The sequence below is a fragment of the Anomalospiza imberbis genome, chromosome 2, assembly GCF_031753505.1.
Source record: "Anomalospiza imberbis isolate Cuckoo-Finch-1a 21T00152 chromosome 2, ASM3175350v1, whole genome shotgun sequence".
NCBI classification, from domain to species: domain Eukaryota; kingdom Metazoa; phylum Chordata; class Aves; order Passeriformes; family Viduidae; genus Anomalospiza; species Anomalospiza imberbis.
This window is the reverse complement of record NC_089682.1, coordinates 91,248,148-91,320,236: the sequence shown is the minus strand read 5'-3', so window position 1 is coordinate 91,320,236 and position 72,089 is coordinate 91,248,148. Positions and strand designations below refer to the sequence as shown.

The following is a 72,089-nucleotide window of genomic DNA, read 5'->3' as shown; positions in this document are numbered from 1 at the left end:
ACTAATTTATTTATCGATGTTAAGACAGACACTGCCAAGGACATTTCTGAAAGAATGACACCCTCAGTGCTTTGCTATTCTCAACAGACATAGGTGCTTCAGTCCATCAGATCCAGCTTCAAGTAACCATCTAAATGCTTTGTGTACACATGCTGGGAATTTCAGCATGTAAAAAATTGTGGGGAAGAAATCATGGGGTTATAATAGGAGCAAATAAAGTCATGAGCAGGGCAAACAGCTAAATAGGAATTGACTATTCATTATTCTTTGAATGAAAGCACCACAGGCTACCAAAAAAACTATGTGTGACCTTCAAAAGAAGAAAATGTGGATCTTTACACATGGTATAAGTAATCTGTGGAGCTTCCTGCCACAAGACATTGTAAATGCTAAATGGATTTTTAAATTCAAGTGGGGACTGTGCAAGTTCATGGGAAAAATTCTCATCAGTAGTTATTATCTTCAAACACATTAGCTGTTTTGTTCAGAAATTTCTCCTGCTGCAAATTTCTAAAGATTGTAAGGCTATGCCGAGAAAGTTTAACCATATTTTTTCCATTCCAATACTCTTTTCTAGTTATCTAGATATGTTTGGTTAATATTAGATAGACAATGCAGGATCTTTTGACATGGCTTCCTACAGTGATTCTATCTCCATCACATGTTCTAAATATAACCCAGGTGATGCCCCCTGACCTTATGATCGTGGATTTGTTTCTGGCCATAATTACATCTTAGGATAATTGGAGCTCTTCTAAATAATGACCCCAAGATCAGGTTTGCATCTACAGGTTGAAATATTGTGTTACACATATTTCTTCCTTATTGGGATAGGCAAGAATAAACACAAGACTAACATTAGTCACATTGTTTAACCTGGCAGTGAGAGCCACTTGGATGTGAGTGCAGAATATGAAACTATACATTGTGGAGCAGAATTTCAGAAAAAAAAAGGGATGAGGTGCAGACAGAATAAGTGGCCTCCAGAGGTCATAACAGAAGTTTGTGTAAAAACAAGAAATAAATCTTCAACTTCCCAGTCCAATGCTTTTATCATAAAACGACCATCACAAGAGGGAAGATCTCTCTGGTTAGCACTGCATGCTCTATTCCCAGCTGTGCCATATTCTCATGACAGCAGCTATCAACTGTTACAAAGCCACTTAAGACCCTTTTATTACAGCATTAAGCCAACCTTTCATAGACATAAAGCTGAATCAAGATCTTGATTGTCAGTCTGCCACTGTTAAATAGCTCCACACAGCAAATTTATGAACATTAGTATCTTAACATGCGCTTTGTTTGTATCGTTTTGTTATAGCCCTGTCCCTAAGATTTAAAATTTTCTGTACCACTGAGGAGAACTGATGCTCCATGTTTAGTGCATATACAGAACTGTAACCTCTCAGATTTTTTTTCCAGTGTATTTTCCCAAATATCAGAAGTACAACTGCAGCCTAGTCATTCAAGACAAAACTTTGGAGTTCTGAATTCTAGCTCTGTCCTTAATCTCCATTTTTGCAAGTAAGAATAATTCTTCTCCGTCTCTCAAAAGAGTTACAAGGACAAATGTTAGTCTTAAAGTAGATTAAAATCTGCACAGGAAATTCACTGTATGAGCTGAAAAATCTTACTAGGGCCTATCCTTTTGATTAATTCTACAATTTTTCAGCACATGGAGAACATTTTCTGCTGAGTTGTGGTGCCCTAGTCATAATGGAACAAGTGTTCCACAGTCATGGCTACAGCTAGATTGCTCAGTACAGTTTAGCATTGTATATACCGCTCCACAATATTCTATACAGTTATGGGGGCATTTTACTGAAGTTCAGATATCTGGATGTCTACATCTAAGGTAGATACCCTACTCTTTTCTTCCTGATCAATGAAATGGAATGGGCTCTTTTAAGACAAAATCCTTATGATAATTTTAATCATGTCTAAGTTAGAATGAGATTAATCAGTGATCCTGAAAGGTTTCCTGTGAAAGGAACAAAAGTAAACCATTCTGATATTGACATTTGCACTGGAAATGTCCATATTTCTCAGAGGAATTCTACCTTTCACTATGTGTATTTAATGGACCACAGTGCTCCAGTGGCAAGCTGAATGCTTAAGCTTTCAAGTTCTCACTATTCTTTGCTTTCTTCTGTACTGTACATAATTTTCTGTACTTTGTGACATAGATCCTCATTTCTTCCAGTAGGGAAATTGAGACTAGTGACAAAATATTTCCTCTCTTAAGGTCAGTTAATGTATGTCAGTTTGGACAAGGAGTTGCCTGGTAGCAGCACACAAGAAAATGTGAAGTGACATATAGATCAACAGCTTGTGAAGTTGCATTTATGCATAAAGCTGTGATTCAACCACCGAAGTAAATGAAGCTTTAGCACTCCTGGTGCTGGATAAAATATTCCACCCCAAAAAGCACTGATGTGATATCAGTTCTTTTTCTAATCATTTGAACACAGAACTATTGCCTCAGTTCAAAACTTTTTATTGCCTCATTTCTAGGAGGAAGAGATTGATCTGTTGCAATGTATGAGAATATCAAGAAAAAAAATATACAATTTGTCTGGAGCTCTGTGCAGATGTCATTTCAGAACTGCAGGTCAGCATAAAATCTCCTCTATACATTTATAAAACTGTGGTCATCATTCACCACTATGAACATCACTGTAAACTTCAGATATAAATGGCCAAAACTCCTCGGCAGGAGATAATACCTTCTGCAGTTCTGATTGTCTGTATAGATTTTAAAGTTTAAAAATTCTCAGAGGCTCTGATTTTTAAGTCCCACATTGAACAGGACAAGAGACAGAACCCATGTCCTTATTTCTACTGCCCCTCTTCATTCAAAAGCTGGTTGTCTGCATTGGCAATGTCACCACTGTTATTTCAAGTTTACTGTGAAAGAATTCAAGATGGCAATTGACACTATTTCTATTTAATTTTAAAAATATATTTGTTTGCAGACATTATGGATGTTAGTGCTGTTGAAATGCCCTTGTAATTTTGGATAATCCACATATTTATATTTGACCTGTAAAGTCTTTAATTAGACATTAGTTAGTCATTGGTTATGATTCATTTACTCTGTCTTTAGCTCTGTAGACCACTTATCACCTATCCTCCCTCTATAAGGAATAACATCCCAGACTAAAATAGATATCAAGTGGGATGAATTGCCCTCTGCAGTGCTAATTCTAGTTAAACTTCATGGATTTCCTTTTGGATTACAGAAACTATTTATCTCCTGCCTTAACTGACATCACATAACTGTAAAGGGTGCATTTGGGAGACTAAGGGGAAACTGCCACAGCTTCTTGCTGAATGTTATTTGCTTTGTGCCATGACTGTACACCACATAATCCAAAATACCCAAGGCAAAAAGAGAGCTTCCCTACAAACCCTGCTGGGATGCAGAGTAGGGGAGGTTCTTAAATTGAAGTAAGGAGTCAAAAAAACTTCCCTTCCTCCTAACGACAGAAGCCAAAGGCACTGACTCAGAGGAGCCCAGTGTTCCTATTCTGAGTACTAGGGTTATTTGAACAATTTTAAATTTACACGTTATTCACTGACTATGGCTTTTCCTTGCATTATATTTTGTAATATATTTCATATAAATCCCATGAGATACCTATGAATAATTTCCTAGATATTTGCAAGAAATGTCACAAATAGTTGTCAGCAAATTGCTTTTATCTTTAAGATCTGTGATGGCTTGCATGACCAGAGTGCTGTAATGGAAGGATATGAGATCCTTAGGAAGGATGGGCTAGGAAGATGAGGTAGGATGACCTGGAGTTACTGGTGGACAGTAATCTGGCCAAAAACATGCCTTTGCAGCACAGGCCTTCTTGGTCTGCCTTAGGCAGGGTATTGACAGCAGGTGGAGGGAGGTGATTCTTCCCCTTTATTCAGCACTGCTTAGGCCACACCTGAAATAGTGTGTCCTCTTATGGGCTTCTCAGTACAAGAGACATACTGGAGATAGTCCAGTGAAGGGCAACAAAAAAAGATCAAGGGTCTGGAGCATTTATCCTGTGAGGAAAGACAGAGAGATGGAAATGTTTACCCTAGAGGAGGGAAGGCTCATTGGGAAGATCTCAGTTCACATAGATGACCACAAGGAGAGTGTGAGGAGGATGGAACAGACCCTTCTCAGCAGTGTCCTGTAACAGGACCAGAGGCAATGGTCACAGGAGGTTCCCTCTGGCCATCAAGAAACACTTTTTAACTGTGAGGGTGATTACCTCTGGCAGATTGCCTGGGAAGGTTGGTGAGTCTCCAACCTTAGTAACATTCCAAAATCCTATAAGCTTGGTTCTAGCCAGCTACTTGAACAGAAGTGTTAATCTAGATCACCTGCAGAGGTCCCTTCCAATCTTAGCTACTCTATGAGCTCATGAATGAATCTTCTGGAACTTTCCATGAATGGATGTTTTATTTCATGTGGTATTTCAATGTAGTTGTAGCTCAATGTGCTTTTTTCCTTATGCATTGTTAAATATTTCATGAAAATATCATAAATATTACATGACAATTTCAGAGAGATTTCTCATGAGTGTTTCAGGAAATATCCTGTGAGCACTGCTATGACATTTCATGAACATACTTACGCTTGAGGAAAAGAATATCACCAAATATTTCATGAGTCTTTCCAGAATACTATCCAAGTTTCTTATGAAAATTATAATATGTCAGAGATAGTTATGTTAACTACTTAATGACTACTTTCTAAGCCAGTGGGGTTTTTTTTTCTTTTTTTTTTTTTCTTTTGAATATGCTATATATTTCTGAAAAAAATAAAGCACCAATGGATAAGCATTTTATTCTCCTCAGGTATTTTTAGATGGTAGTTTAAATACAAAAAATTGACAGTGTAAATTCATCACTGTCATAACCATACACACAGAGAAGGTGTAAATACATGTCTGGAAATCCAACTTGCATCCAGGCATGGAGTTTCCTACAGAGAGTGGAAGAATGTCTCCCTTGTGTATTTTCTTTTCCACACCTATTACTAGTTTTGTTATAACTACATGCCACATAAATCACTTCTATGTGTATTTCAGGCTTTCTATATGGACACTTGATAGTAACTTGTGGTGTCATACACCTTAAAAAAATGTACTTCTTGGTTGTGAAGTAATTTTCACACTGTCTGATTTGAGATGATTATGAGATACAATATGTAGTATTTACCCAGAGTGATAGGCTACCTGAATTACCTTTCAGTGGTAGACAGAAAGGAGACAGCTACAACTGTTTTCATGTAAAGCAATCTTCAACACGTGTCATTTTTCCTTGGCACTTTTATAATGTCTTGAGCTCTGCTGAATCAGCTCTTTATTCTTGCTATTCTAAGCCCACAGAAACTCCATTTCAGAGATACCTTACTCGTGTCCTTTGAAACTCCTAGGAGAAAAAAAAAAAAAAAAACAACTGTTTTTGCTTCCCCTAGCTACCTAGTCACAGTGGTTGGAAAACACACTTGTCTTTGAGTACACACTTATCTTTGAGTACAAGACCAGTTACAATTTCAGACCTGTGGTGATGAAAAAGTAACAAGTTATTATGCCCTACATATTTTATTTTGCATCAAAGATGGTAAATATCATCCTAAGTTTTGGCATAACATATTCAGCTCTTCTTCCTTCCCAGTATTAGAATAGTGTAGAAACAGTAAGATATTTTCCACCTTACTTATAGCATATTTTGGAACAATGCTGCTGTAAGCCTTTTATGTACTATTTGAAATTGTTCAAAAAAATGCACAGAAGCTCTGTGCACTGCTTTTAGGAAGTGCTTGGAAGTATACACTTTGCTGGTTCATGAGAAATGGTTGGTTGATGGACAGGAGTCACTCCCAGTCAACTTGAGTCGCTGTAAGAACTCTCAAGTTAACAAAGAAACTTGACTGACATGATACTTCTGCAAACCGTGGTGGGGTTGTGGAGACCAGGTAAGAAGTCACACGTGCATCTCTGCAGAAACTTCTTGTGCTAGAAGAGGTCACTGATACAAGTTGCCACAAAAAAAAAAGAAAAAAAAAAAAAAAAAAAAGCCCGTTCAGACCAGAAATCATAGAATCATAGAATAATAGAATATCCTCAGTTGGAAAGTACCCAACAGGATCATTGAGTTCAACTCCTCACCCTGCACAGGATACACTAAATGTCACAGAACATGCCTGAGAGCATTGTCCAAATGCTTCTTGTACTCTGGCACGCTTTGTGTTGTGACCACTTCCCTGGAGAGCCTGTTCCAGTGCCCAGCCACCCTGTGGATGAAAAACCTTTCTTAATATCCAACCTAAACCTCCTCTGGCACAGTTTCATACCATTTCCTTGAGTCCCACTGATGGTCACAAGAGAGAGAGAAGAAATGAGTGCCTGCCCCTCCTCTTCACCTAGTGAAGAAGCTGTAGTCTTCTGTGAGGTGTTCCTTCCATCTTCTGTTCTCCAGGATGAGCAAGTGACCTCAACCCCTCCTTGCACAGTTTTCACTTAAGGCCTTTCACATTCTTCATTTCTCTCCTTTGGATTCTTTCTAGTAGTTTGATATCTTATATTCTTGTGCCTAAAACAGCACAAAGTACTGGAGGTGAGACTGCACCAGCTCAGAGTAAAGCAGGACAATCTCTTTCATTGACCACCTATCAATTCTGTGCTTGATGCACATTTTTCCTTACACTCTGCATGAATCTTCCTCCTTGCAGTTTATTCCCGGTGTCTCTCATCCTTACACCATTCAGCACTGTGAAGAGCCTAGATACATTCTCTTGGAACCTTTCTCATAGGTTATGGGGGAAAGCTATTAGACCACTGCAAAACTTTCTATTTTCCGGACTCAACAGTCCAGTTTTTTCAGTCTCTCATCATAGGGAACACACTCCAGAATATTAGAAACAATAGCTGAATATAGTTATAGCTCAAGTTAAAATCTAGAAAAAAAATTGTAACCAAAACTGAGATCTACTCTAATTGGAACCAAAACTGTGCTTAGGGACCATTTTAAATCCTGTGCAATCCTCAAAGTAAAATTAATCGATTTTTTCAATTAGTGCTCAGAACCATAGGTGTGTAAAGCATTCTCTACCATTTGCTCCCCTGTACATTATTATCTCTGTAAATCTTCATCTATGCCTTGCTATCTCTTAATCTATTTGCAATTATAAGTCATGAAATGTTCCCCCAAAAGAGTTGATCTACAGCTGCAATACTAGTCCTTGTACCAGACAAAAATTCCAGATACAATGCTGTGATTAAACATTATGGTAAGATATTGCATAAACACATGGGAAATGTGTCTCAGAAATGTAATTTGCTATAATTCATCCATAGCATCAACTATATGCTGAAGAAAATTTATTTGGATTGTGTTTTCTTTTTATAGTAACAAATTTAATTATGTTACTAGTAAGTTGCTACTTACATATGGTAAGAGAGAAGGTCTCAAATAAGAGTAAGAAGGGGACAGTATATAAAATTATAAAGATAAATAAATGTTTTGGAAGAACTTAAATCTGGGTCCAGGCAGACAACATAAAATTCTCAAAGCTAATGTGTTTTGGAAATAATCCCTTTGGTCCTGTCCATGTTTCAAGTATACAATCTGAAGGAAAGAAACTTGTGCTTCTGCATAAACATAAAATAATGCTCCTGTTTCTGCCTAAAACAATGGCACCCAACCATCTTACAGTACTTTAAACATTTTCTGTGTAATATTTCTGAATGCCTTTGAAATTCATCATAATATTTCACAAAAAGATACCTGATTTCCATAACACCATCTTCTGAGTTGCTTCAAATTTTGCCTGATAGTGCACATCACTAATACAATACCTTCCTTGTCAAAACATATCGTGGGGTAGGAGAATGAACTAAATTGCTGTGCCTCTATCAGCAAATAATTACCAGTAATGCCAGCTATCCCAGCATGTCATGTGTTCATACAGCTAAAACATTTTGCCTCACCAAACTACACATCTGTATCTCAAACCAACAAGTTGGGAATGTTCTTTGGCCACTGCTCCCTCCCAGAACCTTCCTGTCACTTTCTGCCAGGGCAATACTTTGCCTGCATTGAAATTTTCCTTCAGAACATGTATAGTCACTGCACAGACCACCATACGCCATTACAAACATAGGTCTCCTACAAATGTTTTCTCTTACTTTTAGGAGAGCCCTAGGAAGGGTTAAGGTGTTTGTTCTCTCACTGCTTTCCACAATAAAAAAAAAAAAAAGATCGCTTGATCCACAACACAAGACTTCTCACAAGGAAAGAAAATGTCAGTTTTCCTTAACATGGGCAGTAGATAACATAAATAGCAATTTGTATATCATACTAGATTTTTTCCCATTGCTAGATCTTCCAGACATCTCTCCTTTTTTCCTGAATTGATATGATCCTCATTCCATTGATAATAAACATTTTTTACTCTGATGAGCAAAGAAATCCAGTGGAATAAAAAGCCCTCCCATAGAAGGTTTGGCAGAGGCACAAGAAACAGTAGTATATTTTAACATTGTAAGGGTGTGGATCAATGCCATTGATGAAAGGAACATGCAAACATATGCTCCAAATCTGGCTGTCATATAGTATTGAAATATGAAACTTGTACATAGTCCATATAAGCCTGAAAAATAAAGAAGTCACACAGAAATCTGCCATTGACTCATGCACAATACAAGCAAGCGATGGCTGGAGGACTGCCAAGCCTGGGCATGGTAGCAGAGCATCTGTGCTAACATCAGTCAATCCTAACACTGTAAAGTATACTTGATATTGAAGAGTTCAGGTTACACATTATCTTGCTCTAGCAATTGCATGATATGTACACCGATTATTTAAAAGGGAATTAATCAGGCTCACTGAAAATAAAGCACACCCAATCAAGATTATAAAAACATTTGTGAAAGTGGGTGGAAATAGATGCCCCTTCAGATGCCATTCAGATGCCCTTCTCATTATCACCTATCAAAATAAATCATTAAGCAACATGCAGGAGAGCAAACTACAGTTAGGAGTCACTTCCACTGAAATCATCAAATGTTTCCTGGAGAAAGATGATTGTAATATGGAATTGTTATAGCTGTGACATGACTGCAGATAGTGGGCTACTGCATGTTAATAATTTACATTCAAGAGTAATATTTGTTACCTTTCTTCATGACACCTGTTTTTATATTGTTGTGAATACAGTGGTAAAAATAGCAGCTTTCAGACTTTTTATTTTCCAAATTGGCATGAAGCTGTGTCAGGGGAGATTTAGTCTGGATATAAGAAAAAGATTCATTACCCAGAGATTGGTTGGGCACTGAAACAGGCTCCCCAAGGAAGTGGTCATGACACTAAGTCTGCCAGAGTTTAAGAAACCTTTGAACAATGCTGTCAGGCACATGGTGTGATTCTTGAGGTGGTCATTTTCAGGGCCAGGATTTGGACTTCAGTTACCCTGACTGGTCCTTTCCAGCTCAGGATAGTCTATGATTCTGTGATTTAAATTAATATTTTTTTCACTCCTAACCTTTCTGCTTATTACCGTCTTCACATTTTTTTTTAAATCCTCACCTTGTCAAGTTCATTTTTCCTATCTCTATGCCCAATTTGTGACGTATTCACTATAAAAAATGCTGATGAATACATTTTATGGAGAGTTAAATTTTTAATAATAAGTGCATTTCATGATTTATGCTTTAATTGCCTTTTATACTGATATATTCAGGCAACTACAGGTCCTACATATCATGACTGCACTATCTTGGCCAACATCTACTTTCTGAAATTGTGCCTTGCATTAATTGTTCAAATCATCAAGAATGTTCAAGATAATTGGTAAGAGCATAAAAATTCTAGGCAGTATGGAGGGGAGAGAAGGGAGGCAATCACCCAGCTTTTCCTTAAAGAGAACATTATGCTGCCAGAATAACTCCAGACCTCCAGTATAGCCAATTCCTGTAAAGGTGAGCAATGTATTTAATTCACTGCTGATACATGCTGCATGTTAACATGGAAGCGGGGGGGGGGGGGGGGGGGGGGTGTGAGTTTCATGCACAGAGAGACAACTGCTGCGACATGACAGATGACTAAATTTAGAAACTGGGAAGGCATTTAATTACAATTTACAAGGACAGATATTGTGAGTGAAATATCAGATGATGGCTAGAAGCACTGTAAAACATGTCTATAACAATTCTAATTGCCATATAACTAAGCCTTGCCATCATGTAAAGCACAAAGAATTTTGCAGCTTTGATCACAAAAAGGACAAAAAAGCAAAAAAAGACAAAGTAGCTAAAGTTCTTGCTATCCTTAACTAAGGATATTTACAAATTTCAGGTATCTAGATCTGAAGAGCTATAGGAGACTTCACACAGCCTTAGGTAGGCTTTTGATCGAGGATGTTGAGAACAAAGTACTAATGCCTTGAGAAATAAATAACATAAGCACACTGTGACCTATGTGCCCAAAATATTTTAAATGCCATTTGTTCATGAATGACAGAAACTTTAATCTGAAGCAAGACTGAACAAAGCTCTTTGCTTTGAACCTCACTTCAATTTGCAACTTCCTCGTTCAGGAAAGAGGAGGGGCAAACACTGATCTGTCAGTGTCACTCATGTGACCAATGACAGGACCTGAGGGAGTGGCCTGAAGCTGAGTCAAGGGAGGTTTAGGTTGGATATTAGGAAAAGATTCTCCACACAGAGAATGGTTGAATACTGGAACAGGCTCCTCAGAGAAATGGTCGCAGCACCAGTCTGACAGAGCTTAAAAGGTGTTTGGACAATGCTCTCAGGCACATGGTGTGACTTTTGGGATGGTCCTGTGCAGGGCCAGGAGTTGGGCTCTGATGATCCTTATGGGTCCCTTCCAACTCAGCACATTCTGTGATTCTGTAATTCTATGACTGACATACATTCTCAAGGATGAGCAAAGCTGGCTGTCTTGATGTACGTTCTTGGTGAAAATTATATGAGCTTATAAACAAACTCATTTGCCTTGTAAGGCACAAAAAAAAGGACATAGAAACTTAATTGTTGTGCACATATTTTGTGTGAATTTTTCATGGCCATCCATAATAACGAGATGAAATATTAGAAGCACCATGATGCACCAAATTTTCTTTATTTACTTTTTTTACTAATTGGTCTGATTCTGTATCCATTTTAGCCCAGTTTCTCTTACCTCACAGTCATTAATCATTTCCAACATGTCAACAAGCTAACCAACAGACTCCTTAGGAACAGACAATTGTATTTATCCAGGCTGGAAAAAATGCAACAGATAAATTGGAATAAGGCAGATAAGTTACACAGCATCATATGTTTATTGCCTAATATAATGTCATAAATTCACTCAAGAGGTATTGAGTATAATGCTTTCATGCACACAGACATAGAAAAAAAAATTTTAGTAAATATTTCTAGTAAATAGTGTTTATATTAATATAGCCTTGAGTAAATAGGTCTGATTTCCTCCAGCAAAACATCTATAGTGGAAATTTTCTTGTTCTGCCTGAGTTCTACTGCCCTGAAGAGTCATTTCAACAAATGGCAGAGCTTGATCACTACATGGTGCTGCACCCCAGCTCCCTTCTTGAATTATATTGAATTTTTTGTCATCATATGGACTTTGTGACATATTAGCCAGAGATCATGTTGTTGATAAATCGGGGTTATGCTTTATTGACCTGTATTTTGGACTAGTGCCAAGACCATGCAGTGACCTGTGACATATTCACTTCTCTGTAACTGAGTTTACAGAAATGAGAAGATGAAAAGTTCTTGGTCTGTTGTTACTGACTTATATGCAACTGCCAAGACATGAAAGACTTGCTGGCAAAATCTCAAATCTCCCTGTTGCATACCTTTTGCCATAGTATTTTAACTACCTAACTTAAGATAGGAACTGCAGTGCCTGCTTTTCAATACTAAAATGTATATTGAAGATTGAGGATTTGGTCTAATTTACTCACAAATATCAATATTTTAAAAATAAAATGAAACATATACTACTACATTTTTATTCTTGGTGTTTTTCAATGACAGATAAGGTAGGCTTGCTGGTTTGAACTTTTAAAATCTGTTTATTCCTCTTCCTGTTCCCAGTGTTTATTACAGAACAAGAATTAAAAATATTTCCAGCTAGTTTCTTAATTTATTCTGCTGCCTGATGATGTCCATCAATTCAATGACTTTGTACTTCTGAAAGCCAAATATCTGCTTACCTCTCAGTAATGAACAATGAAAAATGTATGCGAAATTCCTGTAATGTTAAAAAGTAAGATCACTGTGGAATGTGTTTTCAATATCTAACATTTTGTTTTCATACTGTTATCAAATTAATTTCACTTCCTAGAAAAATGTTTTTCAGATTTAGAAATGTTAAATATAATTTTTAAAAAGATTCATTTTATCTCCACATCATCATTGGTTTGGTGCAAAAAATACTGTGCAGTTTGAAGTCTGTTTCTATTCTCCAATCTTGTGCTAGCTCAAAGCATGCTGGTGTGCCTTTCCTATAGAATGATACAGTTTCCAGCAATGATACCAGCTGATCCAATAGTCCTGAGCATTTTCTGACAAGATCATTCACAACACCTCAGAGCACTGTGTGCCTAATACTAAAGCAAGTTTAATGTTAAAAAACCTTGAAAATGTGTCATTAAACCAAGAAGTCATACCATGTTTTCTATTTAATCAAAGCTTTCTGAAATACCTCTAAGAGTTTGAAAGTATTTCAAAGTATTTTTCACCTCATGACTTTGTGACTTCCTGCAGTGAGCAAATTTGGCACAAACAGCAAGATACCATGAATCCAGATGATTATGTTTTCTGTTGCTATATAAGTTTTATTGGATATTTTGCAGTTTAGTAATTTTCAAGGAATAGTTATTTTGAAAAGTTGGAAAGAATAATCACAAGTTCATAAACTGTGAAGCTCATATATTTATTGAAATAAATCACCTTAATTTGGCACTGGATTTTAAAACTGTCAAATAAATCCTCAGAACTTGATAATAACACAATAGAAGAAACATGACAGCTTACACTATGAATGAGCCTTTTGAAAGCAATAAATGAGTCAATCAAAGATAGTTGAAATTTGACATGCTTTCTGAACTGTTATGAAAGATTGAATTTCAGCAGTTATTCTTTCATTGAAGAGAAAGAAATGAGTTAATATCAGTTTGGTCCAACCAGACACCTATTCAATGCAAATTAGTTAAGAGACAGTTAAGCCAGTCAGTACCATCTGTAGTCAGACAATGGGATTTTGCTGCTGAAAAAGAAGAGGCCAAGGCTAGCAGGCACTGATTTCCTTTACATCATTTAGAACTTAACCCTTTCTAAAGCTCTTTGCTCTTGGAAAAGGCTTTTTGGAGCAATCCAGAGACTGCACTAAGAATTAGGCAGCAATGAATGATGGGCAATCTGTAAACGTGACTTAAAGGTCCCTGAAGAACAGCGTAATAATGAACGTTTAATTTAAAGAGAAACAGGCATGTGTCACAGATCAGTAAACAGAATCTTGTAACTGTCAGCCAGTGGTATACTCATGTCCATGGATTTATTTAAAGGAAAAAAGATATCACTGAAACTATGGGATTAATTTTTGAGCAAGATTCATTTTAAATTAAACCAATTTATTGCACTCACATTTTAGGCTATTTAAATTAGATTTTGACAAATATTCATAAAAAAACTATATTACACCCTGATCCCATATGCACCTTTCTTGGTCCCAGATATTGAGCTGTTTGGCCATGTTTTGTCTATGCATTGAGTAAATGAATTCTTTCCACATTGCCCAGCGGCTATGTGAGGATGAGGAATGTCTAATCAAATCCAACAACTGTCATTTGGACACCATGACTGTAGTACTTCCTTCCAAATTTCTGCCTCCAGTTGGCACTCATTACAATTTAAATATCTTTCGTTACCTGGACTGTTAATTTACATGATCAAGAGCAAGATTCAGAAACACACCTTCTGGATACCTGGAGTGGGATGTATCCTACCTATCAAAAAGACATCTCTATCTAAATCTCTTCATTCTCTTTCCAGGAAATGAAGAGAAACAGTCACTCTTATGGTATGGTTTATCTAACTTAAGGCATCTGTATTAGGGTAAGATTCTGTGTTACCTAGGATTTTTGCTTGTATAATTAATTAACGTATTGAAAGCTGTATGCATATACTAGGAACTCCCATCTTGGATAAGCTGACCACCACAGGAATTGTCTTACAAACGTGCAAATTTGAGGTTCAGACACCTCCTAAAGAGACTAATCCACTGTGTGCACTCACATTTACCAAAAGGCAAGTCACTGAATTTAGCAAAAAGTATGTTCATTTGTTCTATTTTCATTCTAAAGTGTGAAGTAAGCAATGCCAGTTAATAACTTTTATGAGACACATGTGATTGCAGCTGAGAAATAAATTCTGTTAGCCTTACGTAAAAAGGCTACAATACAATTACTTACCCAGGCCACCAAAAAGTTTAAAATAAAGATCAAGGCCTGATTCTGTCAATGCCTTCCACTGAAATGCAGCCATTGAGACCAGCCAACAACAAAAAGTTTGTAATACCAGATACAGACTCAAAAAAGGCCATGTTTACATACTTTTGTCATGCTCCATGACAACAAACTTTTGATCTCCACTTTTAAAGGTCATCAGTCCATTTTAAACCAGAGCTACAGCATAAAACATGCAAAGGCTGAGGCAGTGAAGATCTTCCATTCTCTTACTTCCCAGACAAATGCATTACTGTTTACTGTTTGAGTATTTTCAAATTAAAATTTCAAAGAAGGAGAGTCAACTAATTTATTATGATCAAAAGGATGACAGATAGTTATAAAACAATAGATATGAGGTTAACCTTAATTATCAGATGGGCATTTATATCAGCATTGCAGAAAAGACCTTATTTTTCAAAGAACATGTGGATTGCAGACACATATATTCTGCCACCATTCAGGTTGTTCAGTCAGAGCTATGTCATCTCTTCCCTTGTGTTCAGGGCTTGGCAAAAATTACTCCTTTTCTACATCAGATTTAGATAATCCACTTCCAGAGCACAAGGGCTGAGAGATCTGTGGAGGGAGTCTGCATTTTCTTCCAAAGTTTTCAAATCGTCCCCAGCCATTGCCAGTTCAATATGAAGCAGCTTCTCTGTGGGTTTGCAGAATAAAACATGGCTGCTATGTGGCAGGATTTGGGCAAGGAAAGAAGATGTCTAAAGCAGTTACTAATTCCATACCTTTCCCTCTTACGTGATGATTGTATAGTCTTGGAAATAATGCAGTGATTTGAGGAGGGCTAAATTTACTGCTTAACCAATCCTCTTTGAACCCTCTGTCTGGATGCATCCCAGACTATGAATTGTTATTATAAAATGCAGTGAGGTAAAAAAGAATAATATCTCTTAGCAGCTCTGGTTGATGACCAGGCCAAAGAAATGGGAAGGGCTGGAAAATATATAGCATAATTCACCTTTCTCTGTAGTGTTCTGCAGTCTCCTTGCATCAGTGTTCCTGAAACACAGAGGCTCTTTAATTTCAGAAATATGAATGCTCATGAATTAGTCTTTGCATGGAGCATGTAAATTCCAAGCCAAATAGTTTGTTTTGCTCATTGCTTTTGTTAAAACAGACTCTTACAGGAGTCCAGAGGCTAATAAATACATTAACATGCAAGGATTTGAAGCTAATGGTAAATAAAACCTTGGCAAAATGAGCTTAGGAAGTAAGAGCATTAAAAATCAATGGTTCCTTCAAAAGAGACTAATGGAACCACTTAAATTAATCTGCCATTACAATGTTTCTAGTCTTAACCGATAAAAGACTGAATAAGCAAATTAGATTATTAACACAGAAGCCAACACATCCCTGTAACTATCATACAATTTTTTTTTCTGTAGATATAGTGGGAGAGAATATAATCACTTAGAAGAATACAGTTGAACAACTTTTCAAAAACTTCATAATGAATTCTAAAATCATAGTTTGTGTTCACACAAGGACAAAGGGACTAAATATTAGATCTTATTGATGTGAAAATTATGCAGATTTTGGATTTTGATTTTCTGAGCACCATACTTAGTTTTAAAAAGATAAAATTACTTCCTAAAGCAAAATTACAAAAAATATTGACTGCTGTGTTTCTATCTTTGCCAGTATCCTTTTCTCAGCTTCTTCTCTTTATAATGTGTTAGAGCATAAATACTTACTCTTCATTTTAAAAAAATCAACATGATTCTAAGTCTTTTTGTGTGTAATTAATTGTAATCTTAGGCAGAAAAGACAGGAATTCAAAGATGTTGTAATATGGTCCACATACATAACTCACTCAACCATGATCTGCAACTACCAATAGATCCTTCTTTTCCATGCATGTCTAGAGATGCATTGGAGCCATAACTTCACTGTTGTTCACCAACAATAATGATTTCCACATTTAAGCCATATTTATTAAAGACTAGATATTTCTCAAAGTTAATAAAACTAAACCATCTGTCAAGCCTTTACAGTATTCCTATTGTATTCCTCACTGTCTATGCTGAACTTTTATTTTGATTTTCCAAGATAAAGTAACCTCCTGTGCTGTAAAACAGAAGCAGAACTGCTAAAGTGAATAATGTGCCTTAATCTATGCAATGCCTCCCCTTCTTTCTTTACATATGCATTTTTTAGCATGAGTGACAAAGGACAAACTGTCTGAAAACAAAAAAAAACTGATTTCCTGTGAAGAAAAAAAAAAGCAGCATAGTGCAAAGCACATGCATTATTTCTTTTCTCCCTGACTCTATCCTGTCTACTGCTTATTAGTAAAAATATAACTCTAGCACCTATGAAAGTCACAAGGCTACTGTTGCTTCAGCAAGTGGCTGAAAGTAGGTACTAAATAATTAACTGCCACACTGATAAATGTGGAGGGTGGTGGGAGGCCCAGAACTCCCTTGCTGGTCAACAAGCAAAGTGTTGTAAATACCTTGCAAACAGTCAAGCAGTTAAGTACTCTATGAAAGGGAAGGATTGCTACCTAGGAAAGGTCTTGGAGGTGAAGGAGGTTGTAGCAGCCTAGAAGGTAAGGGGGCTATTTTGTATGCCTCAAACACCTATAGCTGCAGAGCCAGCCAAGGATGGTTGATAAAAATGTGCTGTGAGAAAGAGCAATACGTGACTGGAGAAGGGGGCCATACAGAGGGCAGCACTTTCTGGGGACAGAAAGTGGGTTCTCCAAGAACCTTGTTCTGGTTCTTGGAGATAAGCATAACACAGTACAGTGCAAACACAGAAATGAGGTCAAGAAGTGGGCATGGACTACAGGGGATGATCAAGATCACCAAACATCCACAAAGCCCTCTGACCCATTTTTATAAAGGTCTAAAAGAACAAACTATGCATGATAACTAATTTACACAGAAGGTGAGAAACATATCTCCAGGGTGCAGAAAACTTACCTATAAAAAGGTACCCTCACAGAGCCCAGCTGGCAACTACAAGACCCTTAACATCTCAGCTAGATTAATACTGGAGCAGGATTGTTGATCTCCTTTACACTCTTCCTTTTTTTCTCTCTCTCCCTCTTTAATCCATGTCCCTCTCTCTCTTCCTTTTCACCCTACTCTTCTGTTCAAAATCCACTGCCTCTTGCTCATAAGGAGAGATCAGGGACAAACACACCAATTTCCATGTCAAATGTGCAATTTACTAATAAAACTTTGTAAGCTTTTGTGGACCTTATGAGTTTTATCATTCCTTTCCACCATGATCATCTATAAATCTTATGTGCTCCCTTCCCCTTAAGGGTGGGATGCTACACAGGTGCAAAACCATGAAACATTGAGAGAGACTGAAAAAAAACCCACGGGAATGTCTTTGGGCAGCATCGCGGCATCTCTCTGTGTTTTCCCGGTCCCCGGGCAGCTCCGGCACCTAGAGCGGCGCTGCCTCCCTCCGGGACCCAGGATCGCCGCGTGTTTCTGGACTGGGCTCCATGCCGATGTCTGGGCGGGGGTGCCAGCAGATTCCTCGCCACTACGAGCAAGAGACACCAGTAAAGAGTGAAGGAACGTCTGAATTTCCCACGCGTGGAAGGCTGAAAGTCTTTTCTTGCAGCGGGGAGGTGCACAGGGGCACCGCAACCCACTCCCAGCTGGCGCGTGAGGAAACAGGGCCTCAGGCACTCCGAGGCACGGGATTATATCGGGGAGAGAGCGAGGAGAGCAGGGACCCTCCCTCCCAATGGGGGCAGGCGCCGTGGCGATGACGTGGACCACGGCGCCCAATGGGGACACGGCCGGGGCGGACCCCGAGCTCTGGGACGGAGGGGGGATGGGAATTTGGAGTGACTCTAACAGCCAGGGACCCGGAGTGAGCCGCCACGGGGCAGGGGAAGAGACACAGGGGGTGCGCGGGGGTACACAGAACACAGCTAGCTAACAGATCAGAACCCCTAACCTAAACCCCAAACCACAATACAACACAGCATTTGTGCCACTTAGTCAAGTATATCAAACCAAAGTCCTAAAGAGAACCCCTTCAAAATCTGTTGTGTAATAATATGCAATTTACTTTCTATTCTTGTCTCAGATCGCTGGAGTTTGTTCATCCTAGGATTAATACAATGTGAGTCAGGATGTTCTACCATCTAGTAGCAATCCAGGGTTTCACACACTTTCCTTTTCTATGTTAGATTCAGAGAGTTGGAATGCAACAGAAGACTGTCCAGACTGAAAGGGATCCTAACTTGGGCATCTGTCTCTGCCTTACGAAAAACAGAGAGCATTTTACAGATCTGATGTGGCATCATTAAACTGTAAAAGCAGGAGAAGCCAGCTCTCTAGACTGCTCTTTGTTGTATAACTACTGGCAACCCAGGAAAAATATATTTGCAATTGTGTGTACTCGGAACCATGATGTTCAGAACAAAAGAAAAGTGAAAAGGAAAATATCCCATCTGTTTAGCATTGATTTGTGAATACTTTTTTGTATAGAACAACAGACTGAAAAACCACCTTTCTCAGCTGTCATTAAATGCAAAAGCTACAACTCTTAACTATCAAGTAAGTGCAAAACTTTGTTATACATAAACTGATTGTAAGAGCCAGGAGTAATAAACATTCTGGCCTCTCAAGAGCAGCACAATTTGCAAATCGTATTTTTGCACAACAGAGTGTATGTGAGAGATCTACACTGAAAAGACAGAATTTAAAAATACCATTTTTAGTAAAACTGAAACATATTATAATCCTTATAATCCTTGAGTCTGCATTTTATAAATGTATTTTAAGAAAACCAATTCTCATATAGTGTGCTTAAGCAAGTAAATCTGCATTTAGGCATGATGATTTAGGTACTTAAATATACCTTAGGCTCATTAGTTTGATAACTGAGGGCTAACTTATAGCAAACACAAACAAATCATGATACTTGGATCAGAACCACCAGAGGGTGATTCCTACTTTAAAAGTGACGGTGATAAAGTGCAATGGAAGAATATAAAGGAATGTAATGCAGCTTTCTTTAAAAATGCACACCATTTTATCATATTTCATAATATAACATATGTCCAGCTATTGTTACTGAAAATAATTTTTCCATTTGCCTTGTCTGTTTTGATTTGAGAGTGTTCTTCTGCAATTTTGTAGGTTATCCTGGTGGAAAATTTATTTAGGAAAAGAATTAAAAAATATTCAAGATAATTCAGCTAAAGCCTCAGTTATATTTGTAGCATATGCACTATTCTTTTCACACATGCCTCAGACAAGAATGCATAGAATTATTTTTTTTTTCTAATGAAGCAAACAAAAAATAAATGGAAAGAGTACAGTATAGAAAAATATATCCATTAGGAATGGATACAAGAATGTCAGATGCATAAATCCATATGGAGAAAAGCAGATGTATAAATCCATACAGAGGAAAGAAAGTTTAAATATATATATTTAAAAACCAAAAAAGTCTACTAGATAGATAGCTGTCTGGATACCTACAATTATGTGAAGAAACACAGCTGAAAATAGATGTTAAGGATTAATAATAATAATAATAGTTTTAACTTTCTATATGAAAGTTATGAGACAAAGAAGTTATTAGTTTTATATTAATCTCTATTAAATCAATGGTAACACCCTTTGCCAGGATTCAATAGTTTTTTGTCCCAAAGGAGACTATGGAACACCTGGTGTGAAATCTTATAAATGCAAATTTAAGATAGCTTTAGATTTCATTATCTGATAACAGATCATATCTTATCTACCAGTAAACCTAGTCCTTTATTTTACATGCAGATTCCAGTAATGGAAGCTGAGCCTTACATACTGTACTTTGGATATAGCTCCAGAGGAACACATTGTCCTTGGAACAAGAACTCAGGATCTATCCATAACAGTGTTAGGATCCTGGGGTCATTCATAGACTTTATCAACCCCTCCCACCACCTTTGGTGCTGTGGCCACCCCACCCATGGTCCAGGACTGCATTTTGGTTCCTCCCAGAGCTGTTAGTCTGTGCTCCAGAAGCCCCACAGCAGCTCAACTCTGCAGCACTGTCTCTGGCTCTGATCTATGCCACAGCTTTGTCTCCTGACCACCCTCCTTTAAATTCAGACTGGAGCCCCTGGATGCATTCTAGACCTGTGCACTACTGGTCATCCCAGTGGCTGCCAAAGCACCCTTCTGTCACCACCTATGTTCTGCCACCCATGCTCAATCCCTGAAGGATGGCACCCCTTCATTGGAGCATGTCTCTTATGGGGAAAGGCTGAGAGAGCCGGGTCTGTTCAGCCTCCAGAAGAGATGACTCAGAGGGCACTTCATCAATGTCTGCATTCTGAAGGGAGGTGTCAAAAGGATGGACCAGACTCTTCTCAGTGATGCCCAGAAGTAGGACAAGAGGCAATGGATAGAAACTGGTGTATAGGAAGTTCCGCCTAGATATAAGGAAGAACTCCTTTACTGTGCAATGGCTGAGCACTGGAACAGATTGTCCACAGAGGTTGTGGAATCTTCCTCACTGGAGAGATTCAAGAACCATGTGGACACAATCCTGTGCTATGTGCTCTAGGATATTTCTGCCTGGGCAGAGAAATAGGACCAGATGTGGTCCCTTCCAACCTGACCCACTCTGTGATTCTCCAAACAAAACATGGGAGGCTTGTCCTGGCTAAAAGAAGCAAATATTTAATGTTTTGACTTTATGTGAGAGGAATATGAGAGAAAGAGTGCAAAATACAGTTTTGTAAGCAAAAGCATTCAAAAGTAAGAAACAAAAATTTTGTCATGTAATGGGTTTTCTATAATGACACAGTCATATCCAGGAAGAGTGCTAATACTGCACTTTGTGTCTTTCTTGGTTTAATTCCAGCCAGCAACTAAGCACCACACAGCCACTCTGCAGTGTGATGACAGTTTAATAATTGAAATAAAGTAAAATATTGTAGTTATAATAATTTAAATGGACTGACTGATGCCCTGCTTATCCCCAAGCAGAGAGCAGCATCCCCAAACTAACTGCCCCCAGTTTGTATAATGGGCATGGCATTCTATAGTATGGAATATCCCCTTGATGAGTTTGGATCAGCTATCCTGGCTGTGCTTACTCCAAGCTTCTTGTGCATCTGCTCACTGGCAGAGCATGGGAAACTGAAAATTCCTTGATTTAGAGTAAGTACTACTTAGCAATAAACAACACATCAGCATGTTATCAACAATATCCTCATACTTAATCCAAAACACAGTACTACATCAGCTACTAGGAATAAAATTAACTCACTCACAGCTGAAATCAGGACAGTATCTCACAACTATGAATACATGCCAAAGATCTAGACAAAAGAAAATCTGTTTTGCAGAAATGCAAAAACATTTCAAAAGAAGATACTGAACCACTGTTCTTTGTATAAAATTACTATCTGATTTTTATCAATTTTATGATGCCTGATCTTCTGTTTGTACTAAACTCTTACCTTAACAAAACAAAAAACTTATAGTGATAATACTATAACAGAAGCCTTGTTGTTGAATCGTTGATAAAAAAAAAAAAAAATAAAGAAGTAGCCAATATATATCTACTGTAACCCAAGACCAGATTGCGGCCTATAGGTTGCTGGCTGCAAAAAAACAGCCTGTGAAAATGAACATACAAATGCAAACACACACACACAAAGAGATATAAGCCTATCAGAGGGCCAGAGTAATGAGTATACATAGACATATATATATGTATGCAAGTAGTATGCCTTTACTGCAACCGTCTAGTACCAAAAAAAAGACAATTACTCAGGTACACTGACAATAAATAGTAAACAAGCCAAGACTCCAAGGTACGAGTGTCATAAAAAAGATTCTTCTTCATTAAAATGATATACAGTGTGGTAGTTCAGGCACAAGATTTCTGTGAGCTGAAAATTTCTTTAAATTATCAGAAGAAAAAAATTTAATACATTAAAGAAAATAAAGTATTTGTGAGCTTCTGAAATTAAAAAACAAGTCTAAGTAAAAAGTTCTAGAAAATAGCATTGAAAATTTCCATTTTTAGTGTCAAAAATAGGCATGAAAAAACATATATAATGTGATACACAAAACAAAATGAAATAAATAAAAAATATAGATTCCAAAACAAAACACCCAGTGTGTGCAAAATAAGAACGAAAAGTTAAAATTGATGGTTCGACCTCTTCCCCTCTAGAAATGGACATGTTCCAAATGAGAGATCCAGTTCCAATGAAGGTCCGGCTTCCAGTAAAAAGAGTGCTTCATTAAATATTTTCAATCATTTTTTCATTATAAAATTATACTGCCTGGCACCTACTCAAAGGTAGAAGAATTGCTTTTGTCTGCAGGAATAGCATACGGTCATCCAATCTGTCCTGCAAGACTTCTTTGGGAGGGACCTGGGGATGTTGATGGACAGCTGCTGAACATGAGACAGCATTGTGCCCAGGTGGCCAAGAAGGCCGGTGGCATCCTAGCCTGTATCAGAAAGATTGTGGCCAGCAGGAGTAGGACACTGATGGTGATCAGACACAGAACAAGTTGCATAAGAAGCTGTGGATGCCCCATCATTGGAAGTGTTCAAGTTCAGGTTGGATGGGGCTTTAAGCAACCTGGCCTAGTTGAAGAAGTTCCTGCTTATGGTAGGGAGAGTTAAACTAGGTAACTTTTAATGGTCCCTTCCAAACAAATCCATCCTATCACTAGTTATAAACTATTTGATTTAAAACTCTTAATCAACAAAAATGTGTAAGACTTGATATGTGTACATTGGGACAGAGCGATCAATGTGTCTGTCATGACTTTGCTACAATAAAAACGTTAAAGCTACAGGGTCAATGGTGATCCCATATATTTTTTGTTCTTGGTCATCTAGGGATACAATGTAATACTTCTGACAATTATATAGTGACAGGTCTAAAAGTGCATTGAAAATGACATAAATATAGTCCCATCAGTTGTCGCCACAATATTAGATGCAACTCCTCTGATAAAAAATATTAAAAAGTATTACTTCTTATTTTCTTATTAATCTTACCAAAAAGAATCTTCATACATTCAGCCTAAATGGCTCCATAACATGAAGTTAGCAATATTAGATAAACTTAAGAGGAATCAGTCATACATCTATTTATAAATTAAACTTCTGTGAGAACTTCCTTGCTTTTACCTTGTGACTTCTTTTTCCCCAGTGATCTGAATGCTTTCCAAACTCTGCCATTGAACTTCATTAAAATAAAGCTCACAGTGCGCAGCCTAGCTCTCATCTTAGCACAGTAAAGATGTAAAATTTATTATGCATGCATAGGACAATCTAAATAAATCATGACTTAAATGTCTGCAATCTTCAAGTTAAACAACCTAATTTACTTGGAAGCAATGTGTACAACTGAAACATAAATTATATAAATCCAGAATCAGGAATACAGAAAAGAATTTTTGTGTATTTGAGTAAATTTTCTTGCCCTTAAGTCAAAGGAAATTAGATAAAACTTCACCCTCCAGCCTTTTTGTATCCAAAATTACTTCATATTTTTCCGATTCCTTTCCTAAGTAAAACTTATTTTCCCATTTATTTTCTTTGGTTGAAATTCATCACAAAACAAATGCACTTCCAAAAACCTTCATATTTTCTTCTCATATCTCAAGCCTTGTCAGCAATTCTGTCAAACTTTAGTATACATGACTTCTTATTTACTACAACTAAGTGCAAAGAGTCCAATGAAATACTGATTTGTATTGTGTACTTTATCATTATAGACCCAGTTAAATCCCATTCATTAACTTCAAAATGTCTTGCAGCAGATCCTCATTGATACATGAGGCATACAGTTTCCCATTTTCACACATAATTTCCTTTTCTCAATCTTTTCCTTCAGCTAGCTTTCAATGTTACCTTCTTATGCTTCCCAACTATCCTTGTTTTAGGCAGGACAGAGACAATTTTTTCACAGTAGCCAAGAGGGGATGGACTTTGCAGCCATGTAGGCATGACTAGGTTGATATTCTATACCACCTCACATAATCACTAGGTTGGGGAAGTAAGAGAGTTCTCCTTCTGAGAAGGAGGTGAGCTTGCAGTCAGGGGGGAAGAGCATAGGACTTTGTAAAAGTTGCTGCCACTGTCCATTGTCTTAGCTTGGTTGTGCGTGTAAATCATCCTCTATTTTCTATTATCAGTGTTTTTGCTGCTACTGTTCAGCTTCTTATCTCATTGCTTTTTTCATTAAATCATAATCTCTGCCTTTTGTGTCTCCCACCAGACTGGGGAGGACAGCAGTTTGTGGTTTTCTTTTTAATGGAGTTACTAAATTGAGGAAGACAATTACTAAACCATGACATCAACCTCTTCCACAAATAATACAATTGATGGTTTCTCCCATTCATTGTCAACTCCATCATTTTCTTCACAGCAGTTTCTTCCTGCTTGTATTTCAAACTGTTTAGATGTGCCATACCTTGCAGCTAATCCTCCTGATGCTATCTATCACTGTCCACATCTCCCCTCTGAAATCTGCTGCCCTTCCTGGAACACAATGAACAGGAGATGCAGCATGCTGAAAGGACTGCAGACACAGCAGCCATGCACAAAAAATAGGAAATGACAGCATCTTAATGTAGTCATAACCAAGTTATGGAGCAAATTACACCCATATTTGAAGAGACATTGAGACTTCTACCCAGGAAATATATGATCTGGGCTATAACAAGAGCATGTTCACTAACAAATCAGAGATGCTGGGTCTGAAAGTCAAAACTGGTACTTCATGTGTGCAAGTAAGCTAAACCATGATAACACCTAATATGAATGCCAAGATTTACTGCAAAGATTTTTATAGTTCATATAATAAGTAAGAATTTTGAGAATATTCCACAAATCAGGGACAGATAGCATAAATTATGAGGGGTTGTATGAAATCTAAGTCTCATACTAACACCATTGTTTTTCTTTCTCAGTAGAAAAATTAAAATATTAAGCATATTAAATTCAGCATATGCTTCAGTAAGATTTCACAGTAATTTTACACATTTCAATTATACAGAAGGCATGAAATACCCGTTGTTAAAATAAAAAGATAAAAAACATTGTGTAAGCACTGACAATGCATATTTAAGCAATAAAACAAAAATTAAATCTGAGCAAAATATTGTGTTTCTGGATACAGACATGAAAAGACCGGTTTATTATTGCACTGCATCACTTTTCATCTGTGCCCTGAAAAGCTTTCTCTCCTTTACTGTTTCCAGTTAATGGCACTGTTGTATCTCAAGCCCACTAAAAGGAAGGGAAAAAAGATTAGGTGGCTTGTAGTTAAATCATGCTACATTGATCCTATCGTGAGCTTGGTTCAATGCCATGAAAGCAGAAAAAAAACCTTTGGCTGCTGTGGAAATGGTGAACATAGATTTGAATGCCAGCCCTGGTTTTGATCAGCAACACTGCCAACAGACTCTGATCACAACACTTGGAAATATCACCAAGTCTTGTCCTACAACATAGTCAGGGTGTGACTGTATTATACACTTTGACATGACAATTGGGAAGAACTCTTTAGTCACATCATTTAGATACAGCCTTTGAAACCTGGCAAAGACAACGCAGAACAAATTAGTAGGTTATCTTGTGCACGAAGCTGAGTCCTTCTACAGGTAAAGCTCTCTAGGTGACTACCTCTGTTATTCTGTGAGTAAAACATGTTGGGTATCAACAAGAATAAAATATAGTATATAAAGAACGAAAAAGATAGGCACATCTGTCTGTGCAATCATATGAATATGTTATTCTGAGGATAGACATTGTTTGAAAAGACGGTAAAATCAGCATCCTCTACATTTTACTCATTAACTCAGGTTACTGGCACAAGTACTGTAAGACCAGCTTCCTTGTGGAAGAGGATAGCCATTACCACAGACTCAAGGGGAGAGATGGCACTGTGCCTTCAAAATTGGGCTGCTGTGCAGCTAATGAAGCAAGGAAGGCGTCAAGAGGGAGGTGCAGGTGGGTCTGACCTTGATGGATTAGAGCTAATACCACCTTCTGGTTCTTAATATACAATTTATATACAAGCTATGACTTGTCACATGGTATTTACAGTTCAGAACTACAATTTGTTATGTTCTGTTCATTCCTGAGAAAAAGAAATGGGTATGAAATTATAGTTCAGTTTCATAGTTGTGAACATGCTCCCTTTTTACTGTTAGACTGCTGAAAAAGTTTACATTTAACATAGAAAGGACAAATTCCTCTTCTTAACCATTTTTGGAGAAGTAACATTTCTTTTTTTCAGCTAAATTGTTTCATGTTGCTGTACAATTAGTTATACCACAATTTAAATAAACAGTCTCAACCAAGATTTCTTATTTTAGAAACCATAATTACTATCAGGTGACTTTATTTATAAATTAACCATCCAACTATTTACAGAAGAGGCCTGTTAGACTACAAATATAAATAAATGTACCCTAGAAGCTCTTCTGTTGCTAAGTATTTATGAAACAACTAAAATATTTTAAACAAACTATTTTCCAGCAAAACTTATTTCCATAGATTCTCCAAAACCACTCTAAATGATCTGCAAAAGCTACTTTTTCAAACTAATGTTCCTGGAACTTTCCACATCAGGTCCAATGAGAAGTTTCTTTGTGAACAAAGAAGGGCACACAGAAAGAGACAAGAAGAAGGAAGTTTCTCTTCATAGTGTTCTGTATTTTAGAAAATTCTGTCATATATGTTACTCATTTCTGAGATCCTGTTGCAATAATAGTATAATTGCCTGGCCATTGATCCTCCATTGCTTATGAAAATTTGCTTTCTCACTAAATAGTTTGAAAGGCAGCAATTAACAAATGCTTTACCATAACTCCAACTGAAAAGTTCTCATCATGTATTGCACACCAAATATTTTCAAATATTCAGTTGTACTACTTTGCAAAATAAATCACACAAACGTCTTCAACTAAACTAACCAGAGGTTTCCAAATTGCATTCTAGACACTGCAATTGGTCCCATAAGTCAATAGTATAGATTTGTGGGCCAGGAGGATATATTCTTAAAGCTCTGCATGTCTTTATCTAAGATTACATGAGAGTTTCGTTTCAGTTAGGCAAAATGCTCCCTTCACTAAAACAAAATAGATATAAATAAATATGCTTCTATTCACATGCATTCTGTATATAAGTATTTTTTTCACTTGTAATAAAAGTTGCAAGCAACTTAGGTACAACAGGTTGTGTAGCATGATGGGTTTCTTGTTGTGCATGTCTGCCCAAGCAGACAGGGAAAATACTCCTTGCATTTCATTTAAATACACTTTTCATGGTAATTCTATATTTTAGGGCATGTAATCAAAGCACAGACAACACACATATGAAACCATCACTGAGGAGAAAGGATCCAAACAGTCATGAAACTTGCTGATAATCTCTGTGTGAGTGTATGAAGAAATGGCTAGGGCACAGAGAGGCTGTGCATACACTGAAGCCATCTGGACTGCTTAGCTTCTACTCTTCTGCTCTCAAGAGGATGGTTCCTGGACCACATCACCTACCTCTTTCCCAGACAATGTCAGACACAGTTCAAGGACAGCTGAAGACAAGGAGTCCTCCATTTTAGTTTAGCTGTAGCCACCTTGCTTTGGTGTGACCTTTGCTTTGTGGTCACGACGATGCGCCAGGCCATTTAAACCCATTTGGCCTCAGAACTAGATGCAGAGGCCCTGAACCCATTTATTTACTAGTACAGGCATAGCATTCCTCTCTCCCCTCAGCCTCTCAGCAAATACAGGAATCAGAATTTGCTCATCTGTTGCAGACTACTTGCTTGTCAAAGAAGTCTTGCCTGGTCTGTTTCTGTACCACATCTTCCATGGATGAGTGGTTTTCAATCACTGTTAGGCAGAAATTGTATCTCTGAACACAGCTGTGCTATGTGCAGCCACCTGACAACAAGTTTCAGCAACATTAAAGTATTACTAGCCTAGGATCCACAGAAAATGTCTGTCTCCTGCTGCTGAGATGAAGTAATTGGCCCATCAGGGGTTGTCTGCCTTCAGGGAGATTCGGCTGATACAGCTTGATTGTTTCCATTCTCCCCTCTGCCTGCCTATTTACTCCTAGCACTTTATCCAAATTCTCCCTCTTTCTCATCTCTGTTTCCCATTCCAGCATCCGATCCTGAAGTTGTTTCTACTTAAAAATTGTTTCAGGCAAGCTCTCACCAGAAGAAATGGAAGAGTTAGATTTCTTTAATCTCTGCCAGGAAGAATAGAGGCTGAAGAACCATATCTGAACATTTCAAAATTTCCAAATGTGTTTTGAGCCTAGCAGAAGACTTCAAAAGGGAACAGAAAACTTTTCCCTTTTTTCTATATCAGTTTCTTCATCCCCAAAATAATAATAACAAAAAAAAAAGGCCAGGATTTTATATTAATTATGAACTTTTATTTTTAAAAATAATATCTCAACTGGTGTTAGCACTTGGAAGCTCCTCAAAGCTTACTGGATTACTTATTTACAAAACTTAGACTAATTTGTATCTACAAGGAGAAATACATTAAAGCAGAAATCAGCATTAAGTCTTTCTAACAGTTGCCTGTGGAACAAATATATGAGTTGCAGAGAATGATTTATTTAAAAGTGCCTACAAACCATAAATATTATTCTTGATGAATCATGTTCAGAATTCTTCAGATTTCATTACTTGCAAGTGTTAATCTTAGCCATCCATCTTATTTTTGTATTGTGGAAAAAAAAAAAAACAAACAACCAGAATTCTTAAATACAAACATATAAATTTTAGCATTGATAATTCTTTTCATCTCCAATCTTGGTAACAAATATAGTGAGACTCTTACTGTGCTTTCATTTCTATAACAAGTATTAATTTCATACTCACATAGGCTATATTCTCACTCTGTTGTGGCAGCTTTGTACCTACATGCAGAAGAAAAATCCCTGGACAGTTCTCACAAATTCAGGAAGAGGTGCAAATCTTAAGAGAAACTCTGGCAGACAGCACTGGATGAACCAGTAGATGTACATGTCGATGGCTTTCCTTATGTTTGAACTACATCCAGTCATCACAGGGCTGGAAACAGTAGTGTATCTCTGAACAGGTTTCAAAAGTGTGCTCCATGTTATGGAGACTTTTTGATCATCTTGCTCTTAGAGGCAGCAATAACAGCTCTTGAATTATCATAAAAAATATTTAAAACTTGTAAGAAAGAATAGCTGATCAATTTTCTGATCATCCAGACAAGGAATGTTAGCACTGTTTGCCATGAACACAGTATAATTTTGCCCTGGAGACAGAGGCTGAAGTTCCAAAACATTTAGCCATCATCACTGGTGTTCACAATTACTGCATAAATCAACCATAGTCATCAGTGAGGTTTTGAAACATAATACAATAAATAAAAGTAAACCACAGACCTCTTTTAATGGGGATGGCTAAGAATATAAGTCCTGCAACAGCCCTGAGGAAAATAGATACAGTGGGACTGCTCCTAAAAGGCTTTTTGCTGCACGATGTTACATGTTTCATGGTCCATACCTTATGTCCAAGATTGCTCCATGCCTGTGGCCAATACTGGGACAGGCAGTATTGCAGGTGTGGTGGCTGGAACCTGGCTGGATCCTTCCTTTCTTTCTTTCATTCTTTCTTTCTATCTTTCTTTGTTTTTCATTCTTTCTTTCTTTTATTTTTCTTTCTTTTTCCGTCTTTCTTTTTCCTTCCTTCCTTTCTTTTTTCTTTCTTTCTCTCTCTCTTTCTTTCTCTCTCTTTCTTTCTTTTTCTTTCATTCTTTTTTTCTTTCTTTCTTTTCTCTTTCTTTCCGAACTTCTCTCTTTCTTTCTCTCTCTTTCCTTCCTTCTATTCTTCCTTTCTTTTCTTTCTTTCCTTCCCAACTTCTCTTTCTTTCTTTCTCCTTCTTTCTTTCTCTCTTTCTTTCTTTCTGAACTTCTCTCTTACTTTCTCTCTCTCTCTTTCCTTCCTTCCTTTCCCTCTTTTTTATTTCCTTTCTTTCTCTCTTTTTTCTTTCTTTCTTTATTTCTTTCTCTCTTTCTTTCTTTCTCTCTTTCTTTTTCATTCTTTCTTTCATTTCTCTTTCTTTCTTTTGTTCCTTCTTTCTTTCCTTACGAACATCTCTTTCTTTCTTTTCCATTCTTTCTTTCATTTCTCTTTCTTTCCTTCTTTCTTTCTTCCTCTCTTCCTTTCTTTTTCATTCTTTCTTTCTTTTCTCTTTCTTTCTTTTTCCTTCTTTATTTTTCTTTTCTTTCTCTCTCTTTCTTTCTTTCTGAACTTTTCTTTCTCTCTCTCTTTCCTTCCTTCCTTTCCTTTCTTTCTTTCTCTTTCTTTCTTTTTTCTTTCTTTCCTTCCGAACATCTCTTTCTTTCTTTTTCATTCTTTCTTTCATTTCTCTTTCTTTCTTTCTTTCCCTCCAAAGCCCCTCTATCACTGCTCTACCGCTCCCCTCCAAAAGTGGTCAGGGGAGAGAAAACATAACCAAAGGGTCATGATCCAAGGACAGGGCGAGATCACAAACAAATTACCATCAAAACCGATGCAGCTTGGGGATATTAATGGAACTTATTACCAATCAAAATCACAGCAGGAAAATGAGAAGTAAAACAGATACTAAAAACACCTTCCCCACTCCTCAGTCCTCTCAGGCAATGAGATTTACAGTCAGTTCACTACACCTTGGTTTTACCACAGCTCAAGAAGAGAAGTCCTTTCCCTGATTCAACAGTGGGTCCCTCCCACGGGAGACAATTCTCCATGAACTTCTCCAGTGTGAGTCCTTCCTACAGGCTCCAATCCTTTCCAAACTTCTACAGCATGAGTGCCTTTCCACAGGGTGCAGTCCATCATGAACAACCTGCTCCAGCATGGGTCCCCCACGAGGTGACAAGTCCTTCCAGGAAACCAGTTCTAGTATGGACTCTTCTCTCCATGGATCGGCAGGTCCCTACACCCTCATTGACCTCCAAGAGTTCCAGGGGCAGGGCCTTTACTACAGGCTACAGGGGAATCTCAACTCCAGTGCCTGCAGCACCTCCTCCTCTGTTTCTCCACTGACGTGGGTGTCTACAGAGTTGTTCCTTTCACATATGCTCACTCCACTCTTCTCTGAGTGCAATTACTTCTGTGCAATAATTTTTTTCTTTCTTAAATATGATATCACAGAGGCATCACTATCATCTCTGATTGGCTTGGCCTTGGCAAGTGGTGGGTTCATCTTGGACCTGGCTGGCATTGGCTCTGCCAGACATGGGAGAAGTTTCTGGGAGCTTCTCACGGAATCTACCTCTGTAGCATCTTGGCCCTCTTTACCAAAACCAGTCCACACAAACCCAGTACAGCAGGGTAGGCATGAAGGAAACAGTTGAGTCTACTCACCCTCACTGGGCTGGCCTGCAAGAGTGGCTAAACACAGCTGCACAGCCATGAGAAATGATCTTTTTCTTTTTTTTTAGCATACTTATTGCCATGTCAGTTTTATACTTTTAGGAAAGTTGCTATTGATGTCAATGAAATAGAGTCAATTTCTGATACATGAATGCAAGTCACAGAACTGCATTTTAGTAGAACATAGTAAGAAAACAAGAAGGAAGTGGTGTGGAATAAGCAAAAACATTGTGCTGAATTTTGACCAAGTAAAAACCATGCAAGTCCATAGGCAGTGATTCTTAGTGGATTTCTGTTCAGTCATCTCCAAGAGCACATAAGAAAGAAAAATACTGGCCCGATTTCCATTGAACTAGATAAATCTTACATTCAGCAGCATTATACTCTACAGGAAAAGAAGCAGGAGGTAAATGGTGGCTAAATAACAGTCTTCCTTAAGGGAGAACAAAACACTAGTCAGAACAGATTATTATCACATGCCTTGGCTATATTAAAAAAAAAAACCTTCTGCTTGATAAAATTCCATATAAATTCAAACACTCAAATTCGAAATTCTTCAGAACATGGTTCCACTGTCATCATGATTGTATGATGACACTAAGCTGAAAATAAAAGCAGTACTCCTCGAAAAAAAATTTATAGTGTTTGTATATTCGGGATAGTACAGATGAGTATAACTGAAGAGACTGCTAAGATATTCAGTGGAAGTGATGTGACATCATCTCAAAGAGACACTGTCAGGGCTGAATTAAATATAGACCAGGTTCCTTAAACACACTACTCACCCTTAATCTTACCCAGTGACAAGCTATTTCTTACATTTCCCTTTTACTGCTTTATTTTGTTAATAAGCGCTCTCAAATTCCCAGGTAATGAAAACACCAAAATCTATATTTAACTGGGTTCTTCTTCTTTGGATATTGCAAAATTCACAAAATAAAATCATGCTTACATGATTTTTGAAAGCTTTAACTATTTGTCCTAGAGGCCAGATGATGCTTCAAAAAATCTACTGAAAAAATATAGGTGTATGTCACAGGCTCTCTGTAATTTTCTTTTTCTGACTTCTCTTGTTATTAGAGGCACTTTCATGAAAAAAAAAAAAAAGGGAGCTTTATTTCTGTGAGTTTATGTGTCCTCATTTTAAACCATCGCCTTCTATGTATAACAGCATAATCCTGTCTACTGAAATGAGGAGTTCTATCACACACGTTAGGTTGCTCTATTTTATGAAAGAATAAACTTTAAGCATAGATAAACTCTGAAAAGTGGCAGACAAGGCATGGAGGGAGGTGCAGGTGTGGCTTCTCTGAGAAGCTATCAGCAGAATTCCAGATGTCCAACAGAGTCAATGCCAGCCGGGTAAACATATATTTAAAGTAGACCAAGCCCATCAGCCACAGCAGTAGTGCCACTGGGATAACACAGTTAATAAAGTGGGGGAGTCCTAAACAAGAGCAAATACCAGTCAGAAAAAGGATAAGAATGTGTGATGGAAACAGCCCTGCAGACACCCCGTTCAGTGGAGAAGGCAGGGGAGGATGTGCTCCAGGCACCAGACTAGAGATTCCCCTGCAATCTGTGGTACAGACCATGGTGAGGCAGCTGTGCCCCTGCAGCCCATGGAGGTCAAAAGGGGAGCAGAGATCCACCTGCAGCCTGTGGAGGAGACCCCACCAGAGCAGGTGCACACTATGGAGAGCCCACACTGGAGAAGGCTCCTGGCAGGACCTATGGATCTGTGGAGAGAGAAGCCCATGCTGGAGATTTGCTGGAAAGAGCTGAGCTCCTGTAGGGGGAACCATGATGGAGCAGTCTGTTCCTGAAGTAATGCACCCCATAGAAGGGATCTGCACTAGGGCTTTTTGTGAAGAACTATAGCCCGTGGGAAGGATCAATACTGGAGAAGTATAATTTTCCCTAGATGAATGAGTCTTGCTTGTGAGATTAATTACTGAACAAACTCCCTTATTTCAATCACAATCTTTTGTTGTATTTTCTCCTCCATTTTGTTGATGGAGGGGGCGTGGTAGAGTGGCTTGGTGGGCAGTTGGTGGCCAGTCATGGTCAGCTTACCACAGCTATTTTGGTATCAGTAGAGATTGTAAAGTCAAAAATTACAAACATCACTACTAAAAATCCATTAGGTGTTTTTCTTCTTAAAAAAAAATACATTAAACCTGAACAATGTAGTGTGTATTTTGGATATAGACTTACAGGCTATAGTTTCTACTTCTTCAAGATAATAATTTTAGCTAATCTTTTTTATCATCAGTACCTTGTTGATAATAACCAACTTGTACAACAAAAATGCAGACAAATACCTCTACATTTTGCTAGCTTTTCAAAACTTATTTATAATACATCCTTGAACCTAGTTATGAAATACATAGCTTGGACTATTTTCTTGGTTGTTATACTCAATCTAGCAAAATATACTTGTTAAGCTTAACATGGTAGCTTGAGTTTCATAGAAGTTTAGATATTCCCTAGTTCAAAATGTTTCAAGAACAAAATTGTAGAGGATAGCTTCATCCTTATAAATTAAAAAGAATATAGTAATTCCACACTGAATAATTTTAAAATTTGCCCAGATTAAGGATGGTTGGCAGCAGAGGTAAATCAGGGGGAAGGAAGAGAGTCTTAAAATATTCCTCCCTTTCTCTGCAAGTAGTGTGGCAAGTTTTGGTCACCACGTCTTTACAGGCAAATGGCAGAATGTTCAACAGATGAGATGCTAAGACAAATCAGTAATGTTAAATGCATGATCAATCATTGGCTACATTTCGAGAACTCAGGACCTTAGGATTTTGCTTGGGAAGTTATTGTGTGGAATTTGTGCTAACATTTCTCTAAGGTATTAAAATCTACAGGATATGGTTAATATCTACTGATCTTCACATCACCTCCTATGAGCACAGCACTTCAGTATCTCAACTAAAGTCTTGAAAAGTCTCTGAAGTCTAATAAATATTTTCCAAATCCTTGGATTTGTTTACACTATTTTAAATAGCTAGAGATCATAAAAGATAACCCTTCATTCTCGATACCATCATGACCTTTCTGAATGAGAACTGCAATAAAACATGCTGCAGCATTTAAAATCTTTATGACACTGTCTGGCTGACTGTTCTTTTAACAGCTTGCTGGTTTCCTAATGATCCCTCTTTCTGTTTGATTTCTTCAAACCCATTTATTCCCAGGTAGGTATTATTTGCCAAGGACAAACACTCTCTTTTTGTACAATATGCCTCCTTTTAAAAACTGATTGAAGTTATAAGATTTATTAAAATTACTTCTTACAATATATATATTTATATGTGAATAAGGACTTGGTACCAGTCAGAGAAACAATTTCACAATGTTATTGTGAAATATTACTGCCCTAAAAAGTTGGATGTTCAACCACTTAAGTACAAGATATCTGATCTTTATAGAAGAGAAATTAAAAATGGATTATACTCTGTATTCTTATGTTTTAGGCAATGGGACGACACTTCGGGCTTACCAAACTGAATTTTCAGTTTGAAGACACAGTGTCTCTCTGACTTGGAAGATCAGCACAATACCTAGAAAAACCTGGAATATTTGATGGAATTTGTTATCACGCTAAAGAAACAATCTAGTAATGTTATGGTAACTGTCTTTAAGGGTAAAGGTACAGCCAGGTTTATAAGAAGGAAGAACCTCTTTAATTAGATCAGTTGACACAGTTAGAGAAAACAGACTCATAAGCTCTTCAAATCCTGAAAATTTGCATGCTTGAAAACCTGTCAGCCATGCAAGCCACATCAGCTAGTTTAGTAAAGCTTATTACCTTTGCCAAGACAAAATGAAGCATAGGTCAAAAGCTGATAACATCTCAGAAGATGGTATTTTATACTTATGGAAGTGTTGCCTGCATTTATTATTTTTCTCTGTTTATAATTATTTTTCAACCAGCTTCCTTTTCAAACAGCACCATAGTCCTGCAACCACTTATGCCTCCATTCAGCACAGAGGTAATGTTAACGATGGCAAGGGCAGGGAAAATAAGTGGATTTGCGTTAGAAATGCTACAGTTGCCTTAATGAAAGAATCTTCTTTCTAATTCTTTTGCTCTAATATCTCTGTGAAAATACTATTCTATGACTGCATTTTTATTTTCTAATGTATATGAAAATGACACCCTGATTTATTTCAGATTTTCTAAAATTAATAAAAAATAAACCCTAAATATATCAATATACATAGAGAGAAAATATTTTCAAATTGAAAAAAACCCAAAAACAGACAAAAAAAAAAGGTGTTTAATGATCCCTCCATTAGGGAGGACACAAAATTATACTGGGTGAAAGAAATAGGTATGCAAATTACACATGCATAACTGAATGCCATTTACTTTTAATGTCTGACCTCTAATTTTCAGAAAGAGTCCATTTAATTAAGGGATGTTATTGTTGTACTCCTCATTAAATCCACACTCTTAAAATAACTACTGTTCAGAACCTGATCTGTTAGATTGAGCTTCCCATTTGACTTCCTGCTTTCCAGAACTATTTGGTCTATTAGCTGTTCACAAAAGTCCTGATCCATTTTAGCATACTGTCCTGAGGAAAGGTGAGCCTCTCTTACAGGCAAACAGGAAATAAAAGCAGCTAAATTCCTCTCTTATTAATTCAAATTTTTTTCCTGATGAAATAAATCCCAAATAAATAGTACTAGCAACAGTAACAAGAGGATGTTTTAAAATATGAAATGAAGTTTGTATTTCAGAATAAAGTGGCACACACATCACATCACGTTTATTTGGTCTCATCACACTTATTTGGTCTCAGTGTATCTTACATAAGATAATGAAGCAGGGAGATCCTAGCACTATAAAGCATTCATAATGAAAACATTCCATTTCAACCAAGTTACTCATTATGTGGCAAGCAGTAGAGCCCAAAAAGGTACTTCAGTGATGCCTTTTTTTATTGCTTTTTTTCATTCTGTGTGATGAGCCAGATAATAAAAGTCATCATTACTTATTCAGTACATAGAAAAGCAAGAAAGGACACCTGGAAATTAAAAAAAAAAAAAAAATAAAAAAAAAAAAAAACATGGCATAGAAGGGAGGAAACCAATACCAAAATTATTCATTTTTTGCATTGGTTTTCATATGACATCATTTTCAATGTGGATTTAGCTGTAACTGCAAATTTACCTTTCCATCATCATAATCTCCAAAAATTGCAGCTAAACTTAAAATTATGTCCTTGTAGTCATTTCTGTCTGAGTTTCTGGTGCTTTATTGAAGAGGCTCATCTTGAATTCCCACACTGACACTAGCTAAGATAGAAGAAAAGGTTATAAGAAGTAGTCAGCATGAATTCACAAAGGGAAAATCCTGCTTGACCCATCTGATAACCTTCTATGATGACATGGCAGGACAGGACAATGAGGGGAGAGCAGTGGACCTTGTCTACCTCAACTTTGGCAAGACTTTTGAAAATGTTTCCCATAATATCCTCTTAGGCAAGTGAACTGTGGATTAAGTGAATGGACATTGAGTTAGATCCAGAATTGGCTGAATGGCAGAACTCAGAGGGTTGTGATCAGCAGAGTAGAATCCAGTTGGAGGCCTGTAGTCAGTGGCATTCTCCAGAGACAGATGCTGAGTCCAATCTTATTCAACTTGTTTGTCATTGACCTGGATGAAGGGATAGAATGTGTCCTCAGCAAGTTTGCTGATGATGGGAAAATGGGGGGTGTGGCTGACACACCTGAAGGCTGTGCTGTCATTCAGTGGGACCTTGATAGGCAGGAGAGCTGGGCAGAGAGAAATCTAATGAGGTTCAGCAAGGGCAAGTTTCAGGTCCTGCACCTGGGGAGGAATGGCCAGCACAGGCTGGGGGCTGACCTACTGGAGAGCAGCTCTGCTGGGAAGGACCTGGGAGTATTGGTGGATGAAAAGCTGACCATGAGCTGGCAGTGCCACTGTGGCCAGGAGGGCCTGTGATATCCTGGAGTGCATCAGGAAAAGTGTGGCCATCAGGTTGAGGGAGGTGATAGCATCCCTCTGCTTGGCCTTAATGAGGCCACATCTGGAGTGCTGTGTCCAGTTCTGGGCTGCTTAGTACAAGGAGCCACAGCAGAGGGTCCAACAGAGACCAAAAAGATGATGAGGGGCCTGGAGGATCTTTTATGAGAAGAGACTGTGAAAGTTGGGCCTATTTAATCTAGAGAAGACTGAGAAAGGATCTCATCAATACATGAATATCTCAAAGGCTGTTGCCAAAAGGAAGGTGACAGATTCTTTTCAGTGGTGCCCAGCAACATAATGAGGAGCAAAGACCATAAACTAAATTACAAGAAGTCCCACCTCAACATGAAGAAGAACTTCTTTATGCTGAGGGTGGAAGAGCACTGGAGCAGGCTGCTCAAGGAGGTCGTGGAGTCTCCCTCTCTGAAGATATTCAAAACCCACTTGTACGTGCTCCTGTGTAACCTGCTCCAGATGACCCTGCCTTGGCAGGGGGGTTGGACTCAGTCATCTCCAGAGGTCACTTTAAACCTAAAAATTGTGTGATTCAATGATTCTGTGAAGATATAAATAAAGCAATTACTTCAAGATAAATCATCCACTTTATTTTAGCAATTAGAGATATTTTGCTATTTTTAAATTTTCTGTAGAAGAATTATTGTTCTGAGTTGGAAGAGACCTATAAGGCCCATCGAAGTCCAACTCCAGACCCTTCACAGAACAGTCTCAAGTCATACCACGTGCCTGAGAGCATTTCCCAGACCCTTCTTGAGCTCTGTCAGGCTTGGTGCTGTGACCACTTCACTGGGGAGCCTGTTCCAGTGCCCAGCTGCCCTCTGGGTGAAGAACTTTTACCTGGTATCCAACCTCAACCTCCCCTGACACAGTTTCATGCCATTACTTTATTTTCTAAAGTACTAAGGCAAATCTCTTCTCTTCCACAAACCCATATAACCCCCCAATGGTGTCAGTGCCTTTAAACCCACAAGACAAGTCTGTTCTTTGATAGAAAATCTGTACAGTGTTGATCTACAGGTCTAAGACAGGTAGATCTTGAGTTCCTACTTCTATGAAGAAATAGCCAGAGAGACTACACCCCAGAAGTACCTTGCATAAGACGAAAGTCAGTTAGGCTGGAAACCATAGGCTGGAAAGTGTAGTGGGACACAATACAGAGAATTCAACAGCCTAGTGAGTAGGATGCGAACTTATTCATACCAAAATGAATAGCAAATATTCAGCCATCAAAAGTGTTTTTGAAATATGACATACAGTCCGAAGAATGCTATCCCATTTTCTTCAAAATTTATTATACTTTCATGAGCCTAATCAAAATTTGTAGAACATGTTGGATTATTTTAGGGTATATACTTTTGTTCTCTGATTATCAGTAGAGAAAATTTGCAGAAATAATTCATTGCTTACAGTGGAAAGCTTAACTATAGGACCACAAGGGTCTTCTATTCTTCCCTATGCACCTATCAATATATTTTGACATTTCATTCTACCATGGACATCAATACAAGTATTCTACATCTTGAGAGCCTCCTTAGTAAGAATTCACCCTCCTTCTGTACTGACAAGGGTATCTAATTAGAGATTTTTCATCTTCCTCTAGTATGCTAAAGTATGGATTATCACCAGAAAAAATAACATTTTTCCTTCTTCTGAATGGAGACATTTATAGTCTCAATCTGCTAACACTTACCATTTTCTCTCTGTATCAATTCTAGTTTCTGGTTTTTCAACTTTATCAAAAGAAAAAAAAAAATTGAGAGAGATACACTCAAAGTAAAATCATGAACACTAAAATATGGCCTAGAATGAGACATTATAAAATTTCTCAGGAAAAATTTTGCACATTCTTCAGGAGATCAAGTGAATAGCGGTGTTAAGGGAAAATCCTCAAATCAAAGTTTTCTGTGCAGTATAGCTCAGTATCATCAGATCTTTTCTTTCCCTTTGGTTCCAAATTCTGGTGCCCCCATGATCAATAACAGACTGCACCACTTTCCAACACGATTCACCAATTGTGTATGTAATTCAGTCTTGTTAATATCTCATTTTACAGTTGCAGCAGATGCCTTGCATCTTCCTTTCCTTAGAGGGAGAGAATAACAGCCTTTTACATCGTTTTCCAGCCAATTTTTCCAGCCAATTTCCAGTCATAACCTATCTCAGAATATCACTAAAAACAAAACCTATTTTTCTTTCAAGGGCAGAAGAATAATATATTATTTTTTGTTTCCTCCATATGAATGATAATTTGTGCTCTGCATCCACCTCTAAATGAATTATGAATCTCTGGAAATCCTGAAAAATAACTAAGTGTGAATTTTTAAAAGTTATGTAATAACAGTCACCATGTAATTTACTGGACGTACTAAAAGATCCTGCTGTGTATAAGCATCAGAAGAAAGGCTGCAAGGTCTACAACAGCTCCTATTCTAAAAGATACAAGGGAAGGAAGAGGTAATCTATCATACCCCATAGCTTTGAAAAATTGCTAATATTTCATACTGAGATTATGACACTACAAGGGCATATTATGAAACATTTTGAAAAGTGTGATTTACCACAGCCCTAACAGCATCCCTACCCAGTGCTCATTTGTACTGCCTAGCTGCATCCCATGACATCTCTGATCATGTCATCAGCGAGTCAAATAAAAGCTCTGGAGACACTGAACATGCTGAGACTAGAAAGACTAGAAGCAGATGTGATGCACCAAATATTAAGTAATATTACATATTTGACTGATTGTTGAACTTTGCTCATTTACAGCCAAGTTTCTGTGGCGTTTCCTTCTCCTCAAGATTTATGTCCTTATTTGCATGTTAATGTGCTTTGAGTCAGAGCAGATACTCAGTAAGCAGATATGGAATAAAAGCCCCTTTAAAAATAGACCATGAAATGCACTCTATGCCTGTTTGTGCAATCTGTAAAGATAATGCTACAGACTACACTCATATCAAAGATTAATTGATAATTAATTTGATATTTAATATCAAAGATTGATATTAAATATATTTTGAATATGACAATGTGATAATATGAAAGGTAGTTCAAGCTCCTTCTGATCTCATTCTCTTTCTCTCTCTCTGTGAGAATCATGAAACTCAAACTTGGACTTTTAATGGGTTAGATATACTTTATCAAAATATTTAAAGTGCTCTGCCAATGCCAAATTTAAAAGGCCAGGTGGTACTTCACTAAGAGAAACTGCATAAAAGGTAGCTGTATAAAAAAGGTCTTGACAAGGATATGTTTCTTGTGGAAGAATATTAGCTACGAGACTAGAACAAAAATGGGATGTTAGGAAGGCTTTTATTTTTGTTGTTCTGTGGGATAAATGCTGAAGGGCATCAAGAGCATTTGATTTCTGCTTTTGAAAGGAAAAAGCATGGTGGGAGGAAAATTGTGGATTTTCTCTTGGCTAAATGTAAAAATGGCTTCCAAAACAAATGGATTTCCTCAAAGGCCAATCTGATAAATACACTGAAATTACTTTCAATTTAAACTTTTCAATGCAAATGTATTCCCCTTTCTCCTCTTACAGATGAATTGCATGTCTAGTTTTTGTCTCTTGTTTAATTAGATTTAGGCTTCTCAGAGTGCACAGAAGAAAAAACAAGATAGCTGAACTGGTCTGGCAGAACAGAAGAGGTATTCAGTACAGCTGTGCCAGAGTCTGGAGTTTCATTCCTTGTCAGATTTTCTTTCTGTGTACTTGTACAGACTGAGAGGTTGCCCTCTAAATGCTAAATTAAGTCCAGTAGAAGACAAAGCTGACTGTAACCATAGAAGAACAAGAATTCTCAGGGTTTTTTTTTTAATGGAAGTTTCTATTTGCAGAGGAGAGAATGTTTTATTGGAATTATTTTGGTATTCTTACAATATTGGAAATAACAATAAAATATAATATATCCTTTTGGGAGTAGGAAAAATTTTTAATGGAAAAACACTTCAAAATATGGTAAGAATATGGTGATGGGTCAATCTTTCCAGACAACAGAATATATTCTACACAGTGATAAAACTGCGGGATTGCTCAATCTATACTCACTTTCAACCAAATATATTAACAAGTTAGTTTCTTTGGTTCTGTGATGTAAAAGAGGTCTGATTCAGAAAAAGGAAATATAAGAATTGACAATGCTTTTATAAATAAACTTGGGTTCTTATTCAGAGAGAGGGAAGATTTCTGAGCTTCTGGGAAATAATAAGTCACCCAGGAACCACAGTCTTAGGAGAAATTTACAATTCACTTTGAAATGACCCATGAAAATATTGCAGCTAACAGCAGCTCAGGTAAATCAACAGATAATAAATTCTTTCCCATTCCATCAGGAAAAAAATTCTGCTCCTGAATATCCGATCCATAACATTCTCAGATCCTGTTTTTGGATTTTGTCAATGAGATCTTATACAAGATAATTATTTTTTCTATATGCCTAGGAAATAACCCCCTTTAAGTTTTCTGAAGAATGCTTTTTTCAGGTTACATGTAAACAAAGGTTCCATTTCAGCCTCAGGAGAGAAAAGTTCTGCTCATTTAAGTGCTTGGAGCTGTCAAGAAGGTAGATTAGGTGCAGCACACAAAATGAATTTTTGAAAGGATCACTAGCTAAGAACAAATGGTAGTCATTAGAGAAGCCTCCAGCCTAGTTCAAAGAATCTCGTTAGGCCTCCTCTGCTGACCGGCTCATCAGATGATTGCAAAGAAAAGTTGTTCACAAAAGAAGAAATCATAGTCTAACCATGAAGAAATACTAGCAAGTCAAAAATGCTGGCATTTTTGGATGGCCAAAACTCTGACGGCCTTGTAGAAGCCCACAGCTTTCATTCATCCTTAATTCTGGTTTCTAAGTATGAACTAAGTGACAAGAATTTTGTGGACTGCAAGAGACTGAAGCCAAGAGTTAACAGGTTTAAATTTTTTCACCTGTGTGGCCAAGATGCTTTTATCTTGCTCTAGCACTGTTGAAGAAAGTAAATCTTATCGGTATATGAAACTTGGATTGCTTCTGGAGATGTTTCTATTAAGTGTTCCATGGAGTGTGCTGGAACAGATGCACAAAGGACCACTCCTATAAGTATGTTGGCATACTTAGCCAAGTAATTAATTCACTGCAGAAAACTATTATTTAACAAAGGCCCTGTTGAGATAGCTGCTCCAGGCTGTATTACTTTCAAAACAGCTTTTGTACATTTTCTGCAACTGTATGTACATTTTGCTGCTCATGATTCATACATATATCAAATGAAATGCCTAGGTTTTCTCTATTGACATTGCCAACTTGATTAATTGATTTTTCAGTCCTTCAAGTTCTGCCTTAAAAGAAATCAAGTTTGAGCTTTCAGTTATGTATGCTTGCTCACTAAATGTCACAGCAACAACTTCTTCACATTCTCAACAAGCCAGCACTTCAGAACACACTTGAAACTTTGCTTTGAGACTAAAGAAAAATCATGTACTTATATTCCTTCCCCAACTTTTTAGATTCTTTTTTCACCCTTTATAACTTTATAACCCGCGATCCAGAAATACCCTCTGGATCCTCTGAAGTGGAATTCATATCATATTGGTACTGCTAGCAGTACTAAAAACACAGGCTTCAAAGCGGGTTTGCTGCTCCTTAGGACTGAAGTTTGTCAGGTTTGCCTTGCTTGATATAATTTTGACCAGTCATTGCTTTGCTCTAATTTGTTTAACTGTAGCATGGTTTTTTTCCTAGTGAACAAGTGGACAAACCTAATTAATTTTCCTTTTACTAACTTCTGTATGGTGTAAGAATAATTTTATAAAGTCAGTAATTAACAGGTGGTTGTTCCTGCAAAGCACAACATTCATGTCACTGATATAATGATGGAGTGCAGCAGAACATGGGACTGGTATGCAGCAAGGACCTTGAGCTAGTAACATCTCTGTAAAGGGATTATGAGACCAGGAAGACAAGAAAATGGACACAGATTTCCATTTCACTGGAAATCTAGAAACTGGAAGGCTAAAATCAACTTGCAGACATGAAGCTTGGTAAAAGCAGTTTTAGTGGTAAAAAATATGAAAAAAACAACATAGATAAAAACATCATCTAAAATAAGTTCAGATATAATGACACCTTGGAGACCAGAGACAAAAAAGCAAGGTGTAGCACCTGTAGTCAAGTAAATAAACAAGATCTCAAATGGTTCCTTACAGTACAGAAGAAAAAACTATCATTATGATCATACTTCTGCCAACAGTGGGTTCCGAATTTTGACAGCAGACTGTACACTCCACACACATATGGAATTAAATAATTCAGCTTAGGATCCAGAAGAATATTGGAAGAGTAACCACACCACCAGCATAAAATCAAATAAGCAAAGAACAACACAAAATTACATACTGGCACCATATTTGAACTGCTGGGTCCAATTCTGGGCTCCTCAGTAGAAGAAACACATGGACCACGAGACAGGACTGAGTTTGTCAAGAGAGCATGGAGCTCCTGGATCATCTGTCCTGTCAGGAAGGGCAGAGAGAGCTGGGACTGCTCAGCCTGGTAAAGACTCAGGAGGATCCTACCCTTAAGAGGTTTATAAATACCTCTTATGGGGAGTAAAGAAGACAGAGACAAAACCATCTCAGTGGTGCTCATGGACAGGACAAGACACAACAGGCATGAATTGAAATACAGATTATTGCAATTAAACATAACAAAAAAAATTATTCACCATAAGGGAGACACAGTTTGCACAGGGAGGTTATGGTCTCCATCCTTGGACATACCCAAAACCTGGTTGGACATGGCTCTGAGCAACCTATCTCAGTCTGCTTTGAGTAGGCCAGTTAGACTAGGTGCTCTTCAGGGGTGCTTTACTAACTCAGCCATCCTGTGATTCTGCAATCATCTGTGAATCTATGATACTATGAAAAGGGAAGTGTGTGTATGGTTTTTAACACATCTTTCTGTATGACCCCTTTTTTATTTTTTAATAGTTACATCTGGACTAATAACAATTCACTGATGAAACTGTTTAGATACTAATGGTAATGATGCTAATGAGTTTACATATAAGGTGTTTTTTGTTTCCTATAACAAGGTTTCGAGCATTTTCAAAGTGTACATGGAGTGTAGTCAGTGGCTGGGCATGTATTCACTAAGAGAGGTCATTTTGTCAGGGACTGTACTTAACACTTCTTCACTTCTATAGAGTGATTAAATCTTCTTTCTGAAGGGTTATGTTTTAGTTTTTTGTCGGTCAGTCCAGTCACATCGACTGTTCCAGCTCTAATACAATGTGACTAGCTGACAAAGAGTTTTTATGAATTTTGCTACCCTTATTCACAGCTAGGAGCAATCATGGTAATTATCAGGTTACAGCAATAACTGGAGCATATTTTATTAGGTTTAGGTTGCATGTGCAGTAGCTGCAGCTACTTGGTATTTTTGTGTGGGAAGATTTTTTTTGTTTGGTTGAGGGTTTTGTCTTTTTGGGAGTTTCTTGGCTTTTTTTACTGGACTTGAAACAGGTTTCCACTTCATATTTTATGGGATTTGGGTTTTGCTATTAGCAGTAATAGTCCCCTGGTTTGGAAAACAACTGTCCATTACTATGAAGCAGCTCTGAATTGCTGATTGTTGCGTTTGGCTAGAAGGGTGGGGGACACTGAAAGAGCTCATAGGATCCTCAATGAAAAGTAAACACAGAAGAAAATGAAAACTTGTAAGTGCAACAGAAAGAACAGAGAACTCACACATCAGGAAAAAATAAAAGAAATATTTCCAAAGCCTCAGAATGAGAGACAATTTTAATTAAAACTATTATGTCCTATGGAATAGAAGTCCACCTAATTGCTTTTTGATATTTATATAGAAACCAGATGGATTTTGTAGCACAGAAGATATCAAAAGAGTGCAATGAAAGATGGGAATCTCATAACTGACCTTAGATATAAAAATGTCTCTATGAAAAGTTCTGGCCAGCAGGTATTTTGTTGTGAGCTACCATTTGCCTCAAAGTGAGCATCATATATAATTTCTGTGTCATACTGAATGCTATAACTGCCTTGGCAGAAAAAATAAGAGATAACATCAATGAGGATGAAAAAAGAGCTGCAAATATTTATACATCTTGTAAACAGTTTGGAATTTTTCTACTACGAAACACAACAGAACTGATCATAATTGGTAATTTCTGATTCAAAAGGTAATGTTGCTATTTTGTCAGTCTTTCTTCTATTCATAATACCAAATTACACTTGCAAAGAGGGAATTATTTTTCTGCCACAGAGCTTTTTATTTTTTAACGTTTCATGAATGTATTTTGGATTACAATTCATATTTTCTAGTTAGCAGCAGAATGGATATGCTTCTATGATATAAGTGTACAAGACATGAAAGGGCTTGTATAGGAAATGTGGTGCTGTGTAACAGCAATAATTCTAAACCCTGGTGCTTCAGTCAGCAACCAAATACTAAAATCTGAAAAAGGAGGAATTGCAACGTTTGCCTGGGGGGTAAGTGGGCCCACCATCTGGTTTTAAATAGAGCAGGACAGTAAAATTGCTGTTTATATTATCATGAAAGCAAAAGCAGCTGCAATAGAACCTACAGGTAGGATATTTGAGACAGAGAGACTAACCTGCTTGTACAGTGTTGGACTGTTGCTGAAGAGTCTTCTGAGAATAAAATACACACTAATGCAGAAATAATTTCTAACTCTGCCAGTTTCACCCTGGATAAAGGGTGCAAGCACCCAAGCAATGTTCAGAGTACTTGCTATCACTTCTGTAAAAACCAAAACCATTGAAACTCATAATTAATTATTTTGTTTAGTGAAATATTACATGAGCCCAGCCAGTCACAGCAATAGGCAAAGATACCAGTTTTGGCTTCTTTCACATTTTTGTCACATCTCAAAGGGACCCAATGTCTTTGCCCCAACCCCATGCTTCTGATATAGGTCTCATGCTGGGTCTCCATGATGAGAGTCATGCTTCTCCTGCTCTAACTGAAGAATTGTGTATCACATCACCTTCTTCCTGTTAATTAAAGGAGATCCTGCTTGTGACACTTATACAACAGATTAAAACATAATGTAAGAAGAAAAGGCTTTTGCCAACCAGCAACTTCAACTCAGCTCTTCACCATGGGAATTTTCTCTAATTCAACTGTTTTACATACAACATAGCAAGAAAAATTAAGCTGTAAGGGAACTAAGACCCAACTGACATGACAATCCATGGATCACTTACTGAACAGGGAGCCTCCCTAAGAGCTGGCCAAATGGAAAGAGATCCAGCCCAGTGTCTCTCCTCCCACATTTCTCTGTTAAGCCCTGAATGTTAAGCAACTTTGTCCACTGAGGCTATTGCCTACGGAAGTAAATGTTCTCTGACGTCCAAGTAACTCATACAGAACTGCCCACATCATATATTGAATATCTAAACCTTTGAAAATAAGATTACCTCAGTAAACAACTATTTCAAATGCCCCTAGTCTTTCTGGGTCATTGTACAGTATAAGCAGTAGAAATTTAAGTGTATAGGAACATTTTTTCACTGGCACAGTTAATTATAATAAGAACTAGTGATTACTTTCAGAAGACAGGAACCAACTGAATTGATTTGGTCTAACAAATTCCCATGGAATAGAGCAGGAAAATTGGGTTCTAAACTGATTATGACTGCTATTTCATAAGGGATAATCTTCCCTCTTTCTATTGATGGTAATCTGTAACATCATAAAGAATAAAATTATGAGGCTAGGAGAACTTAGCTTTAGCATGCACTTTTCACACTGTGAAAAGCAATGAACTCATATTTGTCGAGATGTATATTTCATATACATAGCACAGAAACCCATCAGTTTCAACCTTTTCAAGAGTTTGCAAGAGAAAGAATGACTTAAAAGAAAGAGTCTCAGTTTTGCACCTAAATATGGAGAATCTCTGATTTCTTTAAAGACAGTGAAAATCAGTTATTGCAGCTGAAAAATGGGCTTCAAATTTCTTTTCTGATGTAGTGAGACTGCACTGTAGTGCTCAGTACACCACAGCTCCTAGGTGTGCACATTGTGAACCAGACACTTTCAGACATATGGAATGAGTAAATCTGAGCTATTTTTCTGAGTTCTTCTTGCATGTTTTCTTCCCAAATGCTTTCTGAACATAAGGACTATCTCAAGATGAATTGCTTTTTCTCCCTTCCTAATCACTTCTATAGTCTTACTGAGCTCAACATGTCAGAAAAATAGATGGGCTAAAAGGAACAATAACAAATAAACCAAAAACCCCATAGATTTGTGAACTGTCTACACTTTCAATCTATAGAAGTTGTTCTATGGCTAATGTATCTGATATTTTTCCTGCTCTGGCACTGGCATACAAACCCCTTCTCATGTCCCCAGGGGTGTTTGCATTCTCAAAGATTTGGTAGATCTTCAAGGTGCACACTTAACAAGCTGTGCTGAAGGCTTTTGACATTGCAATTCATCAGATGATCAAAGTCTTAATTTGGAGCACTCTGAGAACTACTCATATAGCGACAGGTATTCAACAAATTCTTCCCATGCCAAGTGTGCACTGTAACCAAAGAACTCATGAAAAAGAAGGAGAGATAGTCGTCCCAGTGAAATTTTATGATCGTACCTTGGTACAAGTCTCTAGCCCCACTTTGAGAGAGATTGAGGTCCTGGTTGAAGATAAGCACCTCTGGCAGTCTCAAAAAAGGTTTTTAGTTTCTTGGAAATAAGAAAAATTATTTCTATCACCAGAACTTCTTCTCTGCTTTCCTGTGGTTAATTCATAAGTGTCTCATTGGTAAAAAGTAAGTTTCCCATGCTTGAGTATCTAATTCCCAAGAACTCCTCAGGCAGGGATGCAATGAGGAGCAAAAAACCTAAAAGCAAAACCTAGCAAAAACCTAAAAGCTAGGTTTTGCTACCACAAATTCCTCTGGGAATCTTAACCTTAATGTCTGCTGCTGCTTGTTTCATGACACATCTTTTTGGAGATTCTCTGGATGCCAGTGGAACTTGTCCCTAGACAGACTGGCAAGCCACCAGAGAGAAGCTCTATCTTGTGCCTCTTTTCAAGTTTGCGGTATCAAGTTCATGACCAGTCATCCCAGAATTAAAAACAATTATCCTTATTGCATGATATTTATTAAAGTGGGAAAACAAATGTGCAAATGCCAAACAATTTCCAGTAGAGCAGAGTACAAGTCATGCCCTGTTTCAGTTTGAGAATGCACTTGAACTATCCATTTGCAGTGCATAAATTGCAAATCTTTGATGTGATATTGACTGATGTAATCAAGCAGATTTTGTAGCACTCTCTAATACTTCAGGCACAGCTGAGCTTTACTGAATTTTCTCAAGTATTCAAAAAATTACTGAAAGCCTGAATGAATGCACGCATGAAAGTAGCACAAGCATTCCCCATCAGATGGTTACCAACAGTGTGACAGATATATTAAGCAGAGATAATTACTGCTTATAATCCAAGAGACAGGATTTTTTCTGGTGCATATGTTTGCTCATGCAATGATTACCATGTATAAGAACGAGTATACAAGGCAATAACAGATTTCTTCCCTTTGGGAATGTTTGTGAGTTATATTACAATAAAAATTGAGTTCTTTTTGTACATGTACATAAAAATGGTACTTATTATGTAAATTCAGTCTGCCCAGGCATTAACTTACCTCTGTTATGGAAAAACAATTCAGTGTAAGGCCCCCAGGTCCACAATGCGGGGGTGCAGTTGAATGACTTTCCTATCACATACATAAAAATAAATTAATTAAAATGGAAGTGATCATGAATCAAGTCTGTGAAGATACTGTTATCCACATAAACTGTCTTAATGTAGCCTAATTTATGCAGAAAGTCTATCTAATTACCATAGTGCATTGAGGTTTCTGGGATGGCACAAACATTCAAAATAAAGCAGAGTGATTATCTAATTAATGTTTAAATGTAACTACTAGTTACTGTCCATCATTATCAAGTCTCTGGGTGCATATGCCTCCTTTTTTCTTGTCCAAACACAAAAGTTCCAAAGACTTACAAAAGGGTTTGGGATTTTTGGAGGAGTTTTTTTGGTTTGTTTTTTTAAGAACACAAAGAAAGGCAAGTTCAGAGAAAATGAAAAACCTTCTTTGTTCTGCCAATCCACAATTTAGGGATGTCCCAGATACTAGGCTTCAACTTGTCTTTGGAGTAGAGCTGTTCTTTCAAATTTTTAAATTCCTCTCCCACAGGATTATTTTGTTTCTTCTCTAAGAATTTAAAAATAAATTTTAACCTTTTCTATTTATTTTTAAAATGTGAGGCACTTGTTTACTCTAATTAGAACAACTTTGCACTGTAATATACATGAAATAAGAAGCTAGTGCTTCACAACAAACCAAACATTGTGAAAGAGTAACTTAAATAACTTGGTAGAATAATTTAAATATATATATAATTTAATTGATTTTTTAAATTGCTGTGTTTTATTTTAATTATTATCAAATATTTTACAAGGCAGACTGTGAAAGCAATTTTGGTTTAATATGTTATAAAATAAATCTAGGCTGGTTTTATTTAATTAATTAACTCACTATAGTTAATAACATCAGTGGCTGAGCCCCAGCTCTTGAGACAAGTGGTGAAAAATAAACTCATGAGACAAAAGTAGAATTCAAGGTTCTATTCCTGGCAAGATCTTGGCTGGTTAATATTAATGCTTCCCAGGTGTGTAAAGACTTATCTGTTATAAATATCTGGATACAGCTGAGCTGCTGAGCAGCGCTCTGAGGCCTGTACTGTAGAAGGATTCAAAAACTGCATTTTTCTCCAACCTAGTCAGGTAGATAAGAAACGCCCTACACAGATTTGCAGTTAGCATCAAAATGAGGACATGGTGGGTCACCACCTCATTTTAAAACAGGGCCAAGAATGCGCACTTCAGTTGAAGGAGGTAGAGGCTTAACCCACTTCTCCTTGACAATGTTCATAATCCATTGCTCCATTCCATTAGAAGGAAAGCCCATGAGCTCTTCTAAATTGGGATATTTTCCATATCCCTCTCAGTATGTCCCACTCAGGTACAGCTGTTGGCTTGATTTCTGGGGTGTCTACCCAAAGAGCTCCCATGCTCACACAAGTTGCTGCAGAGTCAGATCAAAAGTCCATCTAGCACAGAAGTCTGCTTGCCATGCTAGCCATGAACTGATATTATGAGAAAAATAACAGAAAAGGTGTGTAAGGCTTTTCTTTAATACTTTCCCTGCTCCAACTATTTTCGACATAATACAATTAATGTAGACATTTACCACCTTTTAGATCATAGTCACTTTTGTGATTATAGATTTCTTAAAGAAAAATTACATAATTTAAAAAAATATACCTTACAAAGCTAAGCCATTAAATCACTAGAAAATAAAATCCTAAATGTTCAGTGAGCCACTCTTGAATATGTACATTCCGGTATGTTCATGTCCATGCAGCAGTGCAAAATGAGTGACAAATGGAAGCAAGCAGTAATTATTCCTCTCAATAAAGGAGTAGCTTGAAGCACATTAATAATTACTGAACCATCTAATATTTTACCTACATCAGGTAAATTATGAACAAGGCAAATTACTAGGATGTCTCCTCTATAATCAAGAAGAATATTTTGTGACAGTGTTTATTATTATCAAAATCATCTTCATTGAACAACTGTGCTAGTGAAAAATTATATTTATATTGGTATTGATCACAGTTATTATTAACCATGACAACAGTAATATTATTAGTATAAATCACAGCTATTGTTATGCATTTCCATGGTACTTGGCAAACACATGCTTAAATACCTTGGAGAAGTATTTTTCTTTAATAAATTCAATAATATCCAACATAATCTGTCCAATATCTACCCTAAGGAACTCACGATCACAGTAAGCAAGAGAAAAAACCAAATACAGAGTGATAATTTAGGTAACAGATTATCTGAGGAAATACTGGGGATAATGGGAAATTAGGAAGAACTCCTGAAAGAATTTTGAGATTTAATAGAGAACTGGAAGAAAATAAAAAAGCTCACAAATAAAAAAATAAAAACCAATAAGAACTATAGAGGAAAAAGAATAGAGAACAGTAGGAGCAACAAAAACCAAACAGGAAGAAAAGGAGAAAAAAGAGACTAGGTAGGGATATGAAGGTGATAATTTGCCATGTCAGCTAACCAGAAGAGTAAACACTTAGCCCCCACAAATGGTGGGTACTTTTAGCTCATTCATTTGTTCCCTGGTGCACTCACTATAGGTTGAACACACAGACATACAAGATGTGGACCTGCAGCAACTTGTAATTGCTGATTAGCTGTCCTGTATCTTGCATGTATGTCTAACCTTTCAGATAGATGCTTCGGACAACACTTCATCCTGCTTATAACCCTGCATGACACAGCACGAACTGTGTGGCCATACCCACTGGGTAATCAATTCAGTAAGTTAACATGTGGCTAAGATAACACCTACCAATTTCTCCACTGTGGACAGGTTAAATGCCAAGGAGCAAACATAACATTTGTTCAAATAACACATTTGTTTTCCTCAGTTTGGCACAAGTTCTAGAATACATTTCCTCTGCAATTTTATTTTCCCACCCTATAGAATTACAAAACCATAAAGTATGCTATATTGGAAGGGATTTCTTGAGGCCATCCCACTCCTGCTCAAAGCAAGGCAAATTAAACAGGTGGCTAAGGGGCCATATTCAGTGAGGATTTGAGTATCTCCATGGATGGAGAATCCAAAACCCCTCAGCACAGCCTGCTCCAGTATTTGACCATTCTCACAATAAGAAATTTTCCTTCTCTCTAACAATATTTTTCAGTATTCCAACTTGTGTCCAGTGCCCCTAATGTACATCTCTGAGAAGAGCTTGCCTCATACTCTCTGTTCCCTGCTATGAGGAAGTTATAGGCAGCAGCAAGATCTCCTCATGACTTGTTCTGCTCAAGGTTGAATAGATTCAGCCCTCACAGCTGCTCCTTGTACTCCAAGTGCTCAAGTCCTCTCACTGGCTTGGTGATGTCAGTATGTCAATACTGTTCCATTTCTTGAACTGGAAAGCTCAAAACTGGAATGAAATCTAGTTTTGCGAGTGTTGAATACATGGCAATAGTCACTTGCCCTGACCTGCTGCCTACACTCTGTTGCCCTTTACAAGGTTGTCCCTCTTTGCTGCAAGGGCACAGCGCTGATTTCTCTTGAGCTTCCTCCTCACTGGGACCCTCAGGTCTTTTTTCTACAAAACAATTCTATTCCCCACCTTCTCAGGTGCAGAAATGCACTTGCCTCAGAAAACAAATAATCACCCAAACTCACCACAGAACGGGGTATTTCCAGGCAGTACTTCATAGAGCTTTGAATTGAAAACTACACTGTCATGAGCAGAGTTCATAAACAGAAGAGAGATCTTTCTAAAGTACAATTTTAATGCTATTTTTAAAAAATGGGGTTTTAAGCAAGTTTAAGGGAATATTTCAGCTTAATTTTAGTAGCATGGTTAGAAATTAAACATCAGAAGTGATAAATGAGAACATTAGTTTACTGTACACTGCTATCATTGCCAGACTGTCATATCTGTATAAATAAAACTCAAAAAAGGGAAGAATTTAGGTCCCTCCAAAATAAAATCTTGAGAGAAAAAAAGACTGTTAGAGGGAAAAAAACAAGTATATTACCTCACCTTGCTCATGAACCAAAACTCTCAGACCTCTCTGAGTCATCTCTCAGTTGCTCTACTCACAAAGCTCAAGACTCAGGTGTAATTTCTTGCAAATTCTCGAACTGGAAGTGGCATCTAAATAACATAGTAACACTAGCTTTCCAGTCTGGTTGTAGAAATATCGACAAGAAAGTATGAGTTTGAATCAGTAGACCTCCATGGTACTGATGAAGGCATGATTTTATCCACAGGTATGAATATATCCATGGATATTGATAACTTTGTGCTATGTACTCATTATCATGACCTAGACATGGGCTTTGGAAGAGAATGGTTAGGCAGGCAAACTTCATGTACGGAGATACTTGGTTTTAAGAAGCATAGAGAGACATGGAAAATACTTGAGGCGCAATATGCAGCTATAGAAGCATAGAATATTTTGGTTGGAAGGCACATTTAAAGATCACCTAGACTAACACCCCTGCAATAAGCAGAGACAACTTCAACCAGATCAGGTTGCTTAGAGCTCCATCCAACCTGACCTTGAATGTTTCAGGGATAGGACATCTATCACATCTCTGCACAACTTGGTCCAGTGTCTCACCACCCTTACCCTAAAAAGAATGATTCCCTACATTTGGTCCAAATCTACTCTCTTTTTATTTAAAACCATTACCATTTGTCACATTACTACAGACCCTGATAAAAGGATTGTCCCCGTTTTTCTCATAAGCACCCTCCAAGTACTGAGAGGCCACAAAAAGGTCTTTTCAAGGCCTTCTCTTCTAAGCAACCCCAACTGTCTTAGCCTGGTCTCATAGTAGAGGTGTTCCATCCTTTTGACCATTTTTTTAGCCCTCCTTTGGACTCACTCCAACAGGTTGATGTCAGTCCTGTGCTGGGGACCCCAGAGCTGGATGCAGCACTCCAGAATGGGTCTCAACAGAGCACAGTAGAGGGTCAGAATCACCTCCCTTAATCTGCTGGCCACACTTCTTTCTATGTAGCCCAGGATTTCATTGGCTTTTTGGGTTGTAAAAACACATTGCCAGCTCATGCCCAGTTTTTCATCTACCAGTATCACCAAGTCCTCAGTAAAGCTTCTCTCAGTCCATTCATCCCTTACCTGTACTGATGCCAGTGTTAGACTGACCCAGGTGCAAGACTTCTCAAGCTTTTCCAGGTCTCAATAAGGTCACAGGTTCTATATGCGGGATAATATGTTAAAAAATACAAATTCAAGCTTAGAAATTTTAGAAGCCAAATAGTCAATACCATAGAAGATATTCTGAACTCCATAAGCTTTTATATATTCTTAAGGCCACCCAGCCCTGAAACTATAAAGATCAATAGATCTTGACTGAGTTATAAATTCACAAAGGTTGTGCACTTATGAGCCATGCAGTTCTTCTATGAGGAGTTAGCATGAGCTATTGCAACTCCTGAACCAACAGTATAGTGGAAATAACAATAAATGTTCTCCCAGCACAAGTTTTTTCCTTTCTCACTGATGTGCATTTATTGCAAAACTTTTGAAGGTCTCCAGTTGAGAACTAATATTGTTCTCCTTATGCCCATCAATTCCCTATAGTATATCTACACTATTCAACATTTTTAACTCTTACACAGCAATTTCACCTAATCTGTAGCAGTGTCATAGCTGACCATTCCAAAGAGTCATAGAAAAGCGTATGAATTTCGTTGTCAAAGAATAATAGTTTCTAGAGTGATATATATATATATCAGAAAAAGGGCAAAAGTATAGTGTAGTCCTTATACCTCCCAAGCATCCAAATGCTAAACTGGATATAACACCTTTTGGCTCAGCAGGAGTGAGACATTATTTACTAAGCTAACAACAGATAAAAGCACACGCCCATGTTCTCAGTTCCAAGCCTGACCGTGAGGAAAAATGTGGAAGGCACAGTCATTCATCCAGCTGCTAAGATTAAATCACTGGATGAACTATCACTGTTATTTATTTCTATGGTGCCTTAGCTTTTATTACAGTCAGTGAAAAGAGAGCTCTCAGACCTCAGTCTAAAGAAGACCTGTTCATCTGCCCAGATGAAGAGCTGCTTCAGCTGTGCTACCTGTATTAATTAAATCCCCTGTAACTGTATAATATGTAGCTCATATATAGATATCTGCACTGCAAAGTCCTTATAGACAAGAGTCTGAACCTGGAACTGAACGCTAAGTTTTTTCTTCTATCATTAATTTTTTCTAAGAACCAAGCTCCAATTTGTTGGCACTCTCCTACATAAAAATGTTACCATATGGAATCCAGTTGACATTTAAGCTATGGATTACAGTTGGATTCACCTAAATTTTAAGTTTATGCTACTTAGATGTCAATAGGTGAGGGATTCACTGTAGACTCTCTTAGTACTCTTATAGCACCATTCCCTTGATCTGTTTTAGATCTGTTATATTTATTTCTTTACATTATTTGTAAGAGAGTTTAGGATAAATAGCCCATACCTGGCCACCTATAGTCTGCCAATCACAAATATCAAATGGCACAGACACACCATAAGCATTTCCTCTGCCCTCTGAGAAGATATGAAGCTTAGAGAGCAAGGTCATGAAATGAATCTATGTCTTCAATTTACAGCCCACATAAGAGCTAATTTTTGTGTCATTATCTGGCTCATAGCTGAACATAGCTAACCTGCAGTTTCCTGAGGATTTAACTTAGGAGACAAAGTGGGACCAAGTCTGGATTTTCCTACTAGTGCTTAAGCATAAGCCAAGAGAAGCAGTACTGTGAAATATTGAATAAGATATGGTTAGACACATTTTTTTGTTCTTGATAAGAGCTTTCACACACAGTCCTTTAGTTCAGTAGACGAGCAATTTGAAGCTAAACTCCTTAATTTTCAAGTATTGGAGCATAAATCTAACTAGGAAAGGGCAATACTCTCCCTCATGAGAAAAAGAATCTAGAAACCAAACTCACAGTCAACAAATCTTAATGCAGGCAACTCAGCACCTTGGAGTTGCTGAGGAGGCTGACAGAAGCTTTCTCCAAAGTGTCCTTTGTAAGATCTGTCACCTTTTCTGTTGTCAGCTCTAAGCATTGAGTAACTGCATATGCTACTCCTGGTGGGGGGAAAATGCGCCAACTGAAAACATCGTTGCTTCCAAGTCTCACAGCTGCTTTCCGAGGAAAAGGTCTCCTTGAAAGCTACAGTGTAGAGAGAAATGCAAGTGTCAGGCAGGCATAGTTACACCAGGGAGAGGCCAGAAAGATATTATCTGGAAAGCTGATCGGGGATTTGCCTAGAAGTGCAAAAGCTGCTGGACCCTACTTACGGCTGTGCCTGCATTGCAGTGGGCACAGCTGATAACGGGCATCAAAGACAAACTTCATAGCATCCTGACTCTGTTCCTGGGCCAAGTCCCAAATTTGGATCACAGCAAAGCCTGGAGGCAATTTTGGCAACAAGTTGAAAATTATCCCAACATGCTGCCACCAGCTGAGTATTGCCAGCCTATACAGCATGCCTGCTACTCTTTTCTCCATCTCTGATGTGCACCTTATGCTGAGTACTTCAGGGTTTTGGTAGGGAAGTGAAACAGAGGAAGCATGAGAGAAAAGCCACCACAATTCACCATGCATAGTCAACAGTCATGGCACCAAAAGCACATTTAATGCTTTTTACTTAAAAAGTGCAGGAAGATAAGTGGATTCCTACTAGGCATGTGATCAAATTGTAGTTTGCCATGTTTATGTCTTTGATGTCTGTCTTTTATGTCTTTGATTCTTGTTACAGGGTGAGCCTGTCCAACATAATGCTTTTAAACACTTAATGTATTGTGAGAGGCAGGAAAAAATTTGGGCTAGAGATATTTATTTGGGAAGATAATGTGAAGATCTGTGAATAAGCATTATTTTTCAACCCACATCTTATGCCTCCCCTTCAGCTGTTGAGTTGCTTGTTGTTTAACAAGACAGCAACACTTCTGGGACTTGAAATGGTGTCAATGGGCATAGATTAGTAAAAAATATAACATTTGATAAAGAAAAAGAAAAATAGCTACCCCTGATATTCTACTCTAAAAACTTACTCCACGGGTATTTTATCCTCTTCCAATACACCTGCTTTGACTTTTTGCTTTTGAATAAAAGCAAGAAATTAGATCTGAAAGATTCCTAGGCCATTGTCTTACAAATACACTGTCTCCTCAGCAAATACCATTATATTTACTATGCTACGGGCTTGACTTTTGTTCAGGAATGACCCAGTCTTTAACCACAACTTTATTATTTACTCCATTCTGGAAAAAGAACAAATAACTGCTTTTGCGAGAACAGCAAAGCAATCACAAGTGGTTGAGACAACTTCATTTTAAATATGTTTAAATTTGAATTTGAAATATTTTTACAAAACTGTTACATGCATTAGTACAAGCACATTTCTTAGGTCTGATATGTTAGATTAATAAGGGATTTCCTAAGGTTTTCAAGCAGAAATTAATCTCCTTTTTATTTTACCTGAGCAAACTATTCAGTCATATGATCCCTTGTATATTTCCACTCAAATCAGTATTTAGTTATGTCTTTGAAATCAGGTATTAATGTCAGAAAAGTATAACTCAAAGTGACCATACCTCTCAAGTGAAAGACATGTAATATTGCTCATTAACGTGAGAGGACTATCTGCTCGTTTTTAGATTATTAAAGTAGAAAAAGGATTGCCTAACACCAACCAAATTTTTTAATAATTTGAGATAATAGTCACATAATTTGATGATAAAGTGGATCACTCTCTTTTGTCAGTATAAATCACTATGACATATTCATTTTTTCTAGGAGAAAAATTATGCACAAAAAGATCCTTGCCATAGCTCTCTGAAAAATCTTGTTCAAAATCCTGGAGCCTTTTTTCTTCGTAGTGTTTATCACCTTGATTGGTATAGAATAGTGTCTCTCAAGAGTACCCTGTATGTACTATTTGGCCCAGTGACTCCTACAGGGGGTTTAAAAGTATACTGCAATTAGAAAGTGAATTCTGTCTCAATAAATGCAAAATTATGCCCATGGGGGAAAATCAGTCTTAAACTTCATGAAGTGTGATGAGTTCTGAACTAGTTAATTACCACTGAGGAAAAATCTCTGCACTACAATGGATAATCTAAGAAAATTACCCATAGCTATCACACAGGAAAGTAAAATGATAAAAATTATTAGGAAAGGAAGAGATAACACATCAGACAAATATGTTATTTCACCATTCAATTCTGTGATGCACTTGTATCTTGCAAATCATATGTAGTTCCAGTTCTCACATCTCAGAAAGGAATATAGTTACTCTAGAAAATTCATGAAGAAAGCTGAAAAATTTGTCAGACAGTTATTGTGGGTTGCCCTGGTCAGCAGCTAAGTACCTGCTAAGTCACTTACTCACTACCATCTCCAGTGGGATCAAGGAGAAAATCTGAGCAGCAAAAGGTGATACAGAATGGACCAAGATAAAGCCAGTTTAATGCATGAAGCAAAGCTGCACAAACAAAATAAGAAATTCACCTACAAACAGGTCTTCAGCCATTTTCAGGAAAGCTGAATCTCTGCACACTTAACGGTTACTTGAGAAAATAAACTCCATAGCCATGAACTCATTCTTTCCCAAGCTTTTATCACTAAACATGATGCCATATGTATGGAACATCCCTTGGTCAGCTAGGATCAGCTGTCCTGGCTGTGTACCTTCACAGTTTCTTGTGCACACCCGGCCTCCTCACTGCTGGGATGGGGTGAGAGACATAAAAGGCTTTGACTGTGCAAGCACTGCTCAGCAGTAGCTAAATCATCCCTGTGTTATCAGCCCTGTTTAGATCACAAACACAGCACCATACATGCTGCTGTAAGGAAAAATTATCACTAGCTCAGTCATATCCAATAAAAAAAAAGAAAAGGTCCAGTATAAGAAATTATCAAATAAACTACATCATCAAATTTAATGATCAAGATGATTCAAAATAAATAAAAGAGAAATGCTTATATACAGTATGTATTTAACATATTGAATTAGTGGCCACAAGTTGCTGTGGGTTCCAAACTTTACATCTGTTTACAAAGCAATTTAAAAATCAAAAAAGAAATACAAGTCCAGTAATAGTCAGTAAATGCAACTGCAACTTGTTCAGGTACAGATTTCCCTATGCTTACAGGTCTGCATAGGCAAAGGAAACATACATGGGAAGATCTCCCACATAATCTACATACGCATATACTGTCAAAAAGATATCTACTTTTGAATTATTTGGATAAAAGACTCCTTCCACTTTTGCATACTGAAGATTTCAATTTCCTTTAAAATGTGAAAGAAGAATAATTTGTATAAAGCAATCCAGAGATGTCCATTTCAATGACCTTTTAAAACAGATAAGGATGTTTTCTTTTTCACCTGCTTATCCCATTAATCTGCAAACTGATCCAGAGACAAAAGAAAACACATTTATGCCATTCCATGTCTATCTCATTCTTCTTTGTCTCCCTCCCTTTCTCTGTGCAATATCAGCTTGCTGTCATTTTTATTTTCACATAATTACATAGTTACCTGGAGCTAATAAGAATCATGTTCTTGCAAAAGCCCAGATGACAAAGGGCATATGAGTTCCCTGTATAGAAGCATATGACATTGATGCAGTGGACTGTAAATAACATTGAAAAGTTTGGAGTGAATGAACTGAAAAATATCTTAAATTTCTTTCTGATCTGGTGATTTCAGTAGTTACATGTAACAGGGAAAACAAAAACTGTAAAGGTCTTAGTCTCATAGAAGTCAATGCTAATGACTTCATGGAAGTCCTATGACCTATATTAACCAGAATATCAAACAGTGACTTCTGACCTTAAAATATTTGAAGTTCATGACCATTTTTTATTTTTATAAATTAAATTGATATGATTGTTTTGCCTCACACTCAGTTTCATCATAGATCTGATTACAGCTACAATCCCTAAATATAGTTAATATATTCCCTTTTGAGTGAATTTTTAGTTGCCTGAAGTCCATTTATATTGACCTTGTTACTGATGGCACAGATTGAACCCTGGTTACTAGGGCAAGTTTGGGAACTGGCTCGTATCAAGGCTCTTTGTATAATTCAATCCCCCACAACCAACTACTCTTTCTTCCATACCCAGATTTCTACTGCTCAGTTTGCTGCTTGGAATCCATGACTGAATTAACGTGTGTGCTGTGGAGATTATTGGCAGAGCTGTGTCTCTGAAGGAAAACAAGTAGACCAACTTAACAGTTTTATATGCACCTATTGAAATCCCATTCCTACCCAGACTAAGAAGGTCTTACTGATTTTAATATAGGAAGTCAACAATCTGATTGCTGGGGATCATTTGAGAGATCTTAATAGTACTGACTTATGAGCACAAGGTCATTAGTTAAAGCACAGTCTTGAGTAGTAATGTCAAAAAAAAAAACCTGCATGTATGTTATTTTTTTTAAACCAATATACTAACTGTGGTTACTAATCCTGTTCCATGCAAAGGACTTGCCATATCCCATAAACAATCCTTATAAAGCACATCTATTAGACTTAGCATACACATCAAAAAATTAATCACTTTATTCAGTTGTCTCCCCACTCCAGATTAGGCAAAAAATATATTCTCAGGAGACCCTGTTTTCAATGCTGCACTCATCTCTGGAGCCTCAGAAAAGGAAGGATATCAACCTTTTGGAATGAGTCCAGAGGAGGGGCACCAAGATGATCAGAGGGATGGAGCAGGTCTCCTATGGATGAGGGGATGAGAAAGTTGGGTTGACCAGTGTGGAGAAGAGTTGGCTCTGGTGAGAGGTTAGAGCAGACTTCCAGTACCTAAAAAGGGCTTACAAGAAAGCTTGAGAGGGAACATGGACAAAGGAATATAGTGACAGGGTAAGGAGGAACTGATAGAAAGTTTAGATTAGATATTAGGAGGATTTTTTTTTTACTGTGAGGGTGGTGAGGCACTGGAACAGGTTGCACAGAGAACTCATGGATGCTCCATCCTTGGAAGTGTTCAAGGCCAGGCGGGACAAGGCTTTAAGCAACCTGATCTAGTGGAAGATGTACCCTGACCATGGTAAGGGGGCTGGAACTAGATGACCTCTTAGGTCCCTTCTAACCCAAACCATTCTAAGATTCTATGGTATTCTAGAAAATCACAGTTAATCATAATTGTTACTTTATCCTCAGTACAGAAAATATCCTCTTTTGTTTTACTGCTAAGGTATTAGTTTCCTAAAACATTAAATGGATTTTAAAATAAGTTGATAGGAAGTGTTTTGAGGAGAACACAGTAATAGTGCAAATATTATATTGTTTATTTTTAGCTCCTCGTATATTTAAATGTTTCGCCTCTATTTAATTCTTGTCTAGGTCAATGTAAAGTAAATCTTACAGAATTTATTCACTCTACCTGATAATTTCCAGTCAGTATTAATGCTTCAGCACATAGAGCCACAGAAATAAAGGCCAAAAGGGACCTGTTAGATCAGTTAAACTGACTGCATATGAATGGTGATTATATTTCATCTGGTTCTTTTCAAAACTGAACAAAAAGTTTGCACATGACTACAGAACATCTTCTTGAAAAGTCTTAATCTGAGGCAATGAAAATATAGTTCATGATGTTTCTCTCCCCTCTGTAGCTAGCAATCCTGACCATCAGATTGTTGCTATGTTCTTCAACATAGGGTTATCATCCTTTGCACAGCTAAAGTGCAACATGTGGAAAGTATCTATAGCCTCCCATGTAACAGGTAGAAACAGCTGATTTGATCCCCTCAGGTACTACCGACAAATGATTTTTTTATTCTCTTTATACTTGTTATCGTTATATACGTTTGTTAGTGAACCAGATTGCTACTGTTTTTGCCACGCTGAAAAGGTGGTTTTAAATTAAGATTATCAGCTTTTCATTATCCTCATTTACCTGTGGCTCTTCAGTAGACAAAATTATGTTCTTGCATTGCTATTGGGATATGCAGCAGGTGGCATTTGGGGATTGTCCCTGTGCTTGGTGTTTAGTGTCTCTCTTGGGAAAGCTTTCCCATTAGAAAGCTGACTTTAAGCTGCAATTTGTTCAAGGTGCTGACTGTGTGGGTTTTTTCCCAAAGTACTTCAGAGAGTGTGCAAAGGGAGGTGTGTTAATAGGGGATGTGGGACTCTGGAGGACTATGTCCATAACACTTAGACATTCCACAGGTAAACTTGAAGACCCAAAACCCTGTCCTGGATCTTGCACAGTGAGCCTTTGCAGTTCTGCACTTTTGTGAAATAGGACACACACATATAAAACTATTTTTGGACTAGAAAGAATTCAGACCTGAAGGTATTTGGTATCATCCTGACAAGTCAGTGCCTACACTAACATTTTCTCTTCCAGTCCTTTCAAGTAAAATTAGCTAATTCAGCAAAAGTTCTGTTTTGACAGTGCAACTGTTTGTATAATGGAAGTTTCTGCTGTCAACCAAAGATCACATCCTTGATGATGATCACTATGCTGGCAGATGCTGCTATAACAGACAGAATAAATTGCATACACTGTGAAGTGCTTTGACAAGCGTAAATAGTCTGGGTCTAAATGTCTGTATTGCAATTGAGAGAGTACTTGGGCTTGAAAGCATTTAAACATTTTCAAAAATATTACCTGGTATCTCATGACAAAGTGTTTTGGTTTAACTCCAACTGCCACCTAAGCACCACACAACTGTTCACCTACTCCTCATGCATCAAAATGAGAAAAGCAAAAGTGAGAAAACTTACAGGTTAAGACAAAGGCAGTTCAATAGGTAAAGCAAAGCTTTTGCATTTTGCACAAACAAAACAAGGAATTCATTCACCACTTCCCATGGGCAGGGACAGGTGTTCAGCCATCCCCTGGAAAGCAGAGCTCCATCATGTGCAACAGTGATTTGGGAAGACAAATGCCATCACTCCAAAAGCCTCGCCCTTCCTTCTTTTACCCCCAAGCTTCATATGCTGAACATGATGCCACATAGTCTAGAATTTCCATTTGGTCACTTGGAGTCAGCTATCCTGGCTGTGTCCTCTCTCAGCTTTTTGGCACACCCAGCCTCCCCACTGCTGAGGTGGGGTGAAAAAAGAGAGAAGGCCTTGAGGCTGCTCAGCAGTAACTAAAATATCACTGTGATATCAACATGGTTTTGGTCACAAATCCATACCACAGCTCCATACCAGATACTCTGAAGGCACTTAATTCTATGCCAGCCAAAACCAGCACACAGAATAAACAATGAAAAACTTCTAACATTGTATTTTCATTTTACTGACTTGTAAGAATATTTCAATTGATTTTTTTGGATTGATTTTCAGCCTTATTGGAACAGATACTACTTCCTGGGTAAAAAGTCAGGGTTTCATTTTTCTACTGCCCAGCAGCACTTGCTGATCCTGCTGGTGATTTGTAGCTATGCAAACTGTCAATACAAAGGTAGTCACAACACTTGCCATTTTCACCTGTATCAACTACCATAAATAGCAGTGTCAAAAGGTAGGGAATTAAGAACCCCAAGCACCATGCCCTTCCTTACTGAATGGCAGAATAAACATATTTTGTCTAGAATGTTCCCCTAAATTTGGAAACTCTTCTGTTCATTCTAATAACTCCAAAACTCCCTGGAGTTAAACATTATGAGTCTCACAGATTTTTGTAATTTCATGTAACACAGAAATTGTTGACTGCTTTTCCCTCAACGAGGTTCTTCTCTGGTTTTATTACCATTTGATCCTAGCTATTGTATGGGCCTGGCATTTGTTACACATGGAGGAACAGACCTTTAAGGTAGCACTTGCTTTACTGATTCTACAAAAGCAAAGGAGAAAAGAATGTGACTTATCACACAGACCCAGCAGACAATATAAACACAAGATCACATCCAGCCAACACATTCTCTTTACTTCTGGAAAAAGATATAGGCAAGCATCTGGGAGACATTAAAGGATAAACACTTTATTAGTGCATACTGCTATTGTGTATGTTCCATGGCCTTACCACTTTATGATGTTATCAAACAAAATGTCACAAGCAGAGCTAGTTTGGTACTTGGCCAAAAGAACCCCAAGGAGACCGCAGCTACTGTGGAAAGTGATGTTAGCAATTCATAGCACGGTATTTTTCTTTGAGCAAGCAACTGAGTGTAATAAAAGGGGAGACTGCTTGCAAATTGTCATCCGTATATGAGGAAAAAATTGGTTTCTGAGAACTTATTCAACATAAGATGTTTAGCTTAGCACCAGCTTTGCTAATTATTTTCTGCCTATGCAAATATTCACAACTTTTCAAGCAGATATCATTTCATATCAGTTCTGATCAAGCTTTTCATGTGCAGTTGGATCAAATTATTAAAAATCATGCAAAAAAATAATGGTAATGCTTTTTGGTGAGCTGAATTCAATGAATATTTTGCTGATGCATAGTGCAATCCTTTTCAAAATTAATAGAATACAGAAGATTTGAGTGGCAGGTTACCTTCAGCAAAATTTTGATCACATAAAGCAAACAAAAATAAGCCAGTAGAGAGTCTATGCTCATATAGTATTGCAATATTTCTCACAAATATAATTATTTTAATAATTAAATTTGCTTCAATCAAAAACTTTCTGCTTGATCATATAGAAATTTTGGAGAAGGGAAGTTGGCTTCACTGAAAAATGTCAACTGTTTTGTTTTTTTTTTTCCCCAACTTATATACTAAAAGTTACTGGTATGATGATCCCAGTCTTTTATACAGTTAGTCAAGAACTAAAGTATTCATCCAGTATATGTAAGCTCAAAGTTCAAGATCTTTCCTTGATTCTTGATGTCTGGGCCCACTGTTCAGATAGATGCTTTTATTCTTGCTTTTTGGAATATTCTGCAAAGGGTTGTGTTTACTTTCTCCCATGTATGACATGAAACTGTGTCAAAGGTAATTACATATAGCCAGGAGCCAATATCATCCCGACAGAGGAATTTCTAGTCTGAGACCCACTTTTTAAGAGATCTCACTTAATATCTTGCCATAGAAGTAAATAGAGAAACTTCCACAGAGTAATTAATTCCACCCACTAAGTAGGAAAGAGTTCATCCTAATAGACTTCACTGTGTATAATGGAAAGACAGGATACAGTTCACCTACATTTCCTTGTCTAAACACATATGTCAACAAATAAGCTAGGAATTGGGTTCCCATTTATGTCAAAGGAAATCATAACAAAGAAAGAAAATGAACCTGTAGTTTGGTAATGAACTAATTAAAGTAGACAAATACTTATTTTACATTGTTTTAAAATACATCCCAAACATAACGATATAAGAATTAAAAAAAAAAAATTCTACCTGAAGTATGTTAACCTTTACATTTTAGCAAAAGAAGAGAAGAATCTTTGTTTGCTTCCAATCAGACTAATTCTTTGATTACAAAACTGAAAAACAATTACTTATCAACCACTGGTTTTGACAATCATTTATGTCCCAAGATCTCCCATTAACACATTATTTGCACCAATTCACTCTCAAAAGATTTGTGTGTTTCAGTTTCAAGATCTTCAACTTTGAATCTATTTGCAAAGGTAATTTCAGTGAAATTCTTACAATTCTTTAATGCTTCATTGCTAATTGCTATGGATTCAATTCTTACAATTGACTCAAAAGAAAAATGAAACCTTGCAATGAGTTTTTTTTTAACTTTCATTTTCTTCTAGAGATTGCAAGAACAGACTAATCTGATGTAGCGCTTAATATGTTTAGTGGAAGTAAATAACAGCTTGCTAAGGCATGTTATGAAGGATTTGAGCTGCATTTGAATTTGGATTTTTTTATTAGTTTGTTCACTGACATGTTAGAAAAAAAAGATGAAAACAGAACTGTGAGATGAAAGTCTGACTTAATGCCATCTTTTCTACCAACTATTTAAAGGATAACTCAGAACATTCTTATTGGATGATATTTCTTTATAACTATTAAATGAAATAAACAGTCTGTTTAAAACTAATATGACAGAACAAACCTCAGCCTTGATGAGCAACATGTTGATCTTACGGAGCACATTTCACTAAATATTACTTGTGGTTCTATTAAAGACAGTAATAGCTGAGTCTGATCATATATTTTAATGCCAGTGTTATCAAAAAGAATCCTTTAACACACTTTGATTATATGGTGGTAGCTGAGCAGTCTGTGGGTAATAGCTTTAATGATGCCTTTTGACAGTCTTATGTAACCATCTCATTTGATCAGGACATATTCCCAAAGTAAAGCAATTTATAGAAAGACCTTTCCTCCTTGTTCCAGCTTGTTTATTTTAATTTAATCACAGTTGCCTTCTCAAATGGCATTGTTTCTTTCTTTAGGATGCTTTTCATTTTTGTTGATACTTTGTAAACATCTTGGCTCTTTTATTCAGTTTCTTTTTACAGATCCTTCTTTTGACAACTTGTCACTTAGTACATTCAAAATTCTCTTTTCTGTGTCTTTTAATAGTTTACTTTCATTCTAATATTAAAATCCTTATTGTTAGTATTCCATAGAATTTAGTTCTCCTCATGCATTGTTTTCTCTGTATTATCCCAGCATAAGTTGTTACTGTAGAGCTTAACTTTGTGAATTATGTGATGACACACTAATTTATTGTTGCTTTTATGACTTGTTGACAAATCCTATTTCCGCTTCATCATAGATAAATGCAAATAGCTTGGCCTTATTGCTTTGAAAACAAAATTGTTACAGGCTGGTAACTCAATTGCCCTGAAAAACACTATTTTTTAAACTTTTTTTTTTAAGAGACGAAAAAAAATGAACAAAAAAACACCACAGATCAGAGCATTTGAATTTTGAATGCTTATATAACATTCTGCCTAGTTTTGTTTGCTTCTTTGCCACAGTTTATCTCAGAGGTTTAATTCTTTGGTACACTGGCTTGGACAATTCTTTTATCATACTTATTCACTATCAAGGGCTTTCCAATTTGTCTTCCTAATTCTATCAAAGAAGTTTTTTCAGAATGTAACCAAATAAGTTGCCTAGGAAGTTTCAATGCTATGGTAAAAAAACACCCTGCTACTAAAACACCTAATTAACCATGTTTAAAACTCTTGAAATTACAGTCAAAATTACAAGGTTTCAATTAAGTCATAGTCAGAGAATCTTTGTGGCATCAGTGAGATGACTGCTTGATGAGCATTGAGAGGATTTGAGACCTGCTTCATGTTCTTTGTGAACAGAGAAGGGCAGGTGGGTGGTGCAACTGTTGGAGGAAGTTTTGGGCAAAATGATCATGAAATAGATTGAGTTTTCAAATTTTGGAGCAGTAAGGAGGGAGCTTATCAAAACTACCATCTTGAACTTGCAGAGTAGGCCTTGGCCTGTTTCGAAGCATAATTGAGAGTCCCTTGGGAGGCAGTCTGAATAGCAAAGGGGCTCAAGAAGACTAAATATTTTTCAAGAGGGAAATCTTAAAGACATGAGAGCAGGCTGTCTTCCTGTATTGAATAATGAACCAGAGGGGAAGACTGGCCTGGCTGACCAGAGAGCTTTGGCTGGAACTCAGGGGACAAAATAGAGTGTATCACCTTTGTAAGGAGGGGCAGGCAACTGTGGAGGACCAGAGAGATGCTGTGAAGTTATGCAGGGAGAAAGCTAAACAGGACAAAATCCAATTAAAACTTAATCTGACTACTGACAATAAAAACTGTTTCTCTAAATACATTAACAAAAAAAGGAGGTGTCCTGACCCATATCAGAAACAGTGTAGCCAGCAGGACAAAGGCAGTAATTTTCCCTCTGTACTGGGCACTGGTGAGATCACACCTTGAATCCTGGTGTCCAGTTCTGGGCTCCTCAATAAAAGCAGGATATTGAGGTTCCAGAGCAAGTCCAACAAGGGCAACAAATCAGTAAAGGATCTAGAGAGTCCCGTGAGGAGCGGCTGAGGGAGCTGGGGTTGTTTAGCCTGGAGAAAAGGAGGTTCAGGGGTGACATTATCACTCTCTCCAGTTACTTGAAATGAGGCTGTAGCAATCTAAGGGTTAATCTGTTCTCCCAAGAAACAAGCAGTAAGAGGTAAAGAAAGGGCCTCCAGTTGCACCGAAGGGGGTTTGATTGGATAGTGGGAAAAGTTTATCCACTAAAAGGGTTGTCAAGCATTGTAAAAGACTGACCAGGGTAGTCACCATCCATGGGGACATTGAAAAGATGTGTTCATGTAACACTTAAGGGATAGAGTTTAGTGGAAGACTAAGATTAACAGTTGGACATGATGATCTTGAAGTTCCTTTCCAACTTAAATGTTTCTGTGGCAATATGATTTAGGATGCAATTTGCTGCCTATTGCTGCTACTGAATCAGTACCCCTCTGCTTCAGGGGAAGCTTTGGAGGTGATCTTGAATGCCCGCAGTCTGCCACCTCCCATGGGCAGAGAATCCCCAGCTGTGAGAGACAGCAAGACCATTTTGAAATAGTGGTGACAGGAACGTAGAATCTAAGGCCTTTCTTCAGTGAAATAATTCATGAGGCAAAGATACATGCCAAAATGTCACCTATTTCCTTTCCTAGCAAGAGCAATGCCACTTACTGTTAACTCTTAGCATGCTCCTGCAACTTACCTCGCCCACGGAGCTTCTGTATGAAAATCAGCACAGTCATAATGCTTTGTGATCACCTAAAAGCCACTTAACACTTCTCTACCTTAGTGATGTTCAAGTTATTTGAGGCAGAGCATATAATAACTTGACAACAGTGCTTGGACTGCCTAGACACAGAGAAAATATCCCTATAAAAGGGAGGGTACATCAAAAAAAGTCCTGTTATCCATGTGTTTCTGAGGACAACACCCTATGGCAACAAGAGCTGGCCTTAAACAATAAAGGAACATCATTATTTTCCTCACTAATTTCCCTTGGTATGAGTACAAGGGTTGTACTAGGTTGCCAACAAAATAAAAAAAAAAATCAAAATCAGTGTCATTGGTTTTTTATCATATTTTTTCTTTTCCTTAGAAACCACAGACTTTACTTCTTTAATTTTATAAAGGCTACACTACAGAAGAATTCATTACCTGCTGACTATTCTCTTCAATTGTTTGCAGAAAGATTTATCTCATCTAACCTTTGCTATCTAAACAGTATAATCTGTTATAAGAGATCATTTAAGCAATAGGGAAAAGACAGGTATATTCATACTATGATTCATCTCACAGACAAGCAGAACAAACATAACCTCCACCCATATGCTAGAGAAAAAAACTTATCTAGATAAATCCATGATTTACGAAAAAACTTTAAACCTCAGTGATCACATCATGGTTTTAACATTGTCACCTGTTTCTACAGAACATAGCTACTCACCAAGTACCTCTGTTTTACATTCCTGTAACAGAACCATTTCTGAGGGCTAAAAACAAAGAAATAAGCCCTCCAAAACACCAATATTCCACTGCTGCAAAGATGTAGAGAGAAATTGTCTTGCTAACAATCTTCTTAAACCTTTCATCTAATTAAATTCATTTATAATTAAAAATATATGAGAAATGAGCCACTCATACAAAAATTAATTGATGGTTGCTATCTGATTTTAAAAGGAACTACTTTAGATTTTGTGTGGGAGAGAGAAATAAGTGTTTTTTCCACTGAATAGGAATCATAGGTACAAGTACATCTGCCTACAACAAAGTCTCATTATATAAAGGAGACAGACCTGTTTAGGATTCACTTTTAAAGCATTTTTTAAAAATTGTCTTTAAATAATGGTGGACTCTTTCAATATTACCTCTTTGAGGACAAATTTGCAATCATGTCTGTCTGGATCTTTATATAAACATGCACTTCAGTGCATCTTAATGGCTTATATCTGACACTGCCAGTTTCCACCAGGAGTTTTGTGACCATGCAAGTCACAAAACTCATGCAAGCAAGAGAAGCTTCTACAGCTTTCAGTGAGTAATAATGATTTTGCTGAACTGACCCTTGCAATTCCTCTGACTCTTAAAAGAATCTTTCCGATAGTGTCACAGAATGACAGCCTTCTACCAGTCATCCCTCTAGAGATTTTTGTGCTATGATAAATCACATCAATTTTTGGTGGGATAATGTTACTTTGTATTCATGCTTTTATGTTGGGACAACTGATTAAAACTACTGACAGACACAGGGTTAACACCAGAGGCAAAAAGACATACAGAATCAAAGCAGGACTAAGAGCTCCACATGTCAGCTACTATAAATCACTTTCTACCTGTATCTGTCACATCCTTTTTAACTTTAAAAAAAAAAAAAAGCTTCACATTTGTTTCCACTTAGGGATTTTTCTCCCAAACCCATCACATTCATGAACAAGTCAGTCAAGCCTTCCAGTTACAGAAGACAAGTACTGTAGCTGAAAAATTTTTGCAATGACAGATTAATGTCAAGAATCTTGTGTGCATAAAAAAAAATATCATAGTTGTGCTTTCTAGGTTTTTTTTGCATTCATACGACAGAGACATGTATCTCCCATTTTTGATCCCAATGCTTAGAGGATGTAAAGTAACAAGGGGAAATGCCTTTATCATTCTTCCTCTGAACTCCATTATTTAAGATAATGGAACTACTTCTTCCACAGAGGTTACTATCTATAGTTCAGCTCTTGCTAATTGTGCCTGCTGCAGTTATCTTCTGTGGGATTTTAAAGTAAATACTTAACAACCTTATCTAAGTACACTAGTCTTCAGCCCAAAATTCTAGAGAAAGATTGGTGACTACTGAAGTTATTTACTTCCATTATTCTCACTATCACATCATCAAATTATTTAAATCCTAAAGCAAGCATCCTGCTCAACTTCGAGTGCCCCTGAGGCCGGGCATTTGCACCTTAAATGTAGGCTTCCACAGAAATAGAAGGAAGTGGAACAGAAGGGAAGGGGTTACTCATTGCCCTGAAATGCTATGCCATTCTATGTGACAACTTTTAAAAAGTGGAACAGTCTTAAAGACTAGTTCAAAATTTTAGCTAGTTGAAAGCTGTTAACATAGTTTCTGGAGGACCAACCTTGGTAATAAAGTTAAATTTAGAGTAGCTTTAAAACAAGTAATTCTGTGAGAACTAAAATAATGAACCCTGGTTACTACTTATGACTATAGAAGATATCGAGAGCATCAAATATTTCAGGATTGAAATAAATATATATATATATGTACATACATACTTTAAGATGAACCAATGAATCAGTCAGCAGATTCCCATAATTAACATGCATGCCTACCCCAAGAGTGAGATTTCTTAGAAAGTTTAGTAATAAAAAAAATGGAAACCCAAAATAGCACCTTCCAGTGAAAATATTGTAAGTTCTTCATGCAACACATTGCTGGTGATTAGATTGGTGGTACACAATACAGAGGGGGACAAAGGTAGAGAAATATGAATTGATTTTGATGATGACTTGCAATTTAAAGGATATGTGAAGATTCATTGGGGA

General features: G+C 37.4%; 1 long non-coding RNA gene across 1 annotated transcript; it reads right to left on the bottom strand.

The window, feature by feature from the left end:
* Positions 1-45,696: 45,696 nt before the first annotated feature.
* LOC137469509 (uncharacterized) lies at positions 45,697-48,798 on the bottom strand. Its single transcript, XR_010996565.1, has 2 exons — positions 48,309-48,798; positions 45,697-46,653 (listed from the first exon to the last, which is right to left on the bottom strand). It is a non-coding gene; the product is annotated as an uncharacterized lncRNA (long non-coding RNA).
* Between the last annotated feature and the right edge of the window lie 23,291 nt (positions 48,799-72,089).